Raw genomic sequence first — 58,721 nt, forward strand, 5'->3', positions numbered from 1 at the left:
CCAGCAGCGGTGAGCGTGCCCGAGCCAGCAGCGGAGAGCGGTGAGCGTGCCCGAGCCAGCAGCGGTGAGCGTGCCCGAGCCAGCAGCGGTGAGCGCTGGCGTGCCCGAGCCGGCAAAGAAGAGAGCTGTCTGCAGTCGTGAGAGCGGAGGAGAGTGCCGTGGCCGACTCTGCAGCAAAGACTCTAGTACAGTCTGTCTCATCTCGTAAGGAGATGCCAATTATCCTAGCCGCTAAAGCCTTCTCAGATTATTTGTCTAGTCTTGTCCGGATCCTAGAAGTCCCCGTCAGTCCTGTCTTGTCCCCAGACCCTGTCCCCAGAAGTCCCGAGTGTCCAGCTGTTGTCTCCCCGTGTCCTGTTGTCCCCCCGAGCCCAGTAGATGTTGTCTCCCCGTGCCCAGCTGATGTTGTCATGTGTCCCGTTGATGTAGCCCCGTGTCCCGTTGATATAGTCGTCCCTCGTCCAGCTGTTGTCGTCCCTCGTCCAGCTGTTGTCGTCCCTCGTCCTGTGACCCCTCCTGTCATGTCCTCTGTCAGTTGTCCCGAGACCCCTTCCCACCCCTCACCACCCAGACCTGCCCGGACCCCTCGTCGTCAGCCTTCGGCCCGCCCTCCTAAGACTCCTGCTCCACCCGCCCTGGTCTGTCCCCCATGAACTTTGTGGTCCCGCCCCCTCCCCTTCCCTGTTTGTTTTTTTTGATTTGTCACCCCAACCCTGCCATTGTGTATTCATGTTTGCCGTTGTTATTATTTGTCATGTCTTGTTGGTTTGTGTCTGTGTCCCAGTCTGTCATGTCCCGTGTTTGATGTTCCCTTGAGGAGCGTCTGGAAGCCGCTCCTTAAGGGAGGGGTTCTGTCATGATTCTGCCCTCGTGTCCTTGATTTTTCCCTAGTCTTGAGGCAGGATCATGACAAACCCATGTTTTGTGTACAAGCACATGGCCTTGTCTTTGGGCCATGTGCTTGTGTTTTCTCGTTCCCTTGCCCCGCCCCCCTTGTTAACCTAGTCGTGTCGTGATTGCTATCTGTGCCACCTGTCGTGTCTTAATTGTCCCCCTATTTAGATCTCCTAGTGTGCTCTGTCTTGCGTCGGTTCATTGTGATTGTTCCTCACCTGTGATTATACCCTGGTAACCCCTTTGAGATATTGTGTCCTGTATAGCCGTGAGTGTTTATTTGTAGTTAGTGTTCTCTAGTTTTGAGTCTGTTTATCTTGTCTAATCAGTCCTGTTTAGTTATTTTTGTATCTGCCCTAGTCCTCGTTTTCCCCCTCGTGGGTTTTGTTTTCCCCTTTTGTATTAATAAATCCTGTGTGTAACCCGGTTCCTGTCTGCACTTGAGTTCCTCCCTTGCCAAAACCCTGACAATAATAGGTTATAGTATTGTATGAATATTGTCCCACTGATAAATACAGAAAGTCAAATGATTCATTCAGAATGGCTGATTCAATAAGAAACGAAACATGAGTCCAGCTGAATGGATCGTTGAATCATTGGTTCATTTGATTTGTTCAAAAACAGAATCATTGAAGGAACGCTGTAACTTTACCTGCAGGTGTTGCTGTTGGACAATGTTTCTTTAGAAAAACGAGTGGTTTTACTTTTGTGTGTGTGTGTGTGTGTGTGTGTGTGTTATATTTTACAATATTGGAATTGTTTTTTGTTTTATTGTACTATACAGTATTTTATCTCATCCAATAATATGAGGAGACGCCTTGCCTTCTAGGAGTAAACGCCCCTGGTGAAATGCTCATTTTCACTCAATCTCCTGTTAATCTTGAGTACCTATAGAGTAGTACTGCATCAACTCCTTCATATCTCCAAAAAGTCTTTAGTTTTATTATATTTATAAGAGAAAAATAGTCTGTGCTGATTTTTTCCGGAAAAACACGAGCCGCTGGAGGCGTGACGTGTGGGCGGAGCTAAAGAATCACGAGCGCGAGTAGGCTTTTGCGTTGAGAGCATTTGGAAGTTGTGATATAAGCGGTCGAGAGGAAGAGCCACAGAGGTCCCCTCCACCTACCCACCTGCCAACGATTCCAGAGGGTCGTGTCCTGGCCGTGGCAACCCTGGGGGACCAGGCAAGTTCCTCCCAGAATCCTGAGGCACCCCCCACTTCCTTCAGTCTCCCCAACAAGCGAGGAAGACGGTTTTCGTGGGAGTCAGCCTCGGAATCGTCGGCGTCAGAGTCTGCCCTGCCCGAGACCGAACTTCCCCAACCCGTCTCTGTCCCAGCGGTGACCTCTGCACCGCGGCCTAGAAGGAAGAGGAGGAAGAAGGGGTCTCCCGGTCCTGCGACTCTGTCGCCTCCTGCAGCGGTGAGCGTGCCCGAGCCAGCAGCGGTGAGCGTGCCCGAGCCAGCAGCGGTGAGCGTGCCCGAGCCAGCAGCGGTGAGCGTGCCCGTGCCAGCAGCGGTGAGCGTGCCCGTGCCAGCAGCGGAGAGCGCTGGCGTGCCCGTGCCAGCAGCGGAGAGCGCTGGCGTGCCCGTGCCAGCAGCGGAGAGCGCTGGCGTGCCCGTGCCAGCAGCGGAGAGAGCTGGCGTGCCCGTGCCAGCAGCGGTGAGCGCTGGCGTGCCCGAGCCAGCAGCGGTGAGCGTGCCCGAGCCAGCAGCGGAGAGCGCTGGCGTGCCCGAGCCAGCAGCGGTGAGCGTGCCCAAGCCAGCAGCGGTGAGCGCTGGCGTGCCCGAGCCGGCAAAGAAGAGAGCTGTCTGCAGTCGTGAGAGCGGAGGAGAGTGCCGTGGCCGACTCTGCAGCAAAGACTCTAGTACAGTCTGTCTCATCTCGTAAGGAGATGCCAATTATCCTAGCCGCTAAAGCCTTCTCAGATTATTTGTCTAGTCTTGTCCGGATCCTAGAAGTCCCCGTCAGTCCTGTCTTGTCCCCAGACCCTGTCCCCAGAAGTCCCGAGTGTCCAGCTGTTGTCTCCCCGTGTCCTGTTGTCCCCCCGAGCCCAGTAGATGTTGTCTCCCCGTGCCCAGCTGATGTTGTCATGTGTCCCGTTGATGTAGCCCCGTGTCCCGTTGATATAGTCGTCCCTCGTCCAGCTGTTGTCGTCCCTCGTCCAGCTGTTGTCGTCCCTCGTCCTGTGACCCCTCCTGTCATGTCCTCTGTCAGTTGTCCCGAGACCCCTTCCCACCCCTCACCACCCAGACCTGCCCGGACCCCTCGTCGTCAGCCTTCGGCCCGCCCTCCTAAGACTCCTGCTCCACCCGCCCTGGTCTGTCCCCCATGAACTTTGTGGTCCCGCCCCCTCCCCTTCCCTGTTTGTTTTTTTTGATTTGTCACCCCAACCCTGCCATTGTGTATTCATGTTTGCCGTTGTTATTATTTGTCATGTCTTGTTGGTTTGTGTCTGTGTCCCAGTCTGTCATGTCCCGTGTTTGATGTTCCCTTGAGGAGCGTCTGGAAGCCGCTCCTTAAGGGAGGGGTTCTGTCATGATTCTGCCCTCGTGTCCTTGATTTTTCCCTAGTCTTGAGGCAGGATCATGACAAACCCATGTTTTGTGTACAAGCACATGGCCTTGTCTTTGGGCCATGTGCTTGTGTTGTCTCGTTCCCTTGCCCCGCCCCCCTTGTTAACCTAGTCGTGTCGTGATTGCTATCTGTGCCACCTGTCGTGTCTTAATTGTCCCCCTATTTAGATCTCCTAGTGTGCTCTGTCTTGCGTCGGTTCATTGTGATTGTTCCTCACCTGTGATTATACCCTGGTAACCCCTTTGAGATATTGTGTCCTGTATAGCCGTGAGTGTTTATTTGTAGTTAGTGTTCTCTAGTTTTGAGTCTGTTTATCTTGTCTAATCAGTCCTGTTTAGTTATTTTTGTATCTGCCCTAGTCCTCGTTTTCCCCCTCGTGGGTTTTGTTTTCCCCTTTTGTATTAATAAATCCTGTGTGTAACCCGGTTCCTGTCTGCACTTGAGTTCCTCCCTTGCCAAAACCCTGACAATAATAGGTTATAGTATTGTATGAATATTGTCCCACTGATAAATACAGAAAGCCAAATGATTCATTCAGAATGGCTGATTCAATAAGAAACGAAACATGAGTCCAGCTGAATGGATCGTTGAATCATTGGTTCATTTGATTTGTTCAAAAACAGAATCATTGAAGGAACGCTGTAACTTTACCTGCAGGTGTTGCTGTTGGACAATGTTTCTTTAGAAAAACGAGTGGTTTTACTTTTGTGTGTGTGTGTGTGTGTGTGTGTTATATTTTACAATATTGGAATTGTTTTTTGTTTTATTGTACTATACAGTATTTTATCTCATCCAATAATATGAGGAGACGCCTTGCCTTCTAGGAGTAAACGCCCCTGGTGAAATGCTCATTTTCACTCAATCTCCTGTTAATCTTGAGTACCTATAGAGTAGTACTGCATCAACTCCTTCATATCTCCAAAAAGTCTTTAGTTTTATTATATTTATAAGAGAAAAATAGTCTGTGCTGATTTTTTCCGGAAAAACACGAGCCGCTGGAGGCGTGACGTGTGGGCGGAGCTAAAGAATCACGAGCGCGAGTAGGCTTTTGCGTTGAGAGCATTTGGAAGTTGTGATATTACCGTGAGGGAAAAAAAAACATCATCCAAAACAAACCATGGCTAACAGTCAGATTCAGCCATTTATTTATGATCCAGAATCAGATCCCGAGCCTGAAATTGAACAAGAGCAGCAGCAACGACTACAACAGCATCTCTATGTGGTATGTATTGAAACTGCATATATTTGCTTATGTAACCCCTCTCTCCCGGGTCCTTTCTGACGTTCCTTTCACTCGCTCCGAACCCGGGTCTCCTCTAACAAGGAGGCTAAATGGCTACAGCTGTCTGTTGCTAGTGCATCTCTTGAGATCGGGGAGGTTTACCTGCACAGCACTACTCGCTGGCCTCCACTTAGCGGTTTTGGAAAATGACTAAGTTCCACTTTATGTCGTCTTTTTTTTTTTTTTAAAGGTGTACAAGGTTTACTTGATGTGCTTACGTGCCGACAGCTAAGTTAACAACACAGAGATATTTGAAGCAGTTTTACTCACCGCCTGCGGTTCCAACACACGATCGTGACCCTTTTTCGTTGGGACTGCATTATCCTTAAGAAATAAACGATATGCAAATCCGACGTCAAACTGGGCCTTGTTTGTAAAACAAGCATCTTCGAAATGCAGGGAACAAACAAAAACACTTGCACAACTCCGTCGATTCTCTTTAAAAATAAACTCCGTCCACTGGTCCCTGAATGACTTTTCGCGACGCTCTCACTCTGATCAGTGAAGTCTGTTGTGCTCTCAGTGCTCTGCTATACGGGAGCGCGCGCTCTTCCGGCAGAAGTGCCCTTAGGACCCATATAAGGAAATTCCGCTCCATCTAACGTCACACAGACCTATACTTGAAAAAAACTTTCAGAAACTTGTGGCAAACCGGAAGGAGTATTTTTGGAACAAAAATACTCCTTCAAATGTACAAATTCATTTTTGAAACTTTGTCCATGTTTAGCATGGGAATCCAACTCTTTAACAGTGTTAAAAACTCAGTATGCATGAAATAGCATTTCACCCCCCCTTTAAATTTTGTTTAATTCAAGTTTATTTGTATAGCGCTTTTCATGATACAAATCCTTGCAAAGCACCTGTTAAATATATGTTTCTACAATTTATTTTGTAGTAGCTTATTAGTGGTGACTGTCACTAAATGTATATATGGCAGAAATGTAAGGAAAATTAAATTAAATGTAATCAAACAGACGATGAACATAATAAACAGCAATTATTATAACAGTTGTGGCCATGTGACTTCTCTTTAGAAATGGGGAAGTACACTGATTTGAAACAGAAACTGACACACATAATTAATGCAGAGAATTAATTTTACTATCAAACTCTAGATGTTCATTCACATCCCAACAAATCATACATTTGACAAACATCCAAGGGAAGTTCAATTAACAGTTGGATGTAGATTTCCCTCAGAGGCACAACATCCTTTGGGCGAGTTCAAATTCAGTTACTGCTCAGGTTCATCTTTCTTTAAAAAAAAAAAAAAAACGAAAACATAACAAAACAGGGAAATTACCATTAGTTTCACTTTATGTTTGTTAAAATTATTCCTGGAAACTGATGCATAGACATAGCCACTTTTTTTTTTTTTTTTCAAATTGAGATGTTTGAATGTTGCTTAGAACAAAATGTTAATAAAAAAGAGTTTATTGAATAATGTGACAGACAGGATCATGAATTTTCTTCAGGGAAAGTCCCTGAGATAACATTAGGGATCCCTGAAATGAATCATAATAATATCAATTAATTGTTTGTAGAATTGGATGGATTGTGTATTCATCACATATTTTAAGAAAACTTCAAATTAATCATATAACATGATTGACATAAATTACATTACATCTTTAAAGCAATTTAAATATATAAAAATAAGTGATTGGACAGTGTTGAATCATGAGTAATTACATTATTTGCGTAATTATATTCAAATGATTTTTGTAGCCAGTGCAGACTGTAAATGATTTAGTTGTGAAGCATTCATTTTCTTTCCTGGTTTGGGGATTTTTATTTTGTATTTTTTTGAAGGGTCCAGTTGTCCAATATTACCAGAAGCTGTACAAGAGAAAACAATAAGTCAGAGTTATTTAAAATACTAGAACTGATTATATAAATGACAGTAATTGTTTCATTAGTATGGTCATGGGTTATCTTTGTGTATCCTATTCTTCTTGCAAATTCAGAATGGCGACACAGTTAAAAGTTTTAAGTTGTACCCTGTACTGTACAGACAAGAATTTTCCAAAATACACCCTTTTTATATTAAAATCAAGCAAGCAATCCCAGCCCATAGATATACATAAACATACAACTATGACACGAGATAGTTACAGAAGTGCAGAGAACTGGCTCAGTAACAGCTGAGTAAAACTGTGTCATCTGAGTATGTGGCACTTTAAACTTTTATCTTATCGCACACTGAATATTGCATTATTTGACGAGTTATTGCATATTACATTGTTATTCAATATCGCACAGGCCTAGTAATGAAGACACATGTGTTTGTACTGGCCATACCTCACTGTTTGATGGACATCCATTCCATCATTATCTTTTTCCTTGATAGAGCACTGAGAGTAAAGAAAGGCTTCAATTAAAAAGTGTCAAATATTTTAATTTCAAGTAACAGAGCATTATTCTTCAATATATGGACATGTTTGCTTTATTTTTGCCTTATTCTTACCCAGTCCAAGACTGCTGCCCACACATGTGACTGAAAGACAGAACATAACGCATATTTCAACAGATATTATGAACTATAGTGGCCCAAAAAGTATTTGGGCCTAGGCAGCACTTACAAATAGTTTGAATGACAATGCTTTATATAAATTAGCAAAGGAAGTGGCATTTGTTTAAAAGAAAAATGAACAATAATTTCACAAAATTATTTGTTGAGTTTAGGATGATAAAACAACAGTTAAAAGGTTCTTGTTCATATCTGCTTGGACACCTGTGTGAACATTTGATTTGCTTGGAGATCCCATTTGGTTTGATATTTTATCTCAGTCATTTTTAGACTTCTGTAGTGATCTTCATTACCTGAATAGATCCTGCTTGTACAGTATTGGACTTTGGTTCCGTCTGGGTTCAGTGGGGCGACGACCACCGAGTACACCTGACCGCACACGATCTCAGACACAGTGCATGTGTAGATGCCGGGCTCTGGGCTGCACGTGTGAGTCTGGCCGCTTCCGGTGACTTCGGCTGTGTATTTGGTGATGGCACTGTTGGACCTCCAGCGCACAATCAGTGTGTTATTGCTTCCTCTATAGAGACGGATGCCTGAGGGACAGCACTGACCTTGAAAGAGACGACAACGTTTGATGAAACTCCACACTTACATGTTGTGATTAGACTAAACAGATGAAATTACAACTGAAACCTTCATACACGTTAGCTGACATTATTTACTGATTTTATAAATGCTGCATTAACTACAGTTCAACAACACCTACATATCTATTTGGCAGTTGGCTACCAATATATATATGTCAAGAAAGCACCTAAATGCAACAATCTCATAATTATGGAAGGAAAGTTTGAAATTACCAATAGCAACTAGGGTTACTTTTAAAATTATGGAAGCAGTGCAATTTTTTTATTATTATTATTTGTCTAATGAAACAAACAAAACATATCTTCACTTTTGAGAAGATGCTATGTATGTGAGGACGTACTGGCGGAGAATCCGTGATAGGTGCACTCCGCCTTGTGTCCGGTGCTACTGATGGCTTCCAGTGAGACTGTATAGTTAGTGCCACAGGTGATGCATCCCATCACACATTCTGTTTCCATAGTGTGACACTGCGCATGGCCGCGTGGTGAAGACAGAGAGGTGATGTAGGTCTGGGCGCCATTAGCAGGCGACCATGTCACATTTGTCATAGCCTGGGTCACATGACTCACCGTGAGATTGTCTGGACAGCAAGGTGCTGAAAAAAATAAATAAATCATACAAAAAGTAATATTGTAAACTTTAAAACTAAAAAGATGTACAGGTTGTGTTTCAAAATCCAAGACAGCATTCTAATTGAAATGGAAGCTCACAAGGGACCAGGAAGTACAAAAGAGACTTGCCTCACATTTGATTGCAGTAGTTTTCTGTTAGCATGTTGCTAAGATAATGCCACCATGAGCTTAAACATATAGGACATACTGTACAAATACTGGGTTAAATAACCTTTTCTTTTTTTAGTTTATAGTCTATTTTCAATCATCTTGAATGTATTTTAGCTGCCTATGTGGGTTGTCTTTATCTTTTCTTTTTGACCTACATGGCTTCCTGACTGGTTTGAATCACCAGGAAATCCTTACCTGTTTCCAGGGGCATGGTGAAACTGGGCATGCTCTCTCCAGCTGAAGTTGATGCGATGGTACTGACTTCATAGACGGAGCCACAGGGCAGGTTGGACACCAAACAGGAAGAGCCGTTTGAGTGACAGACGTGTGTGTCGCCTACTAAGCCAATCACACTGACGGTGTAGTTGGCAGCTGTGTTATCAGAAGTCCAGCTAACCAGCACACTAGAACTAGACATGTTAGTCTGGCTCACACTGGTGATCTCAGGCATGCACGGAGCTATTCGGAAGAAAGAAAATGAGCAAGTGCGTGTACAGTATGCATGTGACACATACACAAGATATGTATGTTGGATGTATGTTCCACATTGTGTATGATTATACCTGTTTCATGCGTTTGTGGACTACAGGTGAGGTTGCAGCCACTTATGTCATTGCATGGTATGACGACTACACTGTACCAGCTGTTGCAATTGAGGTCAGAGAGGGCACACCTGGGCGCTGTGTCATTACACAGAATCACTTCATTTGCATCCACAGCACGCGTCTCATAGAGATCTGCACCACGCACAGGAGACCACTCCATTATCAGTGTCTCCCAAGAAGCTGCAGAAACCGTTGTGAGCGCTGGACAGCAAGGCACTAGGGATAACAGGTTGAGATAAAAAAAGCTTGTTTGTTTTTTTTACGTAAAAGCATTTTTTAATTAACAAAAATGGTCAGGAAAAGCAGCTACTGGCACTAGGGAGGAGGTCGTTCCAGAGAGAATTGGGCAAATAAGATTGTGAGTGCAACATGAATCAATATTTATGCCTGGTTTCTTGTAAGAAAGGTACTGTACATTGTACATGTTGCATATAGATTAGCTTAAACCTCAGAGCTAACATACATGGACCAAAAAACACAAAACTCCAAATAATGTTACGGCATCTTTAAAACTCACAGGTGGTGTGGTTGAGCAGAGGTCCTGGGGGACTGGGTCCAGCGTGGTTGTGTGCAAACACATTCATGATGTAAGAGTATCCGCACAGGCAGTGAAACTGACAGTATAGCTCAGTTGAGTTGCACATCCCCTCTATGCCACTGTCACTTTTAATAAATGTGGTGTAGTATTCTGCATGAGGGACAGCGCTCCACTTCACAGAACAGTTGCCGGGCACCAATTCCTCCACCCAGATGGGCTGCGGGGGACAAGGAACTGACAAACAACATATTAAGCAATAAGGGAGACTGCAGAAGGCAAGATTCGCAGGGAAAATAGCTGCGAAGCTGTTCACACAAAACTATCGATTCTTCAGAAAACTTGCAATATAGCTCTTCAGACCTATGGGTAGATCTGTTTTTAAATAACATTGTGTATGCATGTCTAACCTCTTGTGAATGCATGTGAATTGAGTAATAACCTTTGCAAAGTTGTTGAATATCGATTAGGCATCTTTGATATGCAGTGCCTGCCCTCCCTATACAGTATGTAAAGTACACAAGGTGCATAGAGCCCCGAACCACCTCTTGCTCCCAAAGAGCATTTAATGAGCAGGGCTCTGCAACTAATAGAATTTTAGTTTGGTTTTTGATTTTGGCTTCAGTGTTTATGAAAACACAATGCCACATTCCATTACTTTCCTTTAAAGCGCTGTGCTGTCTCCCGTTCTACAGTACTACAGTAATGTCCAAATCAGTCAAATCATGTAAAATGACTGTAATTAGGGGTGCTCCGATCAAGATCGGCCGATCGTTATGCGCATCTCGTCAGTAAAACCGGTTTTCTAATCAGCAGTTAAATCCATCAGGTGCGTGATTTCTCATAGAGCAGCTGTTACTACACAGAGCCGTTATTAATAGAGAAGATGCGCAAAATCACGTTAATTTTCAGCGTTTATTGGCCCATCTTCTCAGTTAACAACGGCTCTGTGTAGTAACAGCTGCTCTATGTGAAATCACGCACCTGATGGAATTAACCGCTGATTAGAGAACCGGCTTTACTGACGAGATGCGCATTAACGATAGGCCGAAACTGTAATAATATGCATTCTCCTGCTGCACTGTTTTTTGTTTTCCCCATCACAAAGTTTTGCTTAGGACCCCAGAATTCCAGGACTGGCACTGTTGATATGTACCATAATAATGGTCGGTCAAAGTAGTAATTGTTGTCGTATAACTGTGAAAGTTGTTGAATATCCTGTTTTCAGTGGACTGAGGGAGCTTTGTGTTGTTAACATTTTGGTACAACCCGTCCTCCATCCAATACGCTTGTATAGGTTGTTTGTCCAAATCCCTGAAATACGACCCATCAGAGCGTATACTACAATTGAGCCCCTATCAGCAAAAGGTTGTTTGCATATTAATGTCTTGTACTCTTTTATTTGCACTCTGATTTGCATTTCGTGTAGCTCAGTTGGTAGATTATTGCGTTATACCTTGATATGTAATCTTGCTATCATGGGTTCGATCCCAGGGAACGGACATGTACGAAAATGTATATGCTCAATAAATCATAATTTAGCATGATTTCTGTGAGGGTTAGGTTTAGGGGTGGGGTTAGGTGTGGTCATTCGAACGAATAAGCAACCTAGTAAAATATGTACGAATTACTGGGAGATCGGTTGTAAAAAGTCCACACATTGCATTTAAATAAACGTGCGTTTTGATTGGTAATGACGTTATACGTCATTTCTTGATGACAGACGCAACGCGATACTGTCATTATTTTTATGCCCGAACTTTAAAATGTAAATATAGGTCATAATAAGGTGCTTGCACAAACGACCTATATGGTCGTTTTTTGTTGGAGGACAGGCTCTTTTGGTATGTCTACATCAAAAGTGTCCAAACCTGTTCCTGGAGGGCCATTATCCTGCAGATCTGAGCTGCAAACCTAATTAAACTCATCTGAACCAGCTAATTCAGTTGATTGAAAACTCAAATCAAGTGTGTTGGAGCTTAACTCAGGACGTTGAGTCTCCAGGAGCAGGATTGGACTGCCTTGGTCTACATAGTAAATGTGTGTTTAGTCCCGCTAAACCAGCTAATCAAGGTCTTTAGGATCATTATAAACTTCCAGGAAGTTGTGTTAAAGTTAAACTCTACAAGAAATTGGCCCTCCAGGAAAAGAATTGGACACCCTTGACATCAACGTCCAACTGAGCAAGAACATTGTGTTATCTGTGACATGACCTTTTAATGGCAACCTATTTTATGTGTGAATCGTTTACTCACATGAAATGATCTGTACTGGGTAAGAGGGAACGCTGTTTCCAGCTTGGTTGATGGCGATCACTTTGACAGAGTTTGTCTCTCCACAGCTCAGAGGAATCAGGATGCAGGAGTTACTAGATGAGGAGCAGTTCTGTCCGGTCGAGCTTGTGGCGACATACTGCTCCGCACCCTTAGTTGGGCCCCACGACACCACAATACCAGCATCAGGGTTTCTTGTTACCACCAGCTCAATGGACTGAGGAGTGGGAGAACCTGTGGAGACACACACACACACACAATGTTTAATATGTCAGCATTCGCAGATTTTTAGCATTGAATATTTCCTAACTTATGGGGTTTCCGTTCCTGCTGCTGCAGGGCCACTGTCCTGCAGAGCGTAGCTTCAAGCATAATGAAACACACCGAAGCCAGGTCATCAAGGCCTTGGGGCCTCTACTGGAAACTTTCATTCAGGTGTGTTAAAACAGATTAAAGCTAAACTCTGCAACTTGTCCAAACTCCAAGGAGCAGAATTGGACAGCTCTGCCTAACATGCTGTACTTGGTGTGCATGCCTTGTTGGCTGTTCTTTTATTGACCCCTTTCTTTTCCTTAAATGTTAATTACAGGTATAACAAATACGTAAAAGTTTAAATGTATATCAAGTGCAGCAGTTTCAGTCTACTTAAGTATTAAATAAACTCTCTCTTTCCATCTCTATTGTCTTACGTGTGATCTGGCAAACTGTGAATTCATCTCCGGGAATGTTCTCAGGACTCCATGCATTTCCTTTAACACAGTATTCGGTTCCTGCCTCCAGGTCTGGAAAGTAAACCTGAGTTTCTGTGGTGTTGAGGGCACTTTGGCTGAACGAGCCTTCCTTGATGATGCTGAGACTGTAGAGGACAGCGTGATTCACTGGTTCCCACTTCACCAGGATGCTGCTGTTGCTGGGAGAGCTGGTGTTGAACTGGGGAGCAGAAAGGACTGGGGTCCAACAGAAGAGAAAAACTAATAGTGAGAGCTCATCTGTGTTGTGACCAAAGGTAATGAAGATTTTTTTCTGAAGGTTGAATACCAAGCAAAGTGATCTAATTCTGATCCTTTCAACTTCAACTTTCAACTTTATTTTATTTGTATAGCACATTTTTACGCAATTTTGTCACCCAAAGTGCTTCGCGATTTAACAGAAAACATATACAAAGATTAAAAAAACTATAAAATCTAACATAATTAGTAAGAATAAACCACATTATGAACAAACCAACAGATGACAAACATCCTTTATCAGGTCATTACACATTTGGGTTGTTCCTCTACAAAAGGGCTCTACGATGGTCTTTCCTCTGCGAAAGCTAATGTAAAAATATTAGTTTTCAACTGAGACTTAAAATCCTAGATTTATTTAGTGATATGGCTATGAGGGACAGTTAACAGGTGTCAAATGGCTTTACATAATGAGGACAGTGCCTTTCCTTTCCTTTCCTTTTAGTTTCTTCACTTCCCATCACTTAATTTCCTGTCCTGTCTTTGCATATCATTTTCATCCCTCTCCCATGAATTTATTTCAATTTTCTTCCATTACTTTCTGTTCCCCTCCATTCCCAGTCCTTTCCTGTTTTGCCATGTCCTTTATGTCCTCTATCATTCCCTTTCATTCCCTTTAGGTCCCTACTGGTCTATTTCATCATCTTCAGTCCCTCTGTTCCTTTTCCTCTTCCGGCAGGTCAATTTCTTGTTCTGTCCTACCCTTCCCCTGTCTGTCCTGTTCTTTACTGCTGTCTTTCATTGACAGTTGCGTTTGGCAACTGGATTCTTTTCACTAAACCCTAGGCCTTGGTTCTACTCTTACCACTTCCGGCTGTTTCATAATTGGAACAGTTCTCAGATTGCTTAAGTTGTTTAAAGAAAACACCCCATTGTTATGTTTTGGATCATGTGCATGACGTAAATCTTTGGATATTTGTGATACAATATCATATCGAGGCTATTCTGAGAATCAAGTTCCCTTCCCTTATTATTTCCTTGGTGACCGTCTCAGGTGGAAAACGTGCTACCTGAACAATGACACAAAACCGCTGAAGGCCCTGAGGTGAAGGCACAGAATACATTTTCTGTGCCATGTCCTTTGAGGAGGACAGCCCTTTTGTCATAGTTCAACTTCTCATATTTTGCCTACAGAGCTAACCCGGTATATTGTTACTTAGGGACACATGCGTGAGAAACCTATTTCACTGAAAATGTGAACACAAGCTATGCATGCTGGTAAACATCAAGCCCATGAGATCAGCCATGTAGCTTATCCTGATCTTTCTCAATGAGAGGATAAGTTTACAGTACTGGGTGAAGGTTAGAGAATAGCCAAATCTGTCCCTTCATGAATGGATAATTTCTTTGGTCTCTAGGTCAAAAAGGGTGGAGAGAGACTAGAAGAATATACCTGTCTTAGCCCCCACGGGGTAGGAAGGCTGGCTTCTGCCTGCGCTGTTGACGGACATGACACTAAGAGTGTAGTCTGTGTATGGTTGGAGGTTTGTGATAGTGCCCGGAGAGCCAGGTACTGGGATCTCTGAGAAGAATGATCCGTCATCTGTCTCAGCACGCAGGATGTAGGAAGTGGCACCGGAGACCATAGGGAATTCCACAGTGATGCTCTGGCTTTCTTTAGAGGATGCCATCACAATGGTGGGCACATCAGGAGCTGAACATAAGATAAGACATTTTACAGTTCCATTCATTTCAAGCATCATCCGTTTACTGCAGTTAACACTTGGAGCATAATTTATATATATAAAAAAAGTTTAACTGCTTCAAGGTCAATTCAACAAACAAGACGCTAAGCCTGAAAGAGGATTAAAAAGTTCAGGAATTCTATTTTGATAACCTAGAATTATCACAGAATTTAAAAACTGTAATTTCCTGGAATAAAAATGTCATGGACATTTCTTTCAATTCTGAAGACACTTCCTAGATCCTATCACTCTTTAGCAAGCCATGTACAGATTTCAGTACGCACCAGTAGATCCATCCACAGCAGCATCTGTCAGCATGTTCATTTGGCTGTCCAGGGCCTCGACACGAAAGGTGTACGCAGTGTTGGGATTTAGAGAATTGATGGAGCCCATAATAGTGTTTTGTCCAAAGCTGGCAAAGACAATGGGGACTTGAGAGTTTCGGAGAGAAGCTGTTACTCTGTAGGACAATGCTCCTTCATATTTGCTCCAGCGCAATACTGTGCTCTTTGATGTCACCGTAAAAACGCTCACGGTCATTGTGCTGCCTGAAAAGACAAAAAAAAAAACGTTTGGTCGGTTAATTTTAACACAAATCACAACCAAGAACAGCATATTTATGAGTATGAATTTGAAATTAAACAGATACTGTGAATTTGATCCAGATGAGCAGTACCTGATGCCTGTAAATGAAAGCATTCATAAATACTTTTATTAGATTGTAAACATTAGTATAATTTGCACTTTTTTATTCTAAGTGTTTTTTATAACTGCATAGCATTTGTAAAAAAAAAAAAAAAAGTATGAATACATGACAGAATCATAATTTTTTTACATTTTATTTTAAAGTAGTACCATTTTCTTTGATGTCACATCATTCAATGACACATGTTATGGAGTACTCAATTTCTAAATAAAGGTAAATGAAAAGTGAATCAATAAAATGTGACATAACTCTACCTGTGAGACTATTCCAAGCAAAAGCACCAGCCCCTTGATTCCTCCATGGCCTGCCATCTGTTTTCTCTGTTTGAATCCTGACTTCTTCTTTTTTTTTAATCTAAACTCTGCAATCTCTTCTGTTTCTTGTGTTTTGGCTGACTATATGAACTTTTTCTTAAAGGCATCTCAGATACTTTAACCTAACCCTGCCTCCTCGGAAGAGCTGGCCAGTGAGAGTTGGGGATGAGAATGATCTGGCCAATCCGAAGTTAAGATTACACATGCATTAAAAAGGTGTAACATAAGATGGGGGGATGCTGTATAGCCTGCGCAGTCTAATGTAAATAATGCAGTTTATACACATTTGTGTATTGAGTTTTAGTTATTCTATTAGTTAGTTAGTCTATAGTTAGTTTTAGCAATAGTTGTTTTAGCTAAAAAACATTAATTCTAAAATATTACACGGGTATGTTGTCCCTGCAATCTTTTCTTTAAGAAAAATTAAAAGGAGATGTCTCACCACAATATCTATTTTGTTAATTTAAGGATTAAACATTTATTTTGTATGTATAATTATATTAAATAATTCTGAATTCAGACATATATGCTGTTGCTTTTTATGTTTACTTTTTGTGTGTAAAGGTCATTGCAGGTGATGGCTGTTCTGAGGAGTGCATGGTATAATTATTCTTAATTTTCAAAAATGTTGCTAAATTATGTAATAATTTTGATCATGTGTCACAGTTTATTGGTGTTATGCTGATAACTTGCAGATTTAACATATTATTTCCAAACTGTCCTTTGATCTTAAAACTACCATAATAGGCAATTTTAGAAAAATCTGGATTTATCTGTGGTGTTACTGCCTCTCTTGGTGAAAATAGGATCACTAATATAGTCAGTAAAAAAACATCCATGCCTTTAAGCATGAATTTTACTGAACATTTCAATTTTAAAAACACATTGTTATTAAAAATAACTAATTCCTTTCCTATGTCATTCCAATTGAAGAATGACCCCTTTAATCAACTTTATCATGACTCCAGAGCATTGATGATGGAATGTTCAATAGTTGTTTTTTTATTTTTGTTTGTTTGATTCTTTGTTTGTTTTTTGTAATCCTTTAAGATATTAAACATTTTAACATATGCACCTATACAGAAATTGCCTTAAAAAAATAAACTCACTCCTAGGAAAAATAAATAAATAATTAGAACAGGTCCATTATCAAAACAGTGAATTCACAAAGCCAAATATAATACAAATTATTTTTTAAATATGATTTACAAAATCTATTCAAATAGACTGTTTAAACACAAACTGTGGTTGAAGCTTATAAATCTGTGCATATATGGCAAGCCTCCTTAACATTTAATCTATTTATTTATTTATTAGGTTCAAGTACTTATTGATTATTGTCATGATCCAGCCATTGAAATTCCGTTTGTTCACCACAACACAGACTCTCACACTACACAGTACACCCTGGACTACATTTCCCATGCTCCATTTTACCAATCACATTCACCTAATAACAATCACACCATGCACCTGAGACCAATCACACACACACAGCACAATCATCAGACACACTTTATAAGCATTGGACTTCCCCTCACACACTGGCGAGTATTGTTCTGCATATATCCCTCTCCTTGGGATAGCTGCGATACAAAGCCATTCCATGTTTGTATTCATAGTCTTGTCTTAGGTTCTTGTTTTCATAGTGCTGTCTTAGTTTCTGGTTTTCATACTCTTGTTTCAGTTTATAGTTTTCATAGTCTTGTGTCAGTTTATTGTTTTTATAGTCAAGTATTTTCATTGCCTTGCCCTCCTTCTCGTGTTTTGACACATTTGCTCTAGTTACTGGATTACCCCTCTTGTCTACCCCTTTTGGATATTGTTCTCTCATCGAAGACCCTAGGACATCGCTTGCCCTAGGATTATTCTTGTGTTTTTCCCTCTAAGTACCTGTTTGCCATTGTTTGACCCATGCCTGTTATGATCACGCCTCTGCCCAATAAAAGATTGAACAAAGATCCGCACATCTCTTCAGCCTCTTTACAATTATATACTTGTAATTATTTATTAGATATTAGTATTTATTTATTAGATACTAGTACTTATTGATTAAATACTAGTACTTATTCATTAGATACTAGTACATATTTCAATACTGATCTCTCATCCCGGAGCTGCTGTCATAGCAACAGGTCCGTAAGCTTAAACCTGCTCGGGAGCAGCTTATTTCATATAAACAGGATTAGATCGCTTCTTTTCAATCAGAACTGATACTCAAAATGTGTCTGCTATAACCGCTACTTTATTATAAGAGTATCGTACTGATCCAGGGACAATAACTTTAAATAATAATCATTAAAAAAATAATTTAAAAATAATATAAAAATGCTGTGTAGTCCTTAACAGCCTACTATAGACACAGCCAGTTTTACTCACTGAAATATTTATTTGTCATAAAATTACTTAATAATTTTATTAAGCTATTATAAGAGTGGCTTGATGGAGCGCAGGAGATGCAGATAACATGATAATGACCCTTAAGAAACTTTCATTAATGCTGTCATGTAACAAATCTTTCCAAATATAAATTGAAATGAATAGATAATTTCTACATTGAAATAAAAATGTAAAGACTGCACAACTATTATAAATAGCAAATCTAAATAATTGGGAATCATGAAAAAAATTCTAATAAAATAAAAACATGTATCTATTATCTTTTTCATGTATCTATTATAACATTTATGTAGTTTTGTTCGCTTGGCTGTTTCCTTATAAAATTCCAGAAATTTGTCAAGTTTTTCGTCGGGTGTCATTTTAAATTATATGACGTCATTACATTGCCGTCTTGCCACCAGCCAATCGCTGCACTGCTGATCATGGTTTCGAGTATTGATACATATCCCCTTTTAAGACAACACATGAACGCATCATTATCTCAGATAACTCAATCCAGCGATACTAATCATACACAACAGGTGTGTTCGAAGAACCCAACTGGCCGGATCATGATTAGCATGATGATATCATCTTGGATGTGTCATTTGATCTTGGATGTAATAAGTGACGTACGAAGAACAGGCCCCAGGACACAACATAAACAAACCCAGATCAGGCCGGCGCCTTGACAGTAAAAACATTCAGTTTCTGTAGCACCAGTGTTTTCTGTACAATGTTAAAACATTCAGTGTCTGTAGCCCCAGTGTGCTCTGTACAGAACATTAATGTGTCTGTAGCAACATTGTGCCCTTACAGAACATTAATGTGTATGTAGCGCCAGTGTGACCTGTACAATATAAAAACATTCAGTGTCTGTAGCAACAGTGTGCCCTGTACAGAGCATTAATGTGTCTGCAGCACCAGTGTGCCATGTACGGAGCATTAATGTGTCTGTAGCACCAGTGTGCCATGTACGGAGCATTAATGTGTCTGTAATAAAATATAATAAAAGTTTAGTCAAATAACATAAAAAGACCAGACCCCTCGATCAGGGGCATCATGCATTCATGATTTTTGAGGGGGCACATTGGGGGGTATAAGTCATGCTACGAAAGCACTGTATAACTGATATAGGATTATGTTTTATTTATTTTTCCTTTAATTCAAAACAATTCTAAACATGCTTAATATATCAGGAAATATCTCGATTCTCAAACGTGAAAGTAAACGCGTTTTGCACCTTTATAGATTGTTATTTGATCAATATATGGAAAAGTAGTGTAATCTATTAACTACACATAATACCCAGACTTTTTACTTAAGTGCCATATAATATTTTCAATATGACTGAATTTGCATTTAATGTAAATTTTAATAACAATATTGTAAGTTACTTATTGTAACACTTTCATTTTACAGAGTGTAAAGAAAATTTACATTATCAAAGAACATTTTCATTCAGTCTAGCTAGAGTTCAGGCACTCTCAAAAACTCCCATTAAAATCACTGAAGCACTTTACATTACATCTGCACTTTTGTTGTTTCTGATGAGAGAATTCACTAAATAAATCAGTCAGTGAGCAAGTGAACAAAACACCGCGTTTCAGTGACGACTCTTCTGCACGTTTCTGATTGGCCATTGCATTTATAAGCGCAACAGAATTGTTTCTGATTGGTTATCATGAAGCGTTATACGAACGCGTCTGTCTCTGGCTCAGCGCCTGCCAGCGAACACAGATTTGAATTTAGCATTGAATTTGGAAGCAGCATTTAAGATCCACTTTGCCCAGAACTCTTTGAATGGGCATGACGCCTCTGCCCTCGATGCCTGTGAAACGATTCTCCCTCAAACAGCACGCTAATGTTACTTCTACACTACAGCTACACACTGCAACATATCTGCATGTTCTCACATCACGTCGTTCTTGTAAAATAATAATAAGTAAATAAAAATAAAAATCACTTTGCTGAGAATGAAACACCACTTACCAGCTTCCGCGGTGTTGAAAATATCCTCTAGCAATTAAAAAATGTGCGCGCGGCGTGACGAATCTTCCCGGTCGTCGTCAGGTGAAAGGTCATCATGTGGGTCATCTTATTGACAGCTAAATTATTATTCAGCAATTTTACTAAAATTTAGATTGGGCATGGGCAGGCATTCACAAAAGGGTACGTTATGACAAAAAAAAAAATAATTGCGAAAATTTTGCTTTGACAAAAGGGCTCTTTGGGCACCAAGGGGCAAAGGGGCAGGTGCTCAAGCACCCAACGCCGCCTCCCCCCCCCCCCCCCCCCTCTGCACGTGCCTGGTTACTAGTAACTAAATAATAAGCACTGGTTCTATTTTTTCTTAACAAGAATAATATAAATAAAAATACTAGTCACGATTGGTATGAGTACTAGTATCTAATGAATAAGTAATATTAACTTTGCAAAAGACACTAGTATGAACAAACACTATACCTAAAGAATAATTATTAGTAACTGATGAATAGGTATTAGTATTTAATGGAAAATATACTAGTATCAAAAAATAAGTACTGGTATCATGAAAATAGAAACTGGTACGGATTACAGATTAAATGTTAAAATGGCTTTCCATAAGCATAATGCTCCGTTAAAACTGTCCGGACGTGAACGCTTGTGCGCGTGCACTGTCTCTCACTCCTCCCACATGACGGAGGCTCGCATTTGTTTCGACTCAACTCAAGATGGCAGCTGGAGCTGAGTATGGCTTGAAAAAAATAGTTTGGCAAAGTAAGTTCATGGAGTATTCTAGCGATTTTATGCATACTTCTTGCACGCACAGCCTCGTGCTTCGTCATTTATAAGAGTTCAACTCCGAGGAGGAGCTGTCAGAATTTTGAAGAGATGAGTTTATTCTGGGTTTGCACGAAGGAGTCACAGTCGTTTGTTTAAGCGTTTGTTTTGGTGATTAATAAGGAAACAATGTGGATTGTGTTCCGCTTTTTGCGCCATGTTTGTCTCATTAAATGCCCGCACTGTTTCTGTTAGCTGCTCTGCTAATGTTAGCAAGTCCAGTTCAGTTTCACCACTGAGTGCTCACTTTGACAATTCTGCTCTGGCTGTTTCCGTTTGAAGTGTTGCGGGACGCGGAGTGTTTGATGATGTCATAATGGAACTTCAGTTCTCACTAGCCCATGTGTTACATTCTGTGAAGTTTATAACTGTCGGCTGTGTTCTGGACTGTCATTTGTGTTCACACCATTTTATGAATATTGGCCATAAACACACACACAAAGTGATTTTGCGATGTTAAATATGTGGATTCAAAGTTAATTATAGGCTGATGATATTTGTGTATGTGTGTGTTTTTCAAAGTATTATACATGGTTATGCTGCACTTCCAACATAAATATATTTCAGGGGGGTCGACAGCAGAATTCCAAGACCAATGGCTCAGATTATTGTAAATATGTTACTTTTAAATAATATAACTTAATCAGTATATGAAAACAACCACAGATCAAGATCTATATGTAAATTTAACATTTATGAAATATACCAAATAGTATTTTCCACATGCACGCATACATACATACATACATATTATAATATTTATATGATGTATGTGTATATATATATATATATATATATATGTCTGCGCATTCTTAAAGCAGGAAAAACTCAAAACAGGAAGTAAAGCTTTTCTTGACTTTCAGTTCCATGGTGCATCAGCAAAACTGATTTGATGCTATAACTAACAGTTTCCTTTATGTGGCATCACAGGAATCAAGGACACCCTCATTGCTGACTGCAGAAAGTCAGAAGTATGGAAGGTAAGTTTGAATGATTTCTTTCTTTCTTTTTCTTCCCCCTGAGGCTTTCTATCTATATTTAGCAAATTTGAGGTCTTTAAGATCTCCCACTGAGCTAATGCAGTATTGACTCCGGCTGTAATCCTCTGCTGTATACTAAACACAGAAGCTGGCTGACCTGACTGCTATCACATACAGGACATTTTCCTTACTATATACTAGGGCCGGGACTCGATTAAAAAAATTAATCTAATTAATTAGAGGCTTTGTAATTAATTAATCGAAATTAATCACATTTTAATCGCATATAAATATTTGACCTGAGAACAGTGAGAAGTAATTTTTTTTTTCACATGGATTTATAGTATACCATTGAATAATGACTGAATACATAAGCTTAAGCAACAAAATATTGTTTATTTTTGTTCAACCAAGTCTAGCAGACCAGTGCAATTTTTGCCATGAAGTGTAGCAATAGCATATTTAGAAACAATTTAGAAATAGTACATTTCAGAAATTCAGGAAGCTTATAGGTGCTGGAACCTTCTGTAAAGTGTTTTTTTTAAGTAATACACAATACTGTCAATAACATTCAGAACATTGGAAACACTGACTATTAGAAAACATCTCTCTGTTGCTTCAGAGGCCATAACATACTAAGTCCAACTCTCAACAACCTTGGCCAACACAATAAAGAGTTCAACATAAACTGTTGCACCAACAAAATAATACATAGTTCAACATAAAGTGTAAAGTCCACGCTAGCTGCTATATGTTTTGCGTTTAGGTGATACTTGAGGCTCGATGTGCTGCTGCGGTGATATGCGAACGCTAGTTGGTGCTTCAGTATAATCGGTCCGCCGAAACTCATCAAGTGAGAAACGTTCCGCGGTGCAAAAATAAGTTATTAAAAATGCAGGATTTTTTTTTTCTGTAAATAATTAATCTTAGTTAACGCATTATTTTTTGTGTAATTAATCTCAATTAACGCATTAAAGTCCCGGCCCTACTATATACTAAACAAAAACAAACTGTTTCTGGAAACCTCTTATATGCATAAAATGACCACAGTATCATGATAACAAACTCTGCAAACTTGACAAATTTGACATGCTTTTTAAAATCCAGCATTTATTTGATCTTGATAAGATGGTGGCTTGCTTCTTCCATGAGGGGTTTGGCGTCACGGTATCTTTGTTTCCAGTCGGAACGTTAAAGAATGTGATAAACACGATAAACATCTTTGAAATCCTGTGGAATTCAACCAATCAGATGATGACTTTATAGCTCCTGAGGCGTTTCCAGTTTTGTGTGCCATATGCATCAGACGTTCAGCCAACGGTCCGTGGGCATGATGATGTCTGAGGCTGAGATTACTGCTCTCACACTATGTTTGTTTTTGCATGCTACCAGCAAGGAAACCTATCTCATCACATTCATTTCAGATGAATGCAAGCTAAACTCTACTAAAGCGTCATTGATTTTTCTGTGCCGTTAGATTCAGTAGTAGAGATGTAACAATTCACTCAACTCATGATTCGATTCAAAATTTTAATTTCACGATTCGATTCAATTCACTAAATTTTTTTTAATTTTTTTTTACAAAATAAGATTTAAGACAAGTTATGAATTAAATGTATCCTTTTATTATTGCTTGGGCAAAATGCTGGATGTTTCTTTGTGAAAATGAAATATAACAGTATGATAATATAGCACTTACAAATGAGGAAGCAATCAAGACCAAAAAAAGAGCAATAATATGCAAGTAGCTTTGGATAAAAGCCTCTGTTAAATAACCACATTTAAATGTAATGTAAAAAACAAAACAAGCTCCAAATCAAATAAATAACACTTATGAACGCTGCAGCAGGTGGAGCTTAAATCGTTTCCCTGGTTACCGCTGTAAACAAAGCACTTGTGAATGCTGCAGCAGGTGGAGCTTAAATCGTTTCCCTGGTTACCGCTGTAAATAAAGCACTTGTGAACGCTTCAGCAGGTGGAGCTTAAATCGTTTCCCTGGTTACCGCTGTAAACAAAGCACTTGTGAACGCTGCAGCAGGTGGAGCTTAAATCGTTTCCCTGGTTACCGCTGTAAACAAAGCACTTGTGAACGCTGCAGCAGGTGGAGCTTACAGCGTTTCCCTGGTTACCGCTGTAAACAAAGCACTTGTGAACGCTGCAGCAGGTGGAGCTTAAATCGTTTCCCTGGTTACCGCTGTAAACAAAGCACTTGTGAACACTGCAGTAGGTGGAGCTTAAAGCATTTCCTTGGTTTTTGCTGTAAACAAAGCAGCGCTGCACTTATGAACTTTAATATGCATTTAATATGCAGACATGCATTCATATAAACTCCTGCCCCTAATTGAATCGCGATTTGTTTTGCATCTCAGCCAATTTAAATTGTCACATTTTGGATCGATTTTCAACCGGCTTTTGGTTAATCGTTCATTCAGTAGTGGCATGGATTTTTTTTTTTTTTTACTTTGCATTAAATAAAAACTCACAAACTAGTTTAAATGCATGTTATAGATCCATTTGTCTTTTCTGACCTCCTAATAGCCCCTAAAATTTCATCTGCTTCCAGTTTTTGAGAGTGCAAAGCCCTCCTCACAACATCCTGTTAACAACCGATACACAAAACCAAGTCCTACCCAACAAGTTATGTCACAATATAGAAGATTAGATCTGTCTCTACTTTAGCTTCATCACAACTTTATCAGAATGCTGTGGAAAATGAAAATGTTTATGTGTGATACCAAACTCACAAATCTGAATGGCTGTTTAAATCATGATATATCGCATCATCAAATACCGACACACGTCCAGTGCACAGGACTTCAGAGGCAGAGTCAGTCAGAGATTCGGAAGAGCAAGTTGTTCTTTTCCTTATGTTTTAGTTGGAATAAGGTTTGCAAGTTATGTGTATTAAAAACTAAATAGTAATACAATAAGGTCTCATTGGTACTTTAATTACCATAAAGTAACACCACATTTGTTTTACAGTATGTATTAATATTTAAATATGTTCGCTAATAAAATGAATGGTCAAATAAATAATCGTAATAATGCATTATGTAAATTTTAGTAATGTATTGGTAAATATGAAAATAAAATGTATGTAAGATTACCGTATTTTCCGGACTATAAGTTTTTTTTCATAGTTTGGCTGGTCCTGCGACTTATAGTTAGGTGCGACTTATTTATCAAAATTAATGACATAAACCAAGAGAAATTAACCAAAAGAACACATTACTGTCTCCCTCTCTCACGGCTGGAGACGGTAATGTTTTCTCTTGGTTTTTGGATCTAAATAAATGCGACTTATAGTCCAGTGCCACTTATATATGTTTTTTTTCCTCCTCATGACGTATTTTTGGACTGATGTAACTTATACTCAGGTGCATCTTATGGTCCGAAAAATACGGTAATCAGTGTTTTTCATTGTAGGAGGTACATATATTTTTAATGCATATAACTAAAATTAATAAGTGGAATCTTATTGTAAAGTGTGTTACACTATTTTAAGGTGACATTCTGTTACATTGCATTTACACAATTAAGAAAATAAGTAATATTAATGAATTTATGTTTACCCGAGGGCTTGGTTTATGGTTAGTTGTTTAGAATTATGCATAATTTACGTTTATTACTATATTAAGGATGTGCAAGAAGGGTACAGCAAACAAAAAGTTACTGACTTAACTACTCATAATCATACTGAGTGACACTTTGAACCGGGATTTGTTATAATAAAGGGTATTTTGATTTGAAAGGGCAAGTGGAATTGAGAACCAGCGTATGATTCATTTTATTTTAATGTTAGAGTAATATGATTAATGATTCACATTCTGTGATTGATGTCAAACCTGTCCTCACAGATCCTCATTCTGGACCGGTTCACCACGCGCCTCCTGTCCTCCTGCTGCAAAATGTCCAATCTCATGTCGGAGGGCATCACAAGTGAGTGAGAGAAGATGCTTCTGTTGAACATTGTGTGTGTCAGACAGAAATCCAGCTGTCTTTGTGTAGTGAGAGTCGGACGCTCTTCCTTCCTGTGTTTTTCAGAAGGGAAGCTGTTCGTTTCCTCCATATCGAGTAAAAGAATGCACATGTGCTGGACGGGGGGTTATTGTCGTAACGTGTTACTCTCTCGTTCACAGTTGTGGAGGACCTGCACAAAAACAGAGAGCCTGTTCTAGAGATGAAGGCCATCTATTTCATGAGACCCACTGCTGAGGTCAGGGCTCAGGAGACACAAATAATAAGCATAATATCACTTATTTTACTGTGCTGATCTGTTTGTGACCCAGATGCTTTTTATTTGCAGTGTATTGATGCTTTTATTAATGATTTCAAACCAAAACCTAAATACAAAGCTGCCTATGTCTTCTTCACTGACTGTGAGTTGATTGTCCCAAAAAAAACAAAAAAACAAAGTGATTACGTGGCTTTTTTTTCAGCAAGAGTGACATTATTATTACTTTTATATCAAAATGTCCACAGACTGTCCTGATGATCTCTTCGACAAGATGAAGAAGAACTGTGCCAAGCACATTAAAGTGTGTAAAGAGATCAACATCTCGTTTCTGCCTCTGGAAGCACAGGTGAGTGCATCTAGAGATTCATTGAGCCTGTAATGGTTGAGAGTTGTGTTGTGTTAATGACTCTGTGTGTGTGTGTGTGTGTTGTATGGGTGACCTGTACAGGTGTTCATCTGTGAAAACACAGAGGCCTTCAAGAGCATCTACACCCCGAGCAGTCAGGACCGAGATCAGACGCTGGAGACAATAGCGAATCAGATCGTAACTCTCTGTGCCACGCTGGAGGAGTATCCTGGAGTCAGATACAAGAAGTACAGTCTCTTCACATGTGCTGTCATTACACCTGATACTTGAATGATATTTCATCTAGGTTTCGCTAATGAATTCTCTCTTCAATGCAGAGATTCGGCTCTTGGAAGCAAGTTGGCTGAACTTGTAGATAATAAACTGGCACAACATTACGAGTTAGATGATAATTCGAAGAAAAAGGTGAGAGCTGTTGAGTGTTTACAGCAAACTCACATGACCGTGTGTCTGGTTGATATGGCTGGGTTTTAGATGTAGACAATACAGCTTTTTCTTAAGATAGACTGATGTTCAGTCTAGTGTATTTCAGTTTTTGAAAATATTTGTATGAATGTATTTATTTGCAGTGGCTAAGCAGCTTCACATGTCTGTTTGGTTGAAGTGAAAGTTTAAGTAAATTCAAATGTTTAAAGCAAGAAGTAAAATACAGTACAATACACGGGGATGAAAAAAGAAAAGAGCTTGTTCCACACAAATAAAAATCAAACATTTCAAGAAAAGCCCTAGTAAGATTGGTGAATAAGATCATGTGCTCCCTGAGGTTTATTTTTTATTTTTTTTATAACCTGTAAAGTTGATCTTTTCCTGATGTGGTCTTATAAGGGATATTTCTGTTGCACAAACTGCCTCTTCAGTGCTTTCTTTTCCCATTCAGGATAAAACGCCGGCTCAGCTCCTGATCGTCGATCGTGCGCTGGACCCTGTTAGCCCTATTCTTCACGAGCTCACCTACCAGGCCATGGCTTATGACCTCATACCAATAAAGGACAACACCTATGAGTATGACACCGCAACTTCATCCAGCCGGATCTCCTTTACTTTAACAGACACCCTCGCTCTTAATGTGGTTCTCCTGTGTATTGGTGTTTTCCTATGTGTTTTCTCTAAGGTACAAGGTAAAGGACGGCTCTAAGAAAGAAGCTTTACTGAATGAAGAGGATGAATTATGGGTCAAATTACGTCACATGCACATTGCCGAGGTCACTGAGTGAGTAGAATTACTTGTTCGTGTGAGTTTAATCTCCACTATCTGGCACACAAGCATCGGGTGGTCAGTTTGCTTTTTCCACAAAAGATAAATGCATTGTAGCTTTGGTATTTGCCAAATGGGGCTTCATTTTCAACAAACTTCTGTATTCTGTAAACCAAGCAGACGTGACTTTAGGCGTAAAGCCTATAAATATCCTTGTTCGTGTCACCAGCACTACTGTTTTATTTATTCCAAAGGCAAATCCCCAAACTGGTGAAGGAAATCTCTGCCGGCAGAGAAGAGAAGAAACAGGCTGATGGGAAGGTACAGTATGTGTTTACAATTTAATTAGTCCTCCAAACAATAACGGTAGTGTCCCGTTGCAGATCCCCTCATGTGAGTATGTCATAGATGCCCCTGTCGTTGGCAGATCACAATCGGAGGCCTATCGCAGCTCATGAAGAAGATGCCAGGCTTCCGCAAGCAGATGACTCAGGTAATCGATCCGCCTCAGCTGTCCTGTAAGAGTGTGAGGTCACATGACACACAAAGATCACGTTCAGTCTGCCTGTACGTTCAGCAGTGATGGTCCACGCTGCCTAAAATACTCACTTACAGTTTAATGTTTCCATTTCTCTCCCTCAGAAAACTGTCCACATAAGTTTAGCCGAGGATCTGATGAATCACTACCAGAAGAATGTGGAAAAACTCTGCAAAGCTGAACAGGTAAAGCTTCGAGATGTCTCGAGGGAAAAGGACGCCCTCTTCTGTCCAGAGTGTGTCTCACGTGGTCTCTGTGTGTGTCTGGTTTGTGCTTTGTTTGTAGGATCTGGCCGTAGGTGCTGATGCTGAAGGGCAGAAGGTCAAAGACCCCATGAGGACATTACTTCCTGTGCTGTTACACCCACATGACACCACCGATAAGATCCGGGCCGTCCTTCTCTACATCTTCAGCCTAAATGGTGGATATTTCTCTTTTCTTGTCATATAGAGATTGGTAGACATCTTAACTGTCCAGCTTAGTGTGTTTTCCTGCTGGCTGAGTGCAGCTGAATGTGTGTTTGTGTGTACTGAGCAGGAACGACAGCGGAGAACCTGAATAAACTGATCCAGCATGTGAAAATCGAGGATGAGAGCGGCTATATCCTGAACTGGAAACATCTGGGAGTTCCCATCCTCTCCACGGTGAGTCTGCAGATGCTTGCTTTCTCCTCCGCCACTGCTTCTTTTCCTGGTGATATCACATAAGTCAATCATACTCGTGACTTTTTATTTGGTTTTGCTGCATTGTGAATTTGCAGTTTTATAGCTAGGAGCGTATTTGGGAATAGGGAAGTGCTGTAGGTTGTCACAGCACCAAAGCTTTAGTATGCATACAAACAAAATGGCATTTTCTAAACCACAGCCAAAGCTAATTTTATTGTTGATTCTGGCGTGTTGATTTTTTACAGTTCTGATTGGATGCAATACAACTGCTATTTTACAGGGATTTATTTTTGCTAATATTGATTTTTTATTGATTAAATTTTTTTCAATCTCTCCTCATAACAGCCGAGCATGTTCTCATTTCGTAAACCATCTCGGAGAGACCGGTCAGACAAGGAGACATACAACGTGTCTCGCTGGACACCCGTCATTAAAGACATAATGGAGGTGAGAGACACGTCAGTTCTGATCAAAGAGTATGAAATAAAAATAAAACCTTACTGAGCCCAAAACCTTTTAAATGGCAATTCAAGTAATTCAAACAAATATCTTTTGTCAAGACACAACCAAGTTGTATACACAAGTTGCCATACTAAACTGACTCCTGGGCAATCATTGAAGTGTGAAGAAGCACCAACTTGACTTTTTAGTTTATCAGAACAAAATGTAAGGACTTAATTTAATTAAAAAAAAAATTCAAATTGTGCACGTCCAGTTCCCAGTTTAAAATTTCATATTAAAGCACAAATTAAACTACGAGCATGCAATTTCACAGTTATGGCATCGGTTAAGTTATGAAGTTACCAAAGAAGCAATTAAAGCTGCATTAAAACTGTGCATGTGTGCAATTATTTGTTTTATAGGAATCCCATTTCTCTGAAATGCAGTGGTTTTTAAAATTGTCCTGGAGCAGCAGCAGCTCTTAAAGTAATAGCATCCAAAAAAACTCATAACCATCTGCTGTGATGTCTGTTCATCAAAGAACAAAAGAGAAAGAGGAAATCAAATTGCAATTAGTTTATATTTTTTCATTGATTGACACTATCTGTATTATATTGTATTTATGTTTATTATATTAAGTTAACTTATATTAAGTTATTGGATGTTGATTTTGTATAATAGTCAATGAAGCTGATATGGCTATACATTTAAATACAACCAATCTTTTTCTGATAACTATTTTGACAAGTTAAAAAATTATAGAGCTATGATGGCAACTATAAATTTATATATTGTAAAAAATAAATATATATATATATATATAATAGTGTGTGTGTTTGCAAGATATGAAAAATGGATTTACAAGGAACAATCAATTTAAACCTATCCCCAAAAGGCAAGTGAGTGTCCTGACATGCTCTCACACTGCCCTTAGGTTAGCAGTCCATCCTGATATATAATACAGCAGGATATGAGCCTACAGTTATCATGTAAATAAGATCTCATTGAACATTTGTATTGTTCAGGTCGAAGGCCACTGACATTATAATCCAGGTTACGACTGGCAGATCAAATGTCATGCTTCCAGAAATCATAAAAAGACAATGTCTTATTGTCATGTCAGCTATTAATAGCACTGGTAAAAGCCATTGTGTTAGACAGGCATGTGTTGATTTCCAGAGAGTAGTTTCTTCTTCCAGTGATAAGAAACATTGAATTGCACAAGTTCGGTCAGGCAGGTTGACCGCAGCCACATGAGAACAGTATTAATCTACCTTGTCAACTCATGTAGTTTCTCTTGTACACGTCTGTAGCATTAGTTTTATTCCATGGACTTCAGTAATGGCCCTAATATAACTGTAGATTGTATTTGTTGCTGTATCTTTGTCTACTATATGTAAATAACCTCAGTAACGAGATCAGGTTGCTGAGTACCTGCATATATTATACATACTGTATGGATATACATATTACATATGTGGTAATATGTAAATCATAACTGAAATTAAAATTCTCTCATGATTTGCTCAGCCTCATGTCGCTCCAAATCTCTATGGCTTGCTTGCTTCTGTGAAACACAAATGAAGATATTTGTATTATATTTGTCCCTCCATTGAAACTTCATTCCAACCTCATTTTTAAGCTTCAAATAATATGTTGACATTGTAAAATTAATGAATATGAATGGAGTGGTATGATCCAAGTCTTCTGAGGCGACACACAATCTGAATGGTTTTAACACACAAATATTCATTAAATGAATGTTCATACATTCGTTGGAAGATTTAATAAAGATGCCTCTTGTATATTGATAAATCAGCCTGTCAGTTAAACGTGCGTGTGTGTGTGTGTGTGTGTTAATGGTAGGATGCAGTGGAGAACAAACTGGAGGTCAAAGATTGGCCGTATCAGTCTGAATGTCCGTCTGTGTGGAACGGCTCTCGTGCTGTAAGGTAGGGCAGTTCCCAACAAGTCTCTTACATAACAAATTAATTATTTTCATTTCCTTTATGATAGACCCTTTAAAGCAATATTGTGCTTTCAGTACAACAGCATATGTGACATAGTTTCATGGCAGCTCATCCATCAGTTTAAAACAATACATCCTGAATGTTTCAGTATAATTGTTGAGTGTAAAGTTGTAGTCAATGTCTCTTTCTTCGTTCCTCTGGCTGCCAGAGTGGTGAGGTAAGAGTGAAGATCAGCCCTTTGGGTTTTTGGCTGCCTTTTCTGTGTGCACATACAGTATTACACATAATGTTTTATATCTTTATTTCAAGGTTTATTTTATAATAAAGTGTAAAGGCTTCTCTTTTCCCACTGATGTTCTAATTGCATGATGTAATGGATGGTCTGTTCGAAGTCTGGGGTCAGACAGGTCAGATAGATACTTTTATTGAGGGCTTATCGAATTGATCAGAAGTGACCAAAAGACATTATTATTAGATTTCAAATAAATGCTTATTTAATCATTTTAATACATTTATTTATTTTATTTAGCCAATATAAGATTCTTCTTTACACCAGGCTTATGTAATGCACTGTAATGTATTATTATTTTTTTTTTCTCAGATGCAGTGATTGTTTCCATGTATTAATTACAAAGCTTTTTTTTTTTTTTTTTTTTTTATATTGGTTTTAAATAATTACAAAAATATTTACCATTAGCCAATAAAATATGTATTTTATTTGATATTTTATTATTGTGAAATAAATTAATATTCTTTTTTTTATAAAATATATATTTTATTTATTTTATTTCATTTTATTTGAACAAATCAGTATATTATACTGATTTCTGAAGATCATGTGACACTGAAGACTGGAGTAATGATGCTGAAAATTCAGCTTTGAGCACAGCAATAAGTTACAATATGTTGACATAGTTAACAGCTGTTTTAAAATGTTATGGTACTTCACAATATATATATTTTTTTAATTTATCAAATAAATGCAGCCGTGCTATGTAACAGAGATGTCCTTCAAAAACAAAAAATCTGACGACCCCAGACTTGTGATCAGTGATGCATCGTGATTTAACGTGTCCTTACATGTTTAAGTCTGTTTCCTGTCAGTGCTCGGCAGAAGCACAAGGGCAGTTCCCCGGATGATCTCCGGAGCGGCTCGCGGCTCATCATCTTTGTTCTGGGCGGGGTCTGCTACTCAGAAATGCGCTGTGCTTATGAAGTCACGCATGCTAATAAATCCTGTGAGGTCATCATTGGTAAGAGTCCATACGAGGTCATAGCATGTTACTAAGCTAACAGTATGAATCGGTAAACCTGAAAAGAGGATTAAAATGCTGCCTGTGATTTGAAATGCACCCAGATTCATACAAATGCCTTTTGATTTAACTGTAGGCTCGACACACATCCTCACTCCACGTGGTCTGCTGGAGGACATTTATAAACTGGGCAAACAACCCATGGAAAGCTTTAACATTGAGGAAAAACCCTGAGCAGCCCTGCGCTGCCATATCCTCCTCAGGACTGAAGGGAACGGATCTCAGCTGCTTGTCACCTCACAGCTTTCACTCATCACAAAAAAATAAACCAATGTTGTACATGGAACATTTTGAGGTCATTTCATGTCTAAAGTCTCAGTTGTGCTCAGTTTAGGTTATATGTGACAGAAACTCTTCACAACTTCAACTTTGTTGAGGTATTTAGACTTTTTAAATGGTTAAACAACTTTATAAAAATTATAACATCATCCATTGAAATGCGTCACAAGTAGAGACATTTGTAACACACAATTAGTTTGATAACCCTTTAATACAAAATAATTATTTTTAAAAAGAGATCCGCTCTTGACCAGAGCTTTATAAACTGGTGCCTTTTTTTTTATTTTTTTTTTTTTATCAGTGATAGCGAAATGCTTGCACTGGGTTTTCAGTAACACTTTTCTTTTTCTGTAATTCTATCTCGCACACTAATTGTAGTTATTTGTAAAAATCCACCAGACTGTCAATTTAAAAAGATATTTTCATGTTTTGACAATTTGTTTGTGAATTAGATCTGTACATATGTATTGCATGCTAGTGTGCCGTTTGAGTTGAATTGAATCGTTTTGCTTATATTAAACATTTACTGATGAACAAATGAGGGATTAAACTGATTTAATGCATACTTATTGAACAGCTGACATAACCTGAATGACGTGGTTCAATTCTTATGTTTGGTTTGTAATGTTTGTATAATGTTTGCAATGTGGTCTGTCTAATATCAACTGTACTTCATAAAAATATTGTCTCTTTGTATGATTTCCCTAAGCAAAATTTGATTTGGGGGCCCCCCTCCCACCACGCGGAGTCATCTGTGCTTCAAGATAATTGACACAAATGTCACGCTATAATGTTATATTATAAATGAATACAGTGAGGTTATGTATTCATACAAAATAAATAAGTAAAAATCAATACTTAACATACTTCACTCTTAAACTTCTGAATACAAACTGTCACAAAATATGAAATAAATAATTTGAAAATGTCAATATGCAAATGTGCATTAAATGTGCAATCTTTTAAATGAAACCAAAATAAACAAACATTAATATAATAAAAAATATAATGCTACAAAAAAGTTAAAAACTTAAATAATGAAAGCAAACATAAGAACAGCTAGGATTCAAGAATGACAATTGTACAACGATGACCTCAAAATTGTTTCTAGCTTTTCAGGAGGCAAAGTCACTGATGACATCAGGACAGCAGGATTCTATTGTTGTGCCCCCCTTCCTCAAATATAATGATGGAAAATAAACACCTACTATAGGGGTGAAAATAGAACTTTAATCAAATACAAAAGTTAAAGAATAAATTTTATTATTTACTAATTACAATTGTACCATTAAACATTTACCTATGGCTATAACTTTATTATGACTAATGTCTCAAGCATTCAGAAATCATGCAAAAGGAAATTAAGCAGTTTACTATGATAAAACCATGGTTTATTATTGTAAGGGTTGTGATATGCACGTTTTTTGTTGAAGAAATTATATAGGCTGTGTCATCTATAGCAAAAGTGTAACAGCAGCAATTACATGGCATTTGGCTCCATGTGCAGGCATTTGTAATAACATGTACATAAATTGTTTATTTTGTATGTGCTTACATTATGTATTTTAACAGTGTTATTATTAACCAATCATTATTGCCTCATAGTTTTTTTTATATAATGCAATCATTTATATAAAGTCAGTTTAAAGGCTACTGATGGCTTAGGTCTGTTTTAAAGCAACAACAACAACAAAAGAAGATTACAGTATATTAATACATATTTGTAAATTATTATTTGAAGTATCAAAACCATGGTTAATTTGCAGAACGATGATTTGTGGTGTTATTGATAAAACCACGGGTAATTTTCGTAAGGGAACCTGAAAAAAAAAAAAAAAAAACTTTAACAGGAATGTGCCTGAAAGTGATAAACGGGCCTCGTTTTTACCTAAATGATTTATAATTTATTTTAATGTATATTAAAAATGTATAAGGTGACTGCAAGTCTTTCTCCTCAAATGCTACCGAGCTTCAAATTTGCCTTTGTGCCCATGTGAAAAAGTAGCATAATTTACATATGATTTACAGTTTATTTGAATAAATATTCAACATTATTTTCAATTGTGCAGTATAGCGGACACCTAGATGAACAATTACAGTTGTTTTTATGACTGTAAGTCATTCTCCTCAAATGCTACTGACGTTAGAAAAGTGTATACCAATATCGCATGTAACTTTAGAGACGGTCCCTAAATTTGAGACTCTCGAACGTCCAACTACAAGCCAACTTTATGTCCTTTTCTTCTTTCTCTTTTCGGCAACAGAGGGATACATCCTTTTTGTGACATGGCTTATCATTTATTACAGTGACGTGCACTTGCGGTCAGGTATCTAGCGCAACTGTGCATGACTCAAACGCGTACAGCAGCAGTTGTCGGTAAATAAGAATTTTCTTGTCTTGAATTATTCATTTATTCGTTCATTATTCATTCATCCATTCATTTATATCACTTGTTTAAGTTATTTAATTGTAAAAAAATAAATAAAATAAAATAATAATAATAAAAATGATTGGGGGCCCCAAGCAGCCGCTTAGTTAGCTTATGCCTCGGGATTTGTCCTACGCTGTCAGATTTTCCTACCTCCCACTAAAACAGTAGGTAGTACAATTCCACAGCGAAAAATGCTACTGTAAAATTATGGTTTATTAACGTCTACACCTACCCCAACCCTAAACCTACCCTTACAGTAATGTATCTGCATTACTGTAAGGGTAGGTTTAGGGTTGGGGTAGGTTTAGACTTTAATAAAAACGCAATCTAATTGGTAGAAACTAATATTTATTGTTGGTTTCCTGTAACTGTATCCCTTCTAGCTACAACCGCGAATATAACACATAATTACTGTATTTGCAGTACTGTAAGGGTATGATTAGGGTTGTGGTAGGTGTAGACATTAATAAATCATAACTTTACAGTAGCATTTTTTGTTGTACCCACTGTTTTAGTGGGAGGTAGGAAAATCTGACAGCGTAGGACAAATCGACAGAACACCGGCCCTGTTTCATGGATTTAGTCCTGTTGACAGGAAAATGCAAGAGGGGATTTTTATGCAGGCACGCTACAAGCAGGCAAATAAAACAGATAAAGGTAACAAGATAGTCTTATTTATTTTTTTAGAATGTGCCTCATAGGAGAGCACTCGCCTGAACGCACATAAAAGGTCTCTGATTACTGCAGATTATTGGTCTCAGGTCAGAACAATAACCAAAATAACCCTCAGAGGACTTGATGAAACAGAGTAATCTAATCTTATCAAATTTGTCCTATTTTGGGACTCATGTAAGGTGTGAAAACGTGGATGTGCGTGATGAACATCTGAATGCATACTATACAAAGCTTGTATACATTTACACAGCTCTGTCTGACAGAAAACTGATATGACCTTTTTTTGTGGGAACAAATAAATTACAAAAAGAAAAATTATTCTGCCACCTAGAGCATAAATATATATAAATATGTGTGTGTTTATACAGGGTTTAGATAACCTCATTATTTAAAAAATCCACTCTTAACCACCCAGCACTTTGAGAGAACTACAGCCTATTATCCCTTCTTCCGTTAATTAAAAAAGCTTCCTGGACAGGAACCAATCTGGCTTCAAAATGGACATTCAGCTGAGATGGCCTTGCTCTCAGTCATTGAAGCCCTAAGACTGGCAAGAGCAGGAAATCAAATCTTCAGTACTTATCCTGCTTGATCTGTCCGCTGCTTTTGACACAGTTCCTATCAACCCTCCTGGCAAAGGGCATTTCAGGAACCACACTTCAGTGGTTTGAGTCTTACCTATCAGATAGGTCCTTCAAAGTATCTTGGAGAGGTGAGGTGTCCAAGTCTCAACATCTAACTACTGGGGTGCCTCAGGGCTCAGTTCTTGGACCACTTCTCTTTTCTTTCTACAGGATATCACTAGGTTCTGTCACTCAGAAACATGGCTTTTCTTAGTACTGCTGATGACTCTCAACTCTACCTCTCATTCCATCCTGATGATCAGACTGTAGCTGCTCGCATCTCAGCTTGTCAAACAGACATTTCTTGCTGAATGAAAAAACATCACCTTTAACTTAACCTTGCAAAAACAGAACTGCTTGTGGTTTCAAAAAAACTTCCAGGACAATCAGGGACCTTGGAGTTGTGATTGATGACCAGCTTTCTCAAACCACATTGTTAGAACTGCTGTCCTGCAGATTTGTTTTATACAACGTTAAGAAGATCAGGCCCTTTCTATCAGAACACACTACAGAACTCAAGCTCTAGTTCTGTCCAGGCTGCACTCTCCATTTTATTTCTATTTGAACTACTTGTTTTCTTTGTATTTAAAAAAAGAGAAGTTCCTATTAGTCATATTATATCTGCTTGTTTTATTTTGATTTATTTAAAAAATGACCTTCCAACTCTAGCATTAATCCTTTTAAGTTCTCTCGAACTTGTTTTCTTTTTGTCTATTTGCGTTAGACTATCTGTGATTTGTCACAACACTTTTATTGCTCATTTGTTGGTTTGTTTCGTAAGTCACTTAGGATAAAAGCTTTTAAATGATTAAATGTAATATACAGTTGTGCTCAATATTATTTATACCCTTGGTAAATATGATCAAAGAAGTTTATTCTTATATATATATATATATATATATATATATATATATATATATATATATATATATATATAAACTTTGATGTTGGAAATAGGAATTTTCAATGCTTTAGCTCTTTTCATACGGACACTCTCTATTTTGTGAAGTTCAATAATATGTTGCTGCACATCAGAACTTTATTCATTAATTTTACTCATTGTGATGGATGATTAAGGGAATTTGGCCTTTGTGTTCCTCATATTTACATTCCTGTATATATTTATATCCAATATATACAGTGTTTAAAAAAAAAATGAATTAATGAATTAATAAAATATCAAATGGATAAACAAGGCAGACTTATTTTCACAGCCTTCTTCAATCATATTTACCAATTTCTTTTTTTTTTTTAAATATATATATATATATATATATATATATATAATTTTGAGCACAGCTGTGTTTGTGTGTGTATGGGGTGGTGTGGGCATAGTGGATAAGACCCATGCCTTTGGTGTGAGAGACCTGGGTTCGAATCCACTGTGAGACACCAATGTGTCCCTGAGTAAGACATTTAAGCCCTAGTTGCTCCAGAGTCGTGCGACCTCTGACATATGTAGCAATTGTAAGTCGCTTTGGATAAAAGTGTCAGATAAATGTAAATGTGTGTGTGTGTGTAAAATATAATCTTTTTCATGGTGCAGTCTTTGTTTCCCAGTACTAATGGTCAAGCAGATTTTTTTTTTTAATTATTATTATTATTATTATTATTATAAATATATTACTATTATTATTACGTTGTTACAAATGAAATCAGGGGCTACATGTATTAAATATACAAATGAAACAGGGGATACATTTAGGACAAACAAAATATATACATGGAGAGAGAGAAATAAAGAAGTATTAATATAAATAACAGATTCATATTTATAGTTATATATAAATATTATTAAATGGATATTTTAATAGTAGTAAAACAAATGTCATAGGCGGCCACGCAGAGGGCGCTAGTGGACGTAACGGTGACGTGTTTTTGAAGCGACGGAAGAGTAGTTTGTAGTACAACTGGCATTTGTTACACTTCCAGCGCATCCTAAAGTCAAAGACTGAGGTAAAACAATAACACTATTTGTCATATAAGGCTGTTTAATAGATGTGATGTTAATTTCGAAGCTCAGGTAAGGCTTATTTTAACGCGTGTTGTGAAGCATCTTCGACTGTGCCTCAGTCAGTGTGACAGATCAATCATCCAGACGTGTTTAACGTTACAGCGCCGCACTCATCTAGTACTCCGATTTACATGATATGAGGTGTGTGCTCAGGGTATAGATTACGTCTTTATTCACTGTCTCTTGGGTGGATCATACCCATGCTCTCATAGAAATTACATATGAGAAATATATATGTGTGTGTGTGTGTGTGTGTGTGTGTGTGTGTGTGTGTGTGTGTGTGTGTGTGTGTGTGTGTGTGTGTGTGTGTGTGTGTTCGAGTTCGACCTTTTCATGGACTGTGCCCAGCTGGTGGACTGATCTCCCAATCTCAATTCGTACAGTTTAGTCTTTACTCATTTTCAAAAACATCTTAAAACTCCTCTTTTTTTGCCAGCACTTAACCAACTAATACTAGCAATTTTCCTTCTCCTTCTTTACTTGTCTTTTCATTTATTAAAAAAATAAAAAACCCTGGCTATGCGCTCTATACTAGACTAACTGAGACTTGTCATGGCACTTGTATACTGTTGTTGTTCTCTTGTTGACCTGACTGCTTCTATTGTTTTCATTTGTAAGTCGCTTTGGATAAAAGCGTGTACTAAATGATAAATATAAATGCTCTTGCATGTGCGTGTGTGTGTCTTTACATCTTCAAACAATCTAGAGCTTCACTCAAGCACATGCACAGTATCACTTTATTCATCACATCATTAACAATGAATCTGTACTGTTTTTCTATTTTAGATCTGCTTGATCAAGTGGTGAATGATGGTGAGTTGTTATTTCTGTCACAGTACTCTGCTGTTTCCTCTGGTCTGCTGTCTGTATGCTACACATCTGTCTCTTTCTGTGTTTTGTCAGCACGGACGTGTGAAGGTAAAGTCCACCGCGCAGCAGGAGGAGGAGAAGAGGAAGGAGAAAGAGGAGAAGCTGAAAGCGTTTGTGACTGCTCGCGATGCCGTCCTGAAAAAGGTTTGTTGTATTGTGAGTTGAGTGAGGTCAGGTGTGGAGCTGAAGTGTGTAATAGTTTCTGTGTGTGTGTGTGTGTGTCAGAGGAGCGCTGGGGAGCATGACGAGGAGGCTCTACAGCTGACCCGACAGCTCCTGTCCTCAAACCCAGACTTCGCCTCACTGTGGAACTACAGGAGAGAGGTGCTCTTACAGCTGGAGACCTCACGGTGAGAGACCACACACATCTGACACATCGAGACATTACACAGACCTACAGCATCTGCAGGGTTCTGTAGAAGAAATAATGTGTGAGAGGCTGTGCTCTATGGTGAATATAGTAAAACTAAGATAACCAAGGAGTCGTTTTAATATGCTGAGACATGTTTACACGAAGCCACATATTTCTTTCATTCTCTCACCTCTTTTTCACTTGTAAGTCTCTCAATATTGGTCAGCTCAGCTAAAAAAGTCAGTGTACTGTCTCTTTAAATATTTCCGATACATACTGACATTCACTTCAAATGAATGAATACTTTCAGATTTTTCAACTACTGATTATTATTATTATTATTATTATTATTATTATTATTTATTTTGCCAATATAATATGAATTAAATTAAATTCATGCATTTAGCAGATGCTTTTTTCCAAAGTGACTTAGTGCATTCAGGCTAACAGTTTTTACCTAACACGTGTTCCCTGGGAATCGAACCCATAACCTTGTGCTGCTAACACAATGCTCGACCATTTGAGCCACAGGAACACAAATTTAATTTAATTTAATTTAATATAATATAATATGATTAGTGACTAGTATTTTATGTAAAATATGCAAATCACACATTTATTAAATGCATAATCCTTTTTTTTTTTTTTTTTCTACTTAAAATGTATTATTATAAAACAGAAAAGATTCGAAATTAGCTTTATTTTAAGTCATTCTGCCCAGGGATTCTGTGTATTATATTATATTATATTATATTATATTATAGTATAGTATAGTATAGTATAGTATAGTATAGTATAGTATAGGATAGGATAGGATAGGATAGTATAGTATAATATGCTATGCAATGCAATGTAATGCAAATCACACATGCCCTAAATACAAAATTAATATATATATATATTTTTCTGCCCAGGGCTTTTTCGTTTTATTCTAAATCTTGAATTATTTTACTAATATAATAAAATGATTGACAATATTTATACCGTATTTTTTATATTTTGTACAGAACAATATTTATGTTTTATGTCTGTATTAATTTGTAAATCCATTTAGTTTTTCTGATGAAAATGAGTTTCTCAACTTAAATGCAGAAATTATATAAAATGTTTTTCTGGTTTAAATATTTCTGACTGGTCTCTGAAATATTTCATAGCTTTTTTTAATGTTTTTTTTTTTTTTAAAGTACTTTTTTTTTTTTTTTTTTTATAAAGATAAAGATGTAAATTGGCATAAAAACTAACCGAATGTGATATTAGAGAGCATTGTAAAGACAGTGGTATGTTTCTCTCTGCATCCTCTAGAGAGAAGGACGAGGTGCAGAAGCTGTACGAGTCGGAGCTGCACTTCATCGAGGCCTGTCTGAAAGTGAACCCCAAATCTTACGGCTGCTGGCACCACCGCACCTGGGTAAACACGCGCCTGTCCCAGCCTGACTGGACCCGAGAGCTCGGCCTCTGCGACCGCTGCCTCAGCCTGGACGAGCGCAACTGTGAGACAGTCCTGGACTGGACAAGACCGATATGAGAATGGAGGTTTTTTTTAGATTGATCTTTCTCTGATGTGTAGTTGCTCTGTTTCTTTCCTCAGTCCACTGCTGGGATTACCGGCGCGTTGTGGTGAAGGAGTCTGGTGTTTCTGTCGAGCAGGAGCTGCAGTTCACTGACCGTCTGATCGGCTCCAATTTCTCCAACTACTCCAGCTGGCATTACAGGAGCACGCTGCTCCCTCAGCTCCACCCACAGCCTGCCCCTGACTCCGCCCCCAACACAAGCCCCTCCCCCACCACCTCGCCTCAGGCTCACTCACACAGAGTCTGTGAGGAGCAGCTTCTTAAAGGTACAAGAGCTCATTTACAGTTTCATGCAGTGGAAGCAGTAAGACTCTCGAGATCGTGCTTTAGTTTATATTCCATCCTGCGGCGTAACTGCAGTTTTTTAAACTCTAAATCAAGCACCTAAGGATGCTATGCTGTTATCAAACATATTTAAATTTCTGACTTGTATTGATCCTCTGTGTTTATTTCTCTAGAATATGAGCTGGCGCATAATGCCTTCTTCACCGACCCCAACGACCAGAGCGCCTGGTTCTACTACCGCTGGCTGCTGGGCAGAGGTGTGTGTGTGTGTGTTTAGAATTACTGTGCATTTGTGAAGACACTTCTGCTCACCCCATGCTGTGTGTGTGTGTGTGTAGCGGAGCGAGAGGAGATGATCAGCTGTGTGTATGTCAGCCGGGAGGGAGAGAGGGTGTCTGTCGCCTTCTCCAAACCTGTTCATGTAAGTGAATCCTGAGAAGTTCAGCTGCACTGTTTAACCTCAGTACGACTGAATGAGTCTCTCTCTCTCTCTCTCTCTCTCTCTCTCTCTCTTTATATCTCTATCTGGATCTCTCTCTCTCTCTCTTTCTCTCTCAGAGTGCACATACCGTAATTCCTCAAATAAAAGCCGGGGCCTTTATTTACCTGAACTGCAGAAGGTAACAGGCTTTTATTTGAAGCAGGCTTTTATTAGATGCAGGCCTTTATTTCGAATTCCAACTGTTTGATAAGTAATTGTTTTAAATAACCCATTTTAAATGAAAAGCGATAGCGTTCAAGTGGACAGAGATCATAACACTAGCACAGAATCAGTTCAGAAACAATAACCAAAAGAATCAGTTTGGTTCAGAAGCTCTGTGTAGGTCTGCTTTATGCTGAATCACAGTATCATCAGCTCCTCGGTTCTCGAATCGGACGTCTCCGACAGAAATGGTTCTGGGTTCAGTGTACTGGTGATCCGAAAACCGATGCAACCAGTTCCTGACTCGAGAACAAGAAATGTTTCGGAAGTGGGTGTGTATGTTCGTTATCTGGCTCTGCTGCACAAATCCCCCGGCCTTTATTTAAGACCTGCCTTTATTTGTCCGTGTTGACCAGCCCCCGGCCACCAAAAGAGACCAGGCGCTTATTTGACCACCGGTTTTTATTTGAGGAATTACGGTATGTATTGACAGAAAGAAAAAGGATAATAGTAATAATACAAATATATAAAAAGTATTAACCATGTAGTGCAAAGTGAATTAGTGTATGTGAGTGTATAAGTTAGAAATAAAATAAAATAGAATATGGTTTTAGATTTACAGAGGCAATATGTACATCTAATCCATCTGTCTCTCTCTCTCAGGCTCAGTCAGAGGGTCTGATGTTGGTGTTGGACGGTCAGCCTCAGCAGGTGGAGTGGAGAAGCACCCACCCACGTCTCCGTCACAGTCCCGTCTGGGTATCCTTCACTTCAGCCTCTCCAAACACCTTCACCCCCGTTTAATAAATAATAATATTATAATTTTTTTAAATATTATAATATAAATAAAAAATTTAATTACTTAAAGTATGACCGTTCAAAATGTAGAAGAGTTTGTTTCTTCATCAGATTTGGAGAAATGTAGCATTACATCAGTGTCTCATCAATGGATGCTCTGCAGTGAATGGGTGCCGTCAGAATGAGAGTCAAACAGCTGATAAAAACATCACAGTAATACACAAGTAATCCACAACACTCCAGTCCATCAGTTAATGACTTGTGACGTGAAAAGCTGTGTGTTTGAAAGAAACACATTCATCAAAACATTTGAACTTTAAACCATCACTTGAGACCGAAATGCGAGTTCATAATCCATAATAACACTTCCTCCTGTGAAAAAGTCCATCTCCTGTTGTCCTCTCTCATCAAAATCCACATATTTGTTTAGAACTGTTGTAATATTTTATAATAGTGAGCCGGTTGGAAGTTAAAAACTTGACATATGACAATACTGACATCTCAAGGATGGATTTGTTTCTTACAAAGACAGCTTTTCACTTCTTAAGACATTAAGAAAATTAATAATTGATGGATTGATGGACATTAATTGTGGATCATTGTAATGTTTTTATCAGCTGTTTGACTCTCATTCTGACGGCACCCATTCACTGCAGAGGATCCATTGATGAGACACTGATGCAATGCTATATTTCTCCAAATCTGATGAAGAAACAAACTCTTCTTCTTTCAGCAAATGTTAATTTTTGGGGGAACTATGCCTTTAAACCTGTGAGACTTTCTTCCTTCCATGAAACATAAAAGAAGACATTTAGCTGAATGTCTCAAAGGCTCTTTTTTATATAATGAGCTTTGTAAAGCATATAACATGTGTAGTTTATGTATTCATCCACTCGCACACAAGATCTTTAGCTGTCTCTGTCAGCTGTGTGATCTTCCTCCCGGCTCCATCAGTGATATAAGTAATGAACACAACCTGACCATCCACTGGACAGAGAAACACACACACAGAGACTGTGCTCTCTACACAGGTGAGCGTCACACTGACATGTGCGTGCGGTGGAGTGTTTGCAGGAAAATACAGCTGAGGAGCATTTTCTGTTTAATGAAAAGAGGAGGATGAAGTTGGGCAGAGAGAGCAAGTGTAAACTCCTCTGTCGTGTTTTAGGCTGTGCTGAAAGCTGGTGCAGAGACTCTGCCACGGATCAGGAGCTCTTCAGGTACTGCCGTGTGTCCGTTTGTGTTCATGTGAAGAATGTTAGTTTTTACTTCTTTTGACACAATCACTAAACCATTCATCTCTAAAATATGAAGATGAAGAGATTGATTCTTAAGATCAATACAGTGCATATGCAGCAAACAATTAATTTAAGCCATTTTATTGTCAACACGCACCTGTCCGTGAATTTTAGCCGAATTAACACACTACCATTTTAAAGTTCGGGACCTTTTACTTTGCAAAGATGCATTACATTAATAAAAAGTGAAAAACTGCAAAGATTTCCTACGTTTACATAGTGTAAATAGAATCACTATTTTATAAATTATTTATTTTGTAAATATTATCACCATTGTTACTCCGTGTCCGATGTGATTAGTGTTGAAAAAAAAGAAGAGTAAGTTACGACCTGCGCCTCTGCAGACACTGACTAAAACTGTCCCACAACTGTGGGTTTATTTTCAGCTTTTAATTTCAGCTTTATTCTCGTAATTTAATGAGTTTATTCTCAACATTCTGTTTAGACTTTTTTTCTCAAAATTTAACATGTTTTTTCTCGAGATACAGCGGCATTATTCTCATAATTTAATGAGTTTATTCCTAACATTTATAATTTTTTTATTTATTGAAATTTAATGGGTTTAGTCTTGTATTATAATAACTTGAATCTTGAGATAATTTTTGTTTGTTTATTATTATTATTACTTGACCTTAATCCTCTTTAGTAGAAAACAGTTCTTTAAAATTTTAATAATATTTAGAAATATTACAATTTTTACTGTATTTTTCATTAAATAAATACATAAAAAAAAGAAATCTTTCAGACCCCAAACTTAAAAAAAATTATATATATAATATTAATGTCTAAGAAAGAAGTATTTTTGAATCCAACAGTGTTATAAACAGATACGATAAAGTAAAACATGATACCATCTATATGTAAATTCAAATATTTTATGCAAATAGTACATTAAATATTAAAATTCAACATTAAAACATATCAAATTTATTTTGATATGTTAAAGCCTCCTGTCATATGTCTACGCATAAATGCTTTAGAATATCATAAAGTTTATATGTATATAGTATTTTATATTGACATAAATCTTATCAGATTTAATGATTAGTTTGACAGTTGTTTGCAACACAGTTTTTCACATGTCAAACATGACGAGGAGAGTAATGTCTTGTCTAATGTGTGTGTGTGTGTGTGTGTGGCAGGAGTGAGCTGTCAGTTGAGAAGAGTTCAGTGTTACAGGCAGAGCTTCAGTCCTGCAATCAGCTGCTGGAGCTCGAACCGCAGAACAAATGTAAGTGTGTGTCAGTGTGCTTTTAAATGGGTGTTTTGTACATGCATACTTTACATTGCATTTGTATTCGCTGCCTTATCTTTGACAAAAGAAACTGTGTGTTTCAGGGTGTCTGCTGACAATCATACTCCTCATGAGAGCTCTGGATCCTCTAGGCCATGAGAAAGAGACTCTGACACATTTTCAAGCCCTTAAAGTGAGAAGCTTCTGTCACAACCTCAACTATGAGAGATGCTCTGGCAGCAGGAAATACCAGTCAGATCATATTCATAGTAGAGCTCAATATCAGGGTCTTGAAAACAGGAAATGGCTTCTCAGGACTTGAGTTATACTCTAATAATGTGTATTCATGTCAGTGATAGATTATACAACGCCAGTTGAACGCTGTTCAAATCACTAACCTCTCAGTATGTAATGGTAATGTTTGGCTCTGTAAACACCTCTCAAAAGAAGGCGTTATAATTGTTTTCTTCTCTTTCTCTGTCTCTCACAGGAAGTGGACCCGATGCGCTCTTCCTACTACAGTGACCTGTGCAGCAAGTTTCTGATTGAAAACACCATTCTGAAGATGGAGTATGCAGAGGTGCGAGTGTTTAGCTTGTCAAATAAGGTGAGAGAGCCCAACCCTGGTCTGGAAAAAGGTATCATAATTGTATTATTTTCTTAACTATACTTATGATTATTTGATCTTTTTTTTCAATGTCAAATCCTAATGACACTTTTTCACTCTTGAATTGCTATCCAATGTTTTTTTTTTTTTTTTTTTTTTTATGTTCTCACTACATTCAGACAGGACTTTTAACAGTTGAAAAGTTTCAATATTTGCAGTTATTAAGGTAATTAAACCAGCTTTAAAATCACAAATGAACTTTTTTCCCCTCAATGCATGTTACTGGTCTTAATGTCAACAAAGTAACAATTTAACTTTTTTTTTTAAAATGTCATAACTACTTTAATGTAAGGCTGTGCTACAGTTAAACCAGCTTCTTTCAGATCTGCCAGTATTTTAACAAAAGTCAATAAGGGGGTCGGTTGGTTGCAGAATAAACCAGCAGGAAATATGTGCTATATACAGATGAAAAAGTTTGACAAGTTATTTACAGATGTGCAGTCCCGAGATGTGTTATGTATTGTTTAGGTTGAGTATGGCCTTGGGGAAATGCTGTTCTTGTGTCTGGCTGTTCTGGTGGTCAGTGCTGTGTAGCGACAGTTCAAAGAGGGAGTGTGCTGGATGTGAGGGGTCCAGAGTGATTTTACCAGCCCTTTCCCTCACTCTGGAGGTGTTGAGATCTTGAAGGGTGGGCAGGGGGGGCACCAATGAGCCTCCCAGCAGTCCTGATTGTCCATTGTAGTCTCTTGATGTCTGATTTTGTAGCTGAACAATTATGGATGAACACAGGACAGACTCAATGACAGGCGAGTATAACTGTGTGAGCAGCTCCTGTGGCAAGTTGAACTTCCTCAGGCAGCAAAGGAAATGCAGCCTCTGCTGGACATTTTTCTTAATAGAGTCGATGTGAATGTCCCACATCAAGTCCTAAGAGATAGTGGTGCCCAGAAACCTGAATGACTCCACTGCAGTCACAGTGCTGTCCATGATGGCGAGTGGGGGGAGTGCAGGTAGGGTTCTCCTGAAGTCCACAATGATCTCCACAGTTTTGAGCATGTTGAGCTCCAGGTTGTTAAGACTGCACCAGACAGCCAGCTCTTTAACCTCCTGTCTGTAAGCAGACTCGTCACTGTCCTTGATGAGGTCGATGAGTGTGGTGTCATCTGCAAACTTCAGGAGCTTGACAGAGGGGTCATTAGATGTGCAATCATTCGTGTAGAGCGAATGCAGAGTGGGGAGAGAACATATCCCTGGGGGTCACCAGTGCTGATGGTGATAGTCCTGGATGATATGAGTTTGCCCAGCCTTACTATCAGCTGCCTGTCTGTCAGGAAGCTGGTGATCCACTGACAGATGGATGTGGACATGGAGAGCTGGGTCAGTTTGGCTGCGAGAAGGTCAGGCATTATGGTACTGAAGACCGCAAATAAAATCCCTGCATGATTCCTGGGTCTGTTGAGGTGTTGCAGGATTTAATGCAGTCCTATGTTGACTAGCAAGGGTCTAGTGATGTCCTTCAGGCAGGCCAGGACCAGTCTCTTAAGTGACTTCATGACCACAGACGTGAGAGTGACAGGTCTGTAATCATAAAGTCCAGATTTGTTGGGTGTTTTGGGGACCGGAATGATGGTGGAGCGTTTGAAGCTCCAGAGATCTGTTGAAATACACGTTATTGCGAACTTAATTCCGAATTCACTATAAAGGTTGTAAATGATTTTGAAAGAATTTTAGGTGTCTATAGTGTCTCTTTCTTGTGTTACTACTGGCATCTTCATGTAGCTTTCAAATCCTATAATATATGGAAAATGAGAACTAAAAAAATATAATTTTATACTGTTAGTTTTTATTTTAGTTTATAATTAATATTTATAGTCTACTTTTTCATTTATCAAAATAATGGTTTAATGTGTGTTCATTTAACAAAACAAAAACAATTTCTGAGGTTAGAGTTATTCAATTAAAATAAGTCCAACCTTAATGTCTAAAGGTGTTGTAAACATCATCATGGTGTTTTAATGCATTCATGTGTTTGACAGCATTGTTTAAATATCTTCACCCGTGTGAAGAAACTGATGTTGCATATGAGTGCAATGACAGAAACATGAGTAATGTACAATAGTCTTACTCAAGCATTGGCATGTGAGAGATTATAGTTGCTTGACTCCCTAAATTTTTGTCAGGCATTTCATTCACTTAATAGAGCACAATTTAAGTGTGACATCCTGTTAAAAATATTTGTACTCATTTAGTCATCATTCATAACCAAGTGTTAAGCACAAAAATAACTAGTTATCACAGTAGTTTAAACTGTAGTTACAACTCTCTGCGTCATTTCATGATGTAAGCAGCAATGAAATCTGTCATAAGAGATGTGGATGATTTATGTTCATCTTTTCACACGCATAAAGAAATCAAATGGTAACAATTTTCATTGTCAGAATTTTCTGTGACTGTAATGGAAAGCTATGTTGTGGTTGTTATTGTATGATGTTGTTCTTGCGTTGAACAGTCAGTTTTCAGCGAGTTTCTCTTGAGCTGTTTTGAAGAGTGGAGGCCTCTTCTATTCTTCTCAATCAATGTTACAGTTCTTGAAATGAAATATTAGCTTGAAATATCTTCCAGTTAGACTTCTTTCTTTGTGTTTCATTGGTTCAACAGAACCTGACGACCCTGTGTCACCTTGATCAGCTTCTCTTCGTGACTCACATCAACCTCTCCTCCAATCAGCTGCTGCGGCTGCCGCCTCAGTTTGCCATGCTTCAGTGCCTCGAGGTGAACGGATTCTTCTTTCCCAACTTACAGCTACCCAGTCTTTCTTTTGAGTGATCACACTGGTAGAAGTGATGTAAATGAAGAAGGATGCTTCATATGTTGTGGTTTAACACCTCTCTTAACACACACAGGTGCTGGAGGCCGATGATAACGCCATTGAAAGTCTGGAGGGACTGTATCATCTGCCTAAACTAGAAGAAGTTTCTCTGAGGAACAATCGTATCCTTTTCTCCAAACAATCCAAATGTTTGATGATAAACTGCTTTTCTGGTGTCAGAGCCAGTGTCTGAAGCATACTTTTTTTTTTTTATTATTATTATTATTATTATTATTTTTTTTTTTTTTTTATTTATCTGTAAGGCATTATTTCTGGTCGAATGTCTTTTTCAGACCCTTTATTTCCCCAAATGGTGTTTATATATGGTTTTGCAAATATGTTCTGAATTGATTGCTATGAATTTTGTTAGTTATATTACTATATCATTATCAGGGGTGCACATAAGTGGTCCGCATGCTCTGTGTAAATAAGTTCTGACAGCACATTTCTGTACCGGCATGCTATACATTTTAAGTAAATATATAAGATTTCTATTCAAACTGAGAGCATAAATCTAGGCTATCCCATGCCGTTCAAAATCACAATGCAAAACTGTGACATTCACTCACTGAATCTCTTTAATCAGAAGCAGCGCTAAATCCGGAAGCACTTAAACTTGCCGGTAACTCGCCAAAATTAAAGCCTGCTGATTTTAAGTTTGAAAATGATGAAAACGCTTTTATTTTTCTATATTTTTTTAGATGCTTTTATCCAAAGCGACTTACAATTATGGAATATATAAAACGATTCTTCCTATAGAGTCATACAAAGAAAGTAGTAGTAAATATTAACATTTTATTTTTTAAGTTTACTATAAAATAATTGTATTTGTATTTAATAATAGGCCTAAATTTTAATTTTAAATAGTGTTATCACACATTATCCTTTAGTTTATTATTTTATAAAAAAAATAAAATAAAGTATGTGTATTATTACATTGTAATTAAAGTTGCAATTGCAATTAATACACTTTTAATAATGTATTTATATTTACTTTACCTGTTGAGGATGTTTAATTCACTGTATTGCAGTATGTCTTATCTGGTTGTTTGTGTTACTGTGACTAAACATTAAAAAGGGATTTCTTAACGCATCTTTTAGAAATCTGTAAGCTGTCTGATCTTGAATTATTGGCGTCCTGCACCAAACTGACCCGTCTGGACCTGCGTGGAAACCCTGTCCACAGAACTGCCCACATCGAGTCTGAGCTGAGCCAGCTCCTGCCTCTGGTTACTGCTCTGTCCCTGTGATGTGTGTGTGATTTAATACCTGTAATGCTGTGGAGCTCACTAACCATTTCTAAACCATACCTTGTGTGCTGGGCCTAAAGGGATAGTTCAGCCAAAATGTTTAATTCAGTCATTTATCTGTATTTTGTATATTTGACAAATGTTCATACTGCTCTTTTTTCCATGCATTGGCAGTTCTTAATGTAATACAAATCAAATCGGAGGGGAATATTTTCAGTGCTGTTATTTGATTTGCGAGGGAAATAAACTGGAAAAGAATAACATCATATAGGTTTGGAAAGACTTGAGAAAGAGAACACATTAAATATTTGGCTGAACTATGCATTTACAAATGTTCAGCATTCTGGTTGTATGTGTTCATTTGTGTTTTTGTGTGATAAATGGCAGTTCACATTTCAAGTAACGTTTGACCTCTATACAAACCTCATACTGCATGCTTTGCCACATCTGCTTTCATATTTTGGGCATCAATATTGTTCTTGCAATGTATCAGTGAAGATGCATTTATTTGGCTATGGGATTCCTATGAATTAGACACCTTTTTCTGTGGTGTAAAAGCTGCATGATTGTCTCTCCATGCCAATAAAGAAAGATGGTTCTTCCTGATGTTTGTGTCTACCTGGGCTTCTGTGAGAACCTTCTGCTCTAATGTTAGTCAGTGGGATCTTATAAGAGTGTTTTTTTTTGCAAATACACTTACAAGCACTCCAAATGTTACATGCATTAGAAGTTATTCAATCATTATAGCTATACATATAATCTAAGTTCAAAAGTAAAGTGTAGATATACCATTATAACTTATGGAGTAGTCAGTAACCGCGGAGTAGCAGCAGGAGTAGATGGAGATGAGAAGCATGGTCAAACTATTGCCGCACAAAGATAATTTCTGCTTAAGGGCTGTTTCCTTTTGTTATTCACTGTGCTGCTTTTTGTTGTTTGCCTAGACAGCTGTTTTTGCCCATTGTAAGTGTTTAGGTGGGCGTTTGGAGTAAATAATTGATAGTTCTGGTGTATAGGAATACTAAAAGTAAATTACATTTTATGCATTGATGTTAAGTAATTATTTTAAAGCAGTGTTGTAAAGCAGTTACCTTTGTTGAGCAGTAATTACAGTAATCATAGTGCAGGTTTTCATATATTGTGTCGTAGCATTTCATTATCACTAAAATTCTACACTGAATGAGGTGAATCATTTATTTCAGCTACATGAATAGTAGTTTCCTTTATAAGAAATATATCTATCCATCCATCCATAGTAGTTTCCTTTATAAGAAATATATCCATCTATCTAGTATGCAGTATATATAATTGGTCTTAAAGGGATAGTTCACCCAAAACATTTTATGTTTATCTGCTTACACCCAGGACACCCAAAGATGTAGGTGACTTTGTTTCTTCAGTAGGACACAAACTGAGATATTTTACTCAAACCGTTGCAGTCTTTTAGTCATATAATGCAAGTGGATGGGAATCACGGCTAAAGCATATAATGAAAAAAAAAAAAACATACACGATCGGTCTGTGCAAGAAACTGTACAGTATTTACACACTAAATTTGTTGGGTTAAAAATAACCCAACCTGTAATCCATTGGGTTAAAATCCTGTTGGGTTAAAAGTTACCCGACAGTTTTGTTAATTATTTATATTAATTAACATCAGTATTTTTATTAAAAATAACTTAATACAACCATATTATGAAACTACTTTGTTGTAAATTACAGATAATATTTTAATATGCAAATAACACATTTACAAATATATTTTAAAATATTTTATTTAAATGATCAAGAATGTGTAAAAATACAACTGACATTTTAAAGATGTACAAATGTGTCAATTCATATTCATATCAAAACATGCAAATGTGCAAATACAGTTCACAGCTGTGGCCTAATGGTTAAAGAGTTGGACCTGTAACCCGAATGTCACCAGTTCGAGTCTCGGTGCTGGCAGGAGTTGTAAGTGGAGGGAGTGAATAAACAGTGCTCTCTACCACCCTCAATACCCATGACTGAAGTGCCCTTGAGCAAGGACCCCCAGTTGCTCTCTGGACGCTGGATCTATAGCTGCCCACTGCTCTGGGTGTGTGTTCACTTCTCACTGTTGTGTTTAAGCATTTGGATGGGTTAAATGCAGAGCACCATTTCTGAGTATGGGTTACCACACTTGGCAAATATTACGACTTTCAAATAAAATGAACATAACATAATATATAATAATATAACAAAACAAAACAAAAAATTCAAAGTATAAAATCAAGTAATAATAATAAAAAATATATACTAGCTGCTGGACCTACTGATCAAGAAAAACGTTTTTTTACTAAATACAAAATTTTTTAAGGAGAAGACACTGTGAAGAAGAAACTACTAAAGACTGTGTGTTCCAAAAACTCTCAAATGGGAGCAGAGGGCTTTAGGTAGTAGATGTAATTTACAAAGAAAAGTTTGAAACACAGATCGACTGCTTGTCTCCTGTTCCATCGCCTCCCTGTTTAAAATAATAAAAACATTAGATGAGTTTTCCTTGTCACCAAACACCAGGACATGTGGATTCTGGCTTGTCTTGTGATTCAAGTACAGCACTAATTAGTGCCGGCCTTAAAAGAATTAAAAAAAAAGTTCAGTTAACATGCATTATGATGATATTTCATTGATACACTCACTTTACAAATGAGTGAATTTAAATGAGTTAAAGCTATAACGAATTTAAATTGGTTTAAGTGATAATTCACCCAAAAATGAAAATTCTGTCATGTTTTTTTTTTTTTAAATCTTCTTGGAACAATTTGTATTGTACAACGTAAATAAAAAAAAAAAACAGATTTCAAGAAAATCTCATACCAAGCTTACTATCGTAATCGCGGGTTTATTAGTCGGATATTTCGTGTGTACAGAGGTGTTTCAGTATTGTTATCATAGACAGTAAAAGAAATGGACACAGCGAGACAAGTGAAGCCCATTTTTAGCTATTTTTAGCACTTCCGTTTCTGACGCGCAGCCTCAAACTAAGCTTGATGACGTCAGCAACCTGTCTGACAGATGTAAATCTTCTAGTAGCTGTGCGTGCAAACTGCCATCATTAATCTTGCAGAGACGGCGAGCTTGAGCGGGGAGTTCTTTGGCGTGAGTGAGCAGGAGTGAGTATTCTGATTAATTATTTTGTATAGTATTTGAAAATGTAACGCCAGTACGCCATATTAAGTTAATTGCCTGCGAGCTTCTCCTCCTGTCTGTACGGTAATGCGACAGAGAGTCGAGTGGTTATGACGCAATCGCTATTTTTACAAAAACTGTTTCTACGGGGCCATAATGTAACATAGAAGGTAATGGAGCCCTTTATACATTGCCGTGTATCTTTAGAAATAAATAATGGACAAATGGATTCTTTAAACACCTCAGATGTAAAATTATTCGCCAAAATGAATGGGAGTCAATGGGAGGCTAACGCAAGTGAAGTTCTGCTACAAGATGGCAGCACGCGGCCGACTTCAACTTCCGGTCGACTTCCTTCGAGATTGTAGATAGAGTGTCAATCGTCCATTTGAGAGATAGGTGGCGGTAATAACCTTATAAGACTGCGATCCACTGTAAAGCAAGCAAGAAGAAGACGACGCCTCATGCACAGGTAGTAATCTGAAGTTTGGATAATTTAACCGACTCTGACCTTTGAGTCTCATTCAGCAAAATTAACAAATATTTTTTCAAGTCATTTCGTTCATATAAGCAAAATTTTATTAAAATGTTACGTCACTTCCCTAAAGGGGGGGTGAAATGCTATTTCATGCATACTGAGTTTTTTACACTGTTAAAGAGTTGGATTCCCATGTTAAACATGGACAAAGTTTCAAAAATTAAGTTGTACGTTTGAAGGAGTATTTTTGTTCCAAAAAAACCTCTTCCGGTTTGTCACAAGTTTCGGAAAGTTTTTTTTGAGTATGGCTCTGTGTGACGTTAGATGGAGCGGAATTTCCTTATATGGGTCTTAAGGGCACGTCTGCCGGAAGAGCGCGCGCTCCCGTATAGCACAGCATTGAGAGCACAACAGACTTCACTGATCAGAGCGAGAGCGTCGCGAAAAGTCACAAAAGAAGTGTGTTTTTGGTTGCCAGGGCAAGACAACCCTGCACAGATTACCAAAAGAGAAACAGCATTAAGGGACCAGTGGATGGAGTTTATTTTTACAGAGCATCAACGGAGTTGTGCAAGTGTTTTTGTTTGTTCCCTCCATTTCGGATTGCACATATGCATATTTATTTCTTAAGGATAATGCAGTCCCAACTAAAACGGGTCACGATCGTGTGTTGGAACCACATGTGGTGAGTAAAACTGCTTCAAATATCTCTGTGTTGTTAACTTAGCTATCAGCACGTAAGCACATCAAGTAAACAACATGCGACGTTGTCATCAAACTGCACTTTCCACATGTACAGCTTAAAAAAAAAAGAAAAAACGGCATAAAGTGGAACTTAGTCATTTTCCAAAACCGCTAAGCAAATATATACAGTTTCAGTACATACCACATAGCATACCGCCTTTGCTCATGCTGCTCTTGTTAAATTTCAGCCTCTGGATCTGTGTCACAGCTTCCAGACGTACTCAACACAAAAGCCTACTGGCGCTCGTGATTCTTTAGCTCCGCCCACACGTCACGCCTCTAGGCGCTCGTGTTTTTCCGGGAAAAATCGGTACAGACTATCTTTCTCTTATAAATATAATAAAAATAAAGACTTTTTGGACTTATGAAGGATGCAGTACTACTCTATAGGTACTCAAGATTAACAGGATATTGAGTGAAAACGAGCATTTCCCCCCCCCCCCCTAACATGTCTACTACTTAAGCAAATGTTGATCACATTACAAGCAATACAAAACCATAATGCTATAAGAAAAAGAAAAGATTAATTCACAATTTACCTGGGTCTTTAGCCTATGATTAGCTCATCTAAACTCTTATCTGACAAGTCTTCGGGTTTGAGTCGTTCCTTCATCACGTGACAGCCCCATAAACTAAACATATGTCAGACATATGTCGATAGCACCGATGTGTGTTCAGGCACTGATCCCCTGTGGGAAACCCCAATCTGTTAATAGAGGGAATTCCCAGGGCAGAGTTACACCACGTGTAGTGGTGACAACAAATGCATCACTAACAAAATGGATGAGGAACACTGTAGGAGGAGAGCGGTCGACAGCACTGTAAGAACATCAAATAAACGTTTTGGAGTAATTTTCTTGGTACTTAGACACTTGGCCCAGTAGGGCAAACATGTTAGTCAGAATGAGAAATACGACATGTGGTGTCATACATAATTGGCAGGGGAGGATTTGTTCTCTTACCCTTCTGCAATTCTACAGCAGACCAGCAGTCCCCCATGGAGTGATGTTTGCACTAATGGTGCAGATCTGGGATCAGGTTCCGCAGAACCGGTGTTGATCTTTTTGCGTCTGCAGAAAATATGTGCTGCCTGCTGTTTTATTGATTATGGATAGGAAAGACTCACTTGGGTGGATGCTTTGTCGCTTGTATAGTCCAGAGCCCTGCAGTACGCATTCTCGCTGTGGGAATTGAGCCCCTCATTACAGCCCCTCAGCTTGGTGCAGGCAAGGCTCATTATTGCCATGTCGGTGCCCGATTGAGGGGATACTGAATTTCTGAAGGAAGGTAATTCCCATTCCTCAGTGGAAGTTATTGAATAGTGGTTTGTCTTGTCATGAGGGCATTGCATTGATGCTGCTGCACCATTTGAACCACGCACTTGCTTGACTTGCAGTTCCTTAAAGGACCAAGTATTCTTCAAGTTTTAAGCTCTGCTCTGGCTCACGCAAGGTTGTGTGTGACAACTTTTCGAAGCATACTCCTTTGGCGGAGTGCATGGCGAGACGTGTTTGGCGCGTGTGTTTTGTGTAAGTGGTTGTGAGTGCTTAAAGTCACCCGCACAAGCACTGATGTCTGCGTGTTGATCGCACAGACACAAAAGTTATGCTGCACGGTTACGCTCCTGATTATTAGTAAATGTTGAAATTAACATGAACTAGAAGTTTTGTTCATTCTTAGTTCATGTTAACTAAAATGGTTATAGTGTTAACTAATGAATCTTTTTGTAAAGTGTTAACCATTTAAGTCATAACAACCATGCTGTTTATGTTCTTAGTCAGAAATCTGACATCTGACAAAGAGCCAATAAACAATTTTACATTTCATATGACACTTTCAATGTGTTTCTAAATCACATAATATGTGGCATGGGCAATAATCACAATATATATATATATATATATATATATATATATATATATATATATATATATATATATATATATATATATATATATATATATATATCATTCATTCATTCATATTGGTTTCATAAGCATTACCTCATATTTCATAGTAATTTTATTTGCTGGGGCTTGGAGGATATAAAAAATGGTCAAAATGTTAGCAGTAATGATTTCAATTCACTGAATTTTTAATTGAATCCATTCACTGAATAGAATCCTTCTTGGATTTGTTCAAGGACTCATTTTATAGTTTAAACAATTATACCATTAGGTGGCAACCAGTGAGCATATCTTTCTTTTAAAATATTCATGCATACACATGAATACATTGCATTTTTTCCATTCCACAGTTCATAGTGATACTATTCGACACATCTATCAAAGTGAAGTGAAGTGACATTCAGCCAAGTATGGTGACCCATACTCAGAATTTGTGCTCTGCATTTAACCCATCCGAAATGCACACACACAGAGCAGTGAACACACACACTGTGTGCACACACACGGAGCAGTGGGCAGCCATTTATGCTGCGGCGCCCAGGGAGCAGTTGGGGGTTCGATGCCTTGCTCAAGGGCACCTAAGTCGTGGTATTGAAGGTGGAGAGAGAACTGTACATGCACTCCCCCCACCCACAATTCCATCCGGCCCGAGACTAGAACCCACAACCCTTCAATTGGGAGTCCAACCCTCTAGCCATTAGGCCACGACTTCCCCTTTCAATATTAGCTGCAGCAGAAAATATCATCACCTATTCACCTCTGACCACACAACCTGAGTGTTTCCTGGAATTAATAAGGTAAATATTATTCTTGATTCAACAAATAAATCAAGAGATTATTTGTTATTAACTTGACTTACTTATATAAAATCCGATGCAAATTAGATAATCATAAACTGACAATACACACTAATGCCAACGGTCTCTGGAAAGAGGTTAGGAAAGACTGATATTTGAACATAAAGCACTTTTGAACGATGAACTCCTGAGCACAAAGAAAGTCCTTGGTCTGGAAGTATGCAGACAGATGAGCCTTGAAGATAAAGGTTCAGAAATCTGTACAGAACATTTAGACATCTGGAACAAACACACAGAAAAAAAAAATTCTGATGAGACAATTCTGAAGTTGTTGCAGAAGATGGAGGGGCACTAAGCTTGTGGTCGTTGTTGCAGTTTCCAAACTCCCCAAATCCACTTCTTGCAGAACTTTCTTGTTTCTCTTTAGAACAACTAAGCTTAGCAGCTTTAGCTCTTAGAGCATTTACAGTAGAAGCAACACAACTGATGTCTATTTCATGCACAACTAGGTAAAGCTGTCAACTGTGTGGACTTTACACAGCTGTCCACTGCTCCCAGCTGCGGCTCTGGCCGTTGTACAAAATCCTGCCGTGCCACTCACATAAGTTTTCCATTAAAGTGTGTTATATTTGTCCCAAATCATTGTTCATGTACATAATGACCTTATCATAGGATGGAAAATAGTGTATTGTGTATTATTTTAGGAAAATATTTGTCTTTCTGTGGCTCTTATAAAGTATGTGCTATAGATGTAGACTGCAATAGATCACACTTTCTCATTCCATTTGCTCTGTTTTTTCAATCACCGAACTTCAAACTCATTGACACCACTTGCTCATTCTTGAAGTTAACATTTGATTGTTGGGAAAATAGATTTTTGGATGAATGTCTTGATTGACTTCAATTCATTTTTAGTTACAGAGCTCTACAACAGATTTTTGTAGTAACAATTCCAATTAGAGAGCTCTCTAATTTACTTCTTACTAGTAAAAATGCAATAACAGAGCTTTGTAATAGAACTTTTACCAAAAACACAATAGTTAATAAAACATTGTTCAGTCAAGCAGTTTTTTTAATGGTGAATAGCAGTTCTGAGGCTCTAATGATGTGTTAATTATTATTATATATTAAGATCATAAAATGATCATGCT

The 58,721-nt window shown here is 38.3% G+C and overlaps 3 protein-coding genes across 6 annotated transcripts; 2 read left to right on the forward strand and 1 right to left on the reverse strand.

The window, feature by feature from the left end:
• Nucleotides 1-6,561: 6,561 nt before the first annotated feature.
• On the reverse strand, nucleotides 6,562-15,843 carry LOC113068688 (fibronectin type III domain-containing protein 7-like). Its single transcript, XM_026241512.1, has 14 exons — nucleotides 15,721-15,843; nucleotides 15,437-15,443; nucleotides 15,045-15,308; nucleotides 14,469-14,729; nucleotides 12,758-13,015; nucleotides 12,051-12,302; nucleotides 9,778-10,032; nucleotides 9,219-9,476; nucleotides 8,851-9,114; nucleotides 8,214-8,468; nucleotides 7,576-7,836; nucleotides 7,220-7,249; nucleotides 7,054-7,106; nucleotides 6,562-6,591 (listed from the first exon to the last, which is right to left on the reverse strand). The coding sequence occupies exons 1-13, from the start codon at nucleotides 15,775-15,777 to the stop codon at nucleotides 7,084-7,086; spliced, it is 2,445 nt and encodes an 814-aa protein (XP_026097297.1). The 5' UTR covers nucleotides 15,778-15,843; the 3' UTR covers nucleotides 6,562-6,591; nucleotides 7,054-7,083.
• A 4,964-nt stretch (nucleotides 15,844-20,807) lies between these two features.
• LOC113068689 (syntaxin-binding protein 3-like) lies at nucleotides 20,808-33,822 on the forward strand. 2 transcript variants are annotated; one of them, XM_026241513.1, is made up of 19 exons: nucleotides 20,808-20,919; nucleotides 21,913-21,962; nucleotides 25,820-25,901; nucleotides 26,102-26,178; nucleotides 26,269-26,341; nucleotides 26,445-26,545; nucleotides 26,648-26,793; nucleotides 26,884-26,971; nucleotides 27,444-27,568; nucleotides 27,678-27,776; nucleotides 28,016-28,082; nucleotides 28,189-28,254; nucleotides 28,404-28,484; nucleotides 28,585-28,720; nucleotides 28,837-28,943; nucleotides 29,310-29,411; nucleotides 31,272-31,357; nucleotides 32,465-32,628; nucleotides 32,765-33,822. In XM_026241513.1, the coding sequence occupies exons 1-19, from the start codon at nucleotides 20,874-20,876 to the stop codon at nucleotides 32,860-32,862; spliced, it is 1,794 nt and encodes a 597-aa protein (XP_026097298.1). In that variant the 5' UTR covers nucleotides 20,808-20,873; the 3' UTR covers nucleotides 32,863-33,822. The 2 variants fall into 2 exon arrangements, with proteins under 2 accessions (XP_026097298.1, XP_026097299.1); XM_026241514.1 differs by having other exon boundaries at nucleotides 32,480-32,628.
• A 1,497-nt stretch (nucleotides 33,823-35,319) lies between these two features.
• Nucleotides 35,320-51,094, forward strand: LOC113068690 (geranylgeranyl transferase type-2 subunit alpha). 3 transcript variants are annotated; one of them, XM_026241518.1, is made up of 18 exons: nucleotides 38,581-38,653; nucleotides 39,060-39,093; nucleotides 39,498-39,524; nucleotides 39,615-39,725; nucleotides 39,807-39,931; nucleotides 41,236-41,423; nucleotides 41,522-41,770; nucleotides 41,963-42,046; nucleotides 42,128-42,210; nucleotides 43,096-43,191; nucleotides 44,156-44,261; nucleotides 44,399-44,450; nucleotides 45,671-45,759; nucleotides 45,867-45,955; nucleotides 46,253-46,369; nucleotides 49,028-49,141; nucleotides 49,273-49,360; nucleotides 50,340-51,094. In XM_026241518.1, the coding sequence occupies exons 3-18, from the start codon at nucleotides 39,519-39,521 to the stop codon at nucleotides 50,486-50,488; spliced, it is 1,746 nt and encodes a 581-aa protein (XP_026097303.1). In that variant the 5' UTR covers nucleotides 38,581-38,653; nucleotides 39,060-39,093; nucleotides 39,498-39,518; the 3' UTR covers nucleotides 50,489-51,094. The 3 variants fall into 3 exon arrangements, with proteins under 3 accessions (XP_026097304.1, XP_026097300.1, XP_026097303.1); XM_026241519.1 differs by lacking the exons at nucleotides 38,581-38,653; nucleotides 39,060-39,093 and adding an exon at nucleotides 35,320-35,344; XM_026241515.1 differs by lacking the exon at nucleotides 39,060-39,093 and having other exon boundaries at nucleotides 38,522-38,653.
• Nucleotides 51,095-58,721: the final 7,627 nt, after the last annotated feature.

The sequence above is a fragment of the Carassius auratus genome, linkage group LG48F (genome assembly GCF_003368295.1).
Source record: "Carassius auratus strain Wakin linkage group LG48F, ASM336829v1, whole genome shotgun sequence".
NCBI lineage: Eukaryota > Metazoa > Chordata > Actinopteri > Cypriniformes > Cyprinidae > Carassius > Carassius auratus.

Excerpts from the sequence above, each read along its gene's own strand:
- LOC113068688 (XM_026241512.1), bottom strand. The coding sequence starts at position 15,777 with ATGGCAGGCCATGGAGGAATCAAGGGGCTGGTGCTTTTGCTTGGAATA. Across the intron at positions 9,115-9,218 it reads TCCACAAACGCATGAAACAG|CTCCGTGCATGCCTGAGATC; the intron begins GTATAATCATAC and ends TCTTCCGAATAG. Across the intron at positions 7,107-7,219 it reads GGGCAGCAGTCTTGGACTGG|TGCTCTATCAAGGAAAAAGA; the intron begins GTAAGAATAAGG and ends CTTTACTCTCAG.
- LOC113068689 (XM_026241513.1), top strand. The coding sequence starts at position 20,874 with ATGGCAGCTGGAGCTGAGTATGGCTTGAAAAAAATAGTTTGGCAAA. Across the intron at positions 20,920-21,912 it reads GAAAAAAATAGTTTGGCAAA|GAATCAAGGACACCCTCATT; the intron begins GTAAGTTCATGG and ends GTGGCATCACAG. Across the intron at positions 29,412-31,271 it reads TCATTAAAGACATAATGGAG|GATGCAGTGGAGAACAAACT; the intron begins GTGAGAGACACG and ends TGTTAATGGTAG.
- LOC113068690 (XM_026241519.1), top strand. Across the intron at positions 41,424-41,521 it reads CAGCCTGGACGAGCGCAACT|TCCACTGCTGGGATTACCGG; the intron begins GTGAGACAGTCC and ends TTCTTTCCTCAG. Across the intron at positions 49,361-50,339 it reads AGTTTCTCTGAGGAACAATC|AAATCTGTAAGCTGTCTGAT; the intron begins GTATCCTTTTCT and ends CGCATCTTTTAG.